Raw genomic sequence first — 72,089 nt, forward strand, 5'->3', positions numbered from 1 at the left:
TAGTGCAATTCGGACTTTGCCTACCCGGAACAAATGCGCCTACGGAACGGATTTTTTCAAAGGTTAACAAAGTCAAGGCAATGCTTATAGTAAAGTGCAATTTCTCATACACCTGCGTAGAATTTTTAAACTTAATGTCTAGTGATACTCAAATTTTAAAAAAAGTTCATTCGACGGAAAAATACTCATACTATGTATTATATTTATTTATTTTTCTTTTAAGTTTATTTTTTTATTGCTTCCCATTTAAATGTTGGTTAACAAACCAAAGATTGCAGTTAGAATAAAATACATTATCTGAACAATAACAAACATTATTTTGTTATTGTTCAGATATTGTATTTTATTGTTTTAAATAAACATAATATATTATATAATGTTCCACTTCTTTGATTCTTGTACTACATCTTATATCCATGTTCAATCGGTCCCTCCTTCGGCAATTTCATATCTGGTCACTTTAGCATAGAGAAAATGCGTCCGTATTTAGAGGGGTACCATTTCACCGTACTAGCCGATCACCAGTCACTAAAATGGCTAAAGTCGCTAAAAAATCCGACCGGAAGACTAGCCCGATGGATGATATTCCTTCAACAATACGACTTTGAGGTCAAATACCGCCGGGGTGTCCTTAATCGCGTAGCGGACGCATTATCCCAATAACCAGCCGAAAACAAACAAAAACGTAACACACCGTACCGCCGCATCACACCGCCTTACCGCACGCAGCCTCGCCGCCGAGTGGGACGACACAATTACTTGCCCGTGGTATACTAAGAAATTAGCCGAAGTCGAAAACAACCCCAGACCTTTCAGGAGTATCAAATCCAAAACGGTAGATTATACCGATATTTCTGAGACATGTCCGACTCAACCGAACCCGACTTGCCAAACCCCTGGAAACTCTGTGTACCAAAGCCCGTACGATCTACAGAACTAGAAGAAAACCATGACGCTCCGACCGCAGGACACCTAAGAATTGCCAAAACCACCGCCCGCCTGGCCCTCCGATATTACTGGCCAGGAATGTTCCGGGACGCCGCAAACCATGTCCGAAACTGCACGTCTTGCCAACAATACAAGTCGATCCAACAACAACCGCCCGGAAAGATGTGTCCGTCCCGGAACTTTCTACCTTGGACAACCGTCAGCACAGATTTAGTAGGACCGCTACCCTGATCCAGCAAGGGTAACTGTTACTTGGTGGTAATGCAAGACCGATTCACCAAATGGGTACAGTGCCGAGCCATCCGACGAGCCATAGCCCGAGCTGTTACCCAAGCCCTCTATGAAGAAGATATCACCCGCTTCGGATGCCCGAAAACTGTCATCTCCGACAACGGGATACAGTATACAGGAACCCACTTTCAAGACCTACTCAAAGATATGGGGATAGAACACCGCCACGCCCCTCCATATTCACCCCACGCCAATCTAGTTGAACGCGCCAATAAGACCCTTAAAACCATGATTGCCCAATTTTGTCAAACAAACCAGAAAAAATGGGATTCCCAGCTAGCCGACCTAATATTTGCCATTAACACCTCCCGGCAAGCGTCAACAAAATTCTCGCCGGCATTCCTGAAGTTTGGCCGCGAACTGAAAGTACCCAAGGCCGTCTACCGAACCGGCACCGACCCACCGGCAGCCGACCCCGACCCATTATCCGCCGATCCCGAAACCATATTTGCCCAGTCTGAACGCCTTACGAAGCTCAGGGAGACCTTCGAACTTGTTAGAGTGAATCTCTCCCGCGTTTTTATCGTCCAAAGTAAATATTATAATCTACGCCGGAGGGAATGGCGTTGTAATGGGGATCGAGTGTACCGAAAAGAACACCTATTATCATCAGCTAGCAAGGGCTTCGCCGCGAATACTCTGGTCCATACACAGTAACAAAAGTTGTATCTCCGGTCGTTTACGATATTAAATCCGTCGTATACGACGAGTCCACATCAAAGATCTCAAACCCGCCTACGAACCGCTATCAACAATCCAATGTTCCAGAATGCCCAAAAAAAGACCGGAGATTGTGGCCCCAAGGACGCTATTGGTCGCCCAACGGGCCAAGGCAGCGGCCGCATTAAAAAGAGTTAAAGAGGCCGCCGCCCGAATCCGAGCGCCGCTTAAATGCTGTGGGCCAACCACAGCCGCCGCCGCCGCCACCGCCACCTCAACCCTAACTGTCTCCACCATAACCTCCGCCCCCGTATCTACCACTTCCCTTTTTAACATTGCCTTCCCCTCCAATTTCCCACCACCACCATCAGCCGCCCAACAGGCCAAAACGGCGGCCGCGTTCAGTAAAGTCCAAGAGGCCGCCGCCCGGAGACGTGGAAAAACGAAACGCCCCAACACCGTCTCTACCTCCGTCCCCGTAGCAACCACTACCACCACCGCTGTCAACAGCGCCGCCACCGTTACCGTGAACCGACCCCAAAGAAGCACCGGCCAAGTAAACGGCAACGGCATCGACTTCGGGATACCAACCCCGACAGGCGAGAGCGCCAGTAACAACGCTGATCGATATCGGAACGGACGGTCTATTCCAGAAAAAAGGACGGAGAAAGAAACTCGAAAACCGGATAAAAGGTCAGAACAATTACCTGGCACCACTACCAGGACCGAAGACTCAGAACAAAACCGCCCCATACTCGACTGGACACGTTCAAACAACTGTGACCTAGACACCTCCTCCCCACATGCGGTGGCGGTACCCCGAAACCCTCCCAAGGCTTCAAACCAACACAAATATCACCACCGAGATATTACCGTCCGCAAAACGACCCCATCCGCCCAAGACGACCCCGTTAAACTACGACCATCACCCGATCGTATAACATTTTTTTTCTCTATTTCTCCAGCAAATGGGTAAGTAGGCTCCCTTGCCAAACTACCAACCTATCAAGCGCAATCACCCGACACCTACCATCTAACCCAGACACTAAACCTCCTCTTATTAATACGCTTCTCTAACCGACATTTAGATGGCAAGACGTCAACCACCGTCGAGTCTGTGTCGGGAAGTATTGTCAGACCAGCCCCACAGTCAGGTGTCATCCCGGGCCGAAGGTTGGGAGGAATGAGAGGATGAATGGATGCAGGAAGAACCACCATCAAGAGTATCTCTGGCCCCACGCCTCCCCAACCCGGAAAACCTGTGCTGGCGATGCGGTCTCACGGGACACCATCGAGCCGGGTGCACCGCACCCGTGATCCGCTTTTGTTCGCGGTGCAGCCAGGTCGGGGCTCTGTCCCGCGACTGCCCTTGCGGGGAACCAGGCACCACCAACATCCGGCTTCAACCAGCCCGGGCCAACTACAACCTTGCGGAACAACGGGACGCCGCGACGCAGACAGACTTTCAACCGCTGCCGTGCCCTGCGTGCAACTACCAACTAGGGGCCTAATAACCAACAATACGACGCCGTTTAAATCCGAAATCCGTTTTGAATCCGAAACCCATTTTGAATCCGAAATCCGGTTTGTCTCCGGAACCGCCAACTAAATATCTGCTCTCCGCATGAATCAGTTCCGCCCCAAAATTCCAATTCCGTCCGTCATTGTCAGCCGCCGTTCGTCAACCCAAGAGGTTAAGAAAAACCCATTTAATGGGTTTTTCTCCAAAGAAGAAGGGGTGTGTAACAAAGTTACTAAAAACCGCCAATGGGAAACAACCGTAGGCAACCAGCTGTTAATTAAACCGGTTTGCGGAGGCTAACTCTAGGCAACCATTTGAGATTTTTCACTTGGCTCTCCCCACTCTTTTTACTGTCAAACATCAGCTGTTTTTTGACACGGGTAGGATCATGGTGTAGGATTCTCGCGGATACCGGCTTAGTTTTTTAATTTTTTTAGTAAATTCAGTGCTAAACATGTTCTTAAATTTGGGCACCGTGTTTACATATTTAAATGCAAGTCCCGGGAGTCGGTGTTTCGTTGAAGGGAAAGCCGTTTTAAATGCGGGTCATCTAATTTCATGTGGGATGATTAAGGAAGAGGAGCTGCAGGAGTCTGTGAAAAAATGGAAAATTAAGGCTTATTGCCTACAAAGCAGTGCCATTAAGTCAGACCGACATCAAATTTTGGGATTATTGGTTGCCAATGGCACAAACAGTGTTAACGTGGACCAGATTAAGTGCAGTTGTAAAGCTGGAGTTTCTGGATGTTGCAAACATGTGGCTGCTACACTTCTTTTCTGCACCAGGTTGTATTGTAACATGTGTACTAAATGGCCTATCACTGCCTGTTGCAATTTTATTAAAGGCTACATAAATTTTTACTTTTAAGTTTTTTACTGTCGTGTTTTTTTTTTAGGAAACCAATAGACGAGATACCTCAACTGTCCTACACCGACACTGAATGTGTTTGGAAAAACAAGAGGCCCCGAGTCGAAAAGCAGTATGAGGCTACACCACTTCACCTTACCAAGTGTTACGCCACTAAAGTTAAACATAAAAATGTAGCAAATTTGTCTGATACATTGACTGCAAAGTTATTAAAAGACGCTCTTCAGGTTGTCCCAAATTCCAAATATAGCTTACAATTGTGAGTAATAATTACAGTCGCACTTATGTTTTTTTCTAATCTATTTGTACAGCAAAGGACGCCGACGGTAACTTAATATAAGACCAAATGAACCTTCTGAACTTTCTGAATCTTTAATTCCCGATTATATCAACAAAATACTGGAAAACGCTAGGCGATCCCCCATCACATTAAAAAATTTAGACGAAAGCAATTTGCGACCTTGTTCTAAAGAACAACTAATATTCTTTGTGAAGGACGATATTTTAAAAGCAATGTGCTGCGAGCAAGGTTCGCAAGACTGGAAATTTTTAAGAAAAAATCGTTTAACTGGATCCACCTGCCATTCAATTTTTACATTTAAAAAACTGGATTGGACAATAAAATTAAATTTTTTTTTTAACCCCCTATGATACGCACCAAAGAAATGCGACATAGGTTCGAAAACGAGACATTAGCTCGAAATGCTTTTAAAAAAAAATCCTGAATGTGATATCAAAGAAATGAGAATGTTAATTAGCAAGGAGTACCCATGGCTGTCATATTCTCCAGACGGGGTAATTTTTTGCCATGAAAAACCTCAAAGACTTTTAGAGATAAAATGTCCATATTTAGGTAAGTTATAACGTTATATGTCATATAAACTTATTTAGCAAACTATTTTAGGTAAAAGCAAGTCAGCATTAGAAGTTATTCCCTCATTATCATATTTAGATAAAAAAGATAACCACCTTAAAGAAAACCACTCATACTTTAGTCAAATTCAATTTGGAATGGCATTATTAAATTTGACGTCTTGTGATGTTGTTATCTATTTTTCAAAAGATGAAAGTTATTTGCATATAAACGTGCCTTTTAACCCTGACTTTGCAGAAAATATGTTAACAATTTCCAGCAAGAATTTTCAAAATATGATACACTTTCTTTGTGATTAGTCTCAAATATATTTTATGCTTCTAATATATTGCATTGTTTAATTCTGTTTTTTTTAGTTCTTTTACCTCGAGTACCTAAAATATGAGCGTAAATTATCACTTAAAATAATAAAAAACTAAATTGTTTTTTAAAGTTTATTTCGTTGTAACAAAAAATAACATAAGTGTAGGTACCCCTTAATCTGTTAAAAATAAATCATTTCGAATGACTGGTTTACTTAAATTAACAAGTGCACAAGTAATTATGAATAGATCATTTACAGTGGAAACTAAGTGCTGGGGAATTGTATTTTGGAAAAACGTAAAAACCTTTATTCTGGCATACACCCTCTCAACGTGTACTCGAGCTGAAGCTGTACTTCTATTTTGAAGAGCTTCTGCTTTACTAAATTGTTTCTTTTTTCTGAGAAATGAGGGTCTGACTAATACCATAGTCTGACGTAATACCATAGTCTTCGTAAATTTTATCTATAAGAAATCCTTTATCCACCATTATATGATCTACATGGGGTTCAAGACGTTCAATTAGATTGGATTGCTCAAAAATTACTTTGTCTGAAGCTCTACCTCCGTAACAGGGGCTAGCATAACAAATAAATCCTGCAGGAGTTACCGGGGTCATGAATTTTAAAGTATAATGCTTTTTATAATGAGAGTATAATTATATCCTACAGCACAGTTTTTTCGGTGATTGTACTTTGATTTCAGTACAGTCTAAAACAACTCTGACATTCTGATATTTTTGGAAACATCTCGGCATGCTCTTCAAAATAGTATCTTTGGGTGGTAAAAAAATAAATGTTTTCATTATAATGGCCAAAATTTCGACAGTTTCACAAAAAGTTCATTTAACTGTCGCAGCACTAATGGCACCAAACAAAATTCCCAACGCTGAATATGTTAAATCCAATTTTAATTTCATAAAGACCAACAATATACGGTCTTTAATAGTTAATCGGTGGCGAATGTCTTTTTTAACGGATGAAAAAGCATCAACTAAAAGCAGCAACAAGTTTATAGTGGAAATTCAAGTCAAAATATTAAGAGCTTTATTTGTATGAATTAGATCAGAAATTTTAAACCAAGAAGTGTCAACCTGTACCCCAACTTCTTTAGCCTTTAAATTGTTTAAGTAACTATCATCGGTTTGGGTTCCTCTGTCGACATACAACTTATTAAATATAGGTAATTCCTCTTTAAAGTTGCCACAAGATGTTTGTAGGAGTAACAAAGCTTCTGCAGCATTGTTTTCTTCAATACAGATCTCTTGCTGAGGGTTGACTTCGGTTTCCAAACAAACAGATTTATGTAGTGTAGTATCACAAGTATTATTCCGAAACAGAGTAACATTATAAAATTGTAATTTTACAATAAAATAGTTTTATTACCCCGTTTTTAACAAATTCCTTCTGGCGTTATATCTTTAACAGCGTTCTTCTCTCATCTTTAAATTTTTTTCTTGATATATTTTCCGTTCAGGTAAGTTTTGCATATGAACAGCTGTTTTTTTTAAATATCTTCGGTAATAGCAAACTGCGTATTTAAAAATGACCAACATCCAATTAAATTATTAAAAGTGTAGGGTTAAGACTTAAGAGATGTTTAAACAATATAAATTAAAATTAAGCTGTAAAATGTGTGCTTTTACATATATTTACCTTCATCAGGTGTGATGTAGTTATCGTCAATAAAGTGCCGTGAACAGACTCGCATCTGGTTTGGCGGATTTGCCACATTTCAGATTTAGCTCCCACAAATTCCTTCGGTCCACAAAGATGACTTCTCCATATGTGTTAATTTGTTTCAATTTTTCTCCGCGATGAGGAAATTTGTGGAAAGACAACTCTGGGTTTTTCTTCTTGACTGCATTGCATCCGTAAACACAGCAATTCGTGTTTGACCTGCTGCTTTTTCGCCGGTTAGGCACATGTTTTAGCACTTCAGACATGTCGAAATGACCACAACACTATCGCAACAACTGCGTTTTGTTTAAATTTAAGGTAATATAACCAAATCAACCAAAATTAGTGACAGGTGCTATGCAAAACAAAGGCGTCCGTGTCCTATACCTACATGGTGGTCACGTCACCGCGTTGCTACAACTCACTGCCAGAGCGCGTATTGCTTGTTGAAAATTCTCATTAGTTCCAATGAAGTGAAGCTAATCAAAAACAGCCGTCTTAACAGCCAATCACATGAAGGCTGAGATTTTGCGCGCCAAAACCGGTTATAAAAGGGCGAAGAGGAACCAGTTATCTTCAGTTTTCCCAGCGAGAGCCGAGAAAGTAAGAGAGCCCCCAGGAAGCTACCGGACCAAGCAGTAAGAGAACCGAGAAGTAAGTACCGAGAGGCGAGCCCGGAAAAGTCGACCACCCACAGAACCCATTCGCGGTGGTCAACCGTACGCGCAGGCACCACGAACCCCGCTCCAGTTGATCTGGTGGTTTGTCGGATACACTTGCCTGGTAACCCCGCGCTTGATAATTATTAACCTGCTTGCTTTGCAACTCGCTGCCTGGCTTTATAACCCGCACTGTAGATAGTTGTAGCATTGCCCCGCTGTTTCTTTTGTAGTCTAATCAATAAACCGTTTCTTTTGATCCGTCTTATCAATTTCACTTTTTCAACCCGGCAACCGGACCCCTGGACATCACCGTCTCCACTGGGATACCCCCTCAAGCGTCACCGGAGGTGCACCCCCTTCACAAAACTGGGTGCTGGCGCTCGAGACAACCGCCCCATAGAGAAAGCGTCACAATGCAAGTGTCGATATTTTTTATCAAATGTCGGTTATAAAACATTTATTTTTTTACATATGTTTTTTTTTGCACAAAACATTTTACAAGCATCGCTTGTTTTAGAATGACACTAGAAATCATAAAGGTATCCATTGTTCAATACTTTTAATTTTTTTAATAAAATTATATTTTATTAATATAAATATTTCTAATTAATTAATATTTATTATTTATAAGAAATCGTAGAAAAACTCTGAAAAAATTCGAAGGCATATAGAAAGAAATAAAGTATTTAATATAGCAAACGCCAATTTTTGTGAATATTATTTGTTTAAATATTTGCAAACCTATTTTCAATTGCCCTCCGCACGGACCTTGAAAGCCATTGTTATCTAAAATTCCATTTGGTCCTGGAATTAACGAGGCAATTTTGGGGCACTTACAAGTAGAAGTCATCAAAATGAAAAGTCAAAATCGATTTTGAACATTGATTGATGAAATATCCTTATCCTATGGATTTTATTATGAGGCCTACCAACAATTAATTAGTGGTTTTGGAGACATGAGTTCCTTGAGGCAAACAAACAAGGCAGCCAACCACGCTTTTGTTTTTTGTTTTCATGGTCCGAGGTATCAGAAAGCAATGGAAACAAGTAGTTGCTTATTATTTTACTGCTCATACGGTTTCTGCTGACAATTTAATGGTTCTTATTAAAGAAATAATAGGTCGACTTCAGAAAATTGGCCTTGATGTTGTTGCAACTGTTTGCGACCAAGGTACCACAAATCAAAAAGCCTTGTCTCAGCTCTGTGCTGAACGACACCCTAGACAAGGATCCTATTATTTCTTTGCAACTTCAATTTGCACCACACAAATGTGCTAAATTCGAACACACCAAGGCCGTTTTCGATCTTGATCAGCAAAAACAATTTAAATCGTTGCCGAAATTAATCGTTGCCAAAATTAATAAAGCAGTATTTCAATTTTAAGGATTCATATATGAAAATGAAAGTCAAAGTTGCTGCCTCCCAACTTAGCAGGTCAGTGGCTAGTGCAATTGAGACGTTCTCTGTTTTACAGACAAATTGTCGGCCTACGCCATTTTTACGGCAGAATTTGTCAAAAAAATTGATGATATGTTCGACTCTTTGAACGGTTCGCGGTTTTTTCCAACTGACAAAAAAGTACCGGTGCGCTTTGACAGATGAGTCAAAATTTGGTCATTTGGCATTTTGGTCAAAATTGTTAACAGAGATAACGGGCCATTGGAAACTAATAGATTTGAGAAATGGAACTGATTGTACCAATCAGTTTTCATTAGTCAAGGGTTGGCAGACGACAATCAGGACTATTATTTTTTTCTGGAATCACCTCAAAAACATCGATGGGTTTGATTTTTTGATTGAGAGGTCAGGACCCCTTGGAGAATCTTTTTTGTAGTATTCGCCAGCACGGTGTTGTAAACACGAATCCCACATGCCACCAGTTCACAGCTGCCTTGATAACCGTAGTTGTTAACAATTTGGTTTCACCAAAAGGCTCTGGTAATTGTGAGGATGACGAGTGCACGCCTTTGTAAAACTTGGGGAAATTATTGAACTTTTCAGGGAATGAAGAAAGAGAGCAGGAATCGCAACCAGAAATTTCATAGACTTTTCTACATTGCAGCAACCAGACCTTTGCTGTGAAGACAGTCAAGGTTTGGTTTATGTTGCTGGCTATGTATTGAAGGAAATTGAGGTTCCTGATTGCGAAAACTGTCAGAATAAACTATATTCTGAGGAGCCGCCAGAGCACCATCTCTTATCTTAGTCTCATTCAAGGAATTTGACGATAATCAGCGGTGACTGAAGTATGCTAGTGTTAGAGATTTAATTAGCGCGTCTAATTGTTTTTCCTTCTTGTTAGGTTGGCATTAACAACCGCCCTTATTAAATAGTTGCCTTGTGTCAAGTAGTATTGCATAGTCGCCCAAAATAAACGTTTTTTTTTTTTTCAAATTGATTTGATTGTGTTTCACTGCGTCCCAACCTCGCTAACAGGTTATGGGCCCAGACAGTGTTTGACACAATTAATCAAGTCGTAACTCGACTAACAGCGGTTAATAAACATGATGAGTACACCTTCCAAAGAGGACTAGCCCAATCTATTATTGACCTAACGCTAGTTCCAACTTATCTAGTTCATAAGTTGAGCAATTGGAGAACCCTTGATGCCGAATCGTTAAGCGACCATAAATATATTGCGTTTACGTGGGACGATAATGCGGGAACGACCTGCCAAACCTCAGGTTATACGGGCTGGAATCTAAAACGTTTAGACAAAGATAAGCTACTGTCCAAACTGAGAGAAGCAACCTGCGAATCAACACCAGCAAGTCTAAATAAGATCCTACAGAGAGCCTGCAACGCCGCTATGCCAAAAAAAAGATGTTTCCGAAATCGAAGACCCGTCTACTGGTGGAACGAAAAAATAGCCAACTTGCGGAAAAATGCTCTGAAGTTCCGTCGCACCATAACTCGACTCCGATCTAAAAGACAAGTCTCAGTGATGTTAATCGATGGAACTACTTCCAAACTCAAACAAGCACAGAAGATGCTACGAGACGAAATACAGAAAGCAAAATCTGAGAAATGGAAGGAGTTGTGTCTATCGCTCGAAGACGACCTTTGGGGAAACGGTTATCAGACAGTAATGAAAAGAACAGGCCAGGCTTGCCCTTTCAAGCTGCCGAGAGAGCAACTGAACAACATGGTAGCCATACTGTTTCCATTACACGCCGATGTTGACTGGATCAAAGAAAACTGCAAACCGATCCCTGATTTTACCCACGATGAGCTGCGGGATGCCGCCAGAAGACTCAAATCCGGCAAAGCACCAGGTCCAGATGGGGTCCCTGGAGAAATCATCAAGATCATGGTAGAAGAACGCCCGGATACGCTGCTTGAAATCTTTAACAGGTGCGCTAAAGACTCCACATTCCCGGACTGCTGGAAGATCGCACGTCTGATTCTCCTGCCAAAACCGGGCAAACTAAACAGAACAGCTAATGCATTCCGACCGATCTGCATCCTAGATGCGTCAGGAAAGCTATATGAGTACCTACTGTACAAGAGATTAGACGACGAAATTGAGCAACGCGGAGGGCTCTCACCGTTTCAGTTTGGTTTCAGAAAGGGCGTCTCAACCGTTCATGCGATTGATGAGGTTATACGGACAGCGGAACAGGAAAAGCTACCTTCCTATAGGCATAGAAAGACGTGCCTTATGATCACTTTTGATGTCCAAAACGCCTTTAACTCAGCGTCTTGGCAGATAATTTTAGAAGAGCTGAAACAGAAGGGAATATCACCGAGCCTAATAAATACTATTAGAGATTACCTCAACAACAGGAAAATCATTACAGACTACGGAGACACGGTCAAAGTGAACAGCGGAGTTCCCCAAGGATCTGTCCTTGCCGCCCTACTTTGGAACGTAATGTATGACAGTGTCCTTCGCATAGCAACGTCGGAAAATGTCAAACTTATAGGATACGCAGATGACCTGGCTGTTATTATCACCTGTAAGCAGATAGACGACTTGGAAGAAACAGCAAATCATGTAGTAGCGCAGATAGCAGACTGGATGGAGACCAAGCGCTTAAAACTAGCCCCCGAGAAAACTGAATGCATACTCCTTAGATGCAAACGCAAACCTCCGGCAGTTAAAATTAACGTGTTAGGAACAGAGATCAGCCCAAAAAGTTCTATAAAATATCTAGGGGTATGGATAGATCAGAACTGCGGTTTTAAACAACACATACAACAAACCGCAATTAAAGTTGAAAAGACAATTACAGCCTTATCATCAGTAATGCCCAACATAGGCGGACCAAGTTCCTCAAAGCGAAGGATGCTGTCATCCGTCGCCCACTCGGCCATGTTATACGGCGCACCTATATGGCATAACGCCATGACTATAGAGTCCTACAAAAAAAAACTATTTTCACTACAGCGAAGACTGGCCATTAGAATAGCCTCAGCATACAGAACCGCTCCGACAGATGCAATCATGGTCATAAGCGGAATCCCCCCGGTTCACCTTCAAGCGACAGAACGAAAAGACATCTTTTACGGGATGAGCAGATCGGACGCCAGAGACAAACTCATCAACAAATGGCAACGAGAGTGGACTGGTCGGAAATGCTGGACCTCTAAACTCATTCCAGACTTGCGGGTATGGCTCCAAAGAGATCATGGAACCCTTAACTATTACCTGACGCAGTTTTTAACGGGCCACGGAAACTTTCGATCATATCTTAGCGGAATACAAAGATGCCCTGACGATGAGTGCATCTACTGCGGGGAACGTGACTCGGCAGAACATATCCTATACTGCCCACGCTGGAAAGACTTCAGAGACGACGTTGGAGTACATCTGTCAAGAGAAAACATTATCGGGGTAATGCTGGAATCCCCGGAAAACTGGGCTAAAATAAGTGGACTGCTAACAGAAATCCTTAAGCAGAAAGACAAAGAAGAACTGTAGTAGAAGGAATCCCACGGCCCACCCGAAGTAATGCCGAGAGGCGGTTCCGGGTGGGGCTAACCGTGAAGAGAGGGAAGGGTTTTAGTCGGTCGAGCTGGGATCCGGTGGTCGCTCAACCCGACACTACCCGGAGGGTTGAACATCTTCCTCCGGGTGTCTGTCCAGCAGATTTCCTAATCCTCTTAAAAAAAAAAAAAAAAAAAAAGTCGTAACTCGAACGAGTAGAAAGTCGTAAAACGTGCGATAATCGCAAAACGTCGAAACGTCATAACGACAAAATGGCGCAGGCAACGACGAGACTCGAAATGTTGTCTCGCGACAACTATGACACGTGGCGAATTCAAGCCGAGGCCCTGCTCGTGAAAAACGATCACTGGGGCTACGTTTCTGCCGAGGAAGAGCAACCGGTGGTCGAAGGCGCAGGCGAAGCGCTGGTAGCAGCGCAAGCCGCAGCCAAAACCTGGCGGACCAACGACCGAGGATGCGTCACCTCGCGGGATGTTTGAATCAAGCTGGAGACTATCTACGCCTCGAAAGGACCAGTTCGGAAAGTGACGCTACTGAAACGCCTCAAACAACAAAAGATGCAAGATGGCGACGACGTTTCTAAGCATCTCACCGAGTTCTTCGACGCCGTGGACAAACTCAAGTCCATGAAGATCGACATCAACGGAGAGCTGTTGACGATCATGCTGTTATACAGCCTTCCCATCAGCTTTGAAAAAAAAAAGGGGAAGAGGGACGAGTAACGTCGAAACAAGTGCGGATTCTGTCACAAAACCGGGCACAAAGATACTGATTGCTGTACTTTTCTCATCGACAAAATGCGCGATTAAAAAAGTGCAAACAACCTCGGATGCTTGGACTCGGGTGCACGTCACATTTGTGCAAGGACGAGTATGTTTTTGTGAATGTGCGCGATAATCTCGGACAGTTAAAGCACTAGCGGCTGGCTGGGTCCCGCCGATCTACAAATATTCCCTCTGTCGAAATGTTGCGAGCGAGGTCGGAACAGTACGAACGGACCATAACGGATTTCTCACTTCAGCTGGGCTGGTTAAGTCTAACGAGTTTTCTGAGTACAAAAATAATTACATTAACAATCGGCATTACTGGGCATAGTGGAATAGTGGTTTTTATGGAACTATGTTGCGCGTGGCTGGGGCTTCGCTCCAGTTAACTAAAAGGAATCAAACCTCACGACCAATTAAACTCGAAAACGTGGAACTCGAAACGTGGAATAGCGTTTTTTTATGGAGCTAAGGTGGCGTACAGTTCATAACCGGTAGACAGACAGAGCTCAATATTCGGGCTGTTCCGACTCCGCTCGCAACATTTCGACAGCGGGAATATTTGTAGACCGGCGGGACCTAGCCGCTTTTGTTAAAGCTTGCGGACAACTCGACGATGCGAGTGTGCGGGAAAGGTGATGTTACGGATCGCAACAGCAGACAACCCGAACAATGTTGTGATGTTGAAAAAAATTTGCTTTTTTGAATGAAGGTGACAAAAATGGTATTTTAAACAAAATGAGACTTTCAATGGCGGATTTAACATCAAGAAATGTCACTTTGCGTTTATCGAAGTTGCAAAAATTATTGCAACAAAAGAGGAGCAAAGTAAATCTTTGCAAGATGAAAACCTGAATTCTGTAACGAAAGAATTTATCAATTGACAACACAGAAACGTGACCAAACCACTATCGGCGCGCAGGTCTACACTTGCACAATGACGACCTAGAACAAGCAGTTTTCAATTTTGTTATTAAAAAGGACAAACGGTGGAACTTTCATAAGGACATTTAATCTCTAGAAGAAGTTGAGGATTATCTTCTTCATCCACAACAATACCATCCGGGCTAAATCCTAACCAGGATTGATTAGATGGAACCAAGAGTCCGGTCTCTATTACTTTAGCATTATATTTAGTAATATACGCCTGCCGAGCCTCATTTTCATATTTTCGGCCATGTTCAACAAATTTATTAGAAAATGATTTTGGCCAAAAGTAAGACGATGATTTCTTTTTCCAATCATCACCTCTATACGTAAAAATTTGATAACACCGTGAACCAATAACTCGAAATTGCCTTTCTTTCATCCATAATGAACGGCTATTACACGTCTTAGGAACAATTTCTTTAAGATCCCCACACAATTGTTGATAAACACGTTGACAACATTCTCTTTCTGGCAAAATAACTTCTAAACAATTTATTAATTCAGAATTTTCAATATTGTTGAAAACGTTGTCATACACGGTGTCATTACTTTGTGCTGCAATTTTGGGACGTTTTCGGCAATGACTGCTAAAAATTAGTAAAAATTTTGCACAAACTGCAATGAACTATGCATTTACATTTGTTTAGCTAGATTGGACTCTGGTAATTTCTGTACCCGCAAATTCAAATCAAAATTTGCCTCTGCACTATCGAGTGACCTTTTTGCAGTTTTATTAGCCGATTCACTAATCCATTTGTATTCATTCAATGGCACTAGGGTAAACTTGTCTTTGTACTTTTTTTTTGACCAGTAACATTTCACGTCTGTAGACGAGAACATTTCCAATTCATTGATATTGCACCTGAAACAGAACAACAGCAAAAGCAAAAAACCTAAATAAAAATGTGTAATTTCATTATTCAAAATTGCCATGGCTTGATATGCCGTTTTTAAATTGTTTGTATACAACCTGCTGCAAAGTATTAAAATTGCGGCAACATATTTACATCGTTGAGAAAGTCCGGCGGGGCAAGTGCATTTCACAGAAATAATTATAACCTCAGAAACATTTTTTAGTTCAAAGTGTCCAGTTATCTCGTGCGGAGGTCCACTTGAAGCACTAGTTTTGAGGCACAATGAAAACATAGTAATACTTTGCTCGGTCTTTTTTAAAATTCCTAAAGTAATCACATGGACGGAATTCACAATTTCCTCTCCTTCTACAATGCAGCGCGAGCTGGGGTTGGCATCTAAAAATGTAAACAGTTTCGCAAAAGACAAAGATAATTTTGCCATTTTCAACAATTCGAAAACTTCACGTAAACAAAGTAAACTGAAAGGTAAACAGTGCCGGTATTTGGGCGGTATACCATTCTCAGCTGTCAAATATCAAACGACTGCAGCGCCCTTGTTGGTAGGGTTAATCGCCAATACTATTCCTTCCTAGGATCCTCACAACATAACCACGTTACAGTTTCTAAAGACGGGGACCTTACGAATCCAGCCAACTGGCGGCCCATAACCATCAGTTCCGCACTGCAGCGCCTCCTGCATAGAGTGCTAGCTGCCCGTCTTTCAAACTTGATTTCGTTGAATTACTGAGATTGATGGTACGCAAATGCGTTAATACTGCATGAACATTTTCAGTATCGCAGGCAGACTGGCCGCACTTATCAAGTCGAGTCTCTGGATGCCAGAAAGGCGTTTGACACGGTATCCCACCCACTACTCTGTTAGTAGAGCCCTTGGTCGTTTTGGAAAGGAAACACAAACAACTTGTGAAAACCACGAAAAAAAATTACTATGAGACACATTTAAATGCAGTACTAACGCACTTATAACCGTGAGGAAGCTTGTGAACTCTTAAACCAGATACAAAAACAGTTTACAAAATTAGAAATGAGGATGACAACCCCGAGATAGTATCTGAAACGTTCGCCCGTTATTTTTCCACCTCAATCCTTCGCAGAATGAAGGGTAATTTTCCATCAAGTTCCAGTGATGTCACCTTGATAACATCAAAAACTGTGACATTCAGCATGTTTTTTGAAAGTGAAACCAGTAATGAAATGCAGAAAGTGATTTGCTCAATGAAAGAGAAGAATTCGACTAATATTAACACGGTACCCATAAAAGTGTGAAAAGTGCTGTTGAAAATGTGGCAGGTCCTCTTGCTCATCTCATAAGCCTATCAATTCAATCAGGACGGTTTCCAAAATCACTGAAAATCGCCAACATCATTCCTGTGTATAGAAAGGGAGAAGAAACAAACATTGAAAACTATCAACCTAAAAATTTGTCGAGCTTTTTGTCAAAAATTTTTAAAAAAATTGTATACAATCACATAATTAACTGTTACTTTAAAAAAATTGCTATTAAAAAATCAACATGGCTTTCGGTCAGGTCGATCCACTGAAACAGCGGTTATTAACATTTTAGATGTGGTATATAAGGAGTTGGATAATGGTGGCTATGTAAAAGCTATGTTTATTGACCTAACATCGGCGTTTGATAGTGTAGGGCATGAGTTTGTAAAAGAAAAACTCTTTACTTTTTGAGCGCAAAATAGTTGTAAGTGGACACACATCATCTGAATATGTCCTGAAGATTGAAATGACTCAGGGTTCAGTCCTTGGACCATTTATTTTTAGTCTATTTATTAATGATCTACCCATGTTTGGCAATCCCGGCACTGTAGTAATTTATGCAGATGATACCTCTGTTGCGGTATCAGCGAAATGTAAAATTTTATTTCATCAATATGTTTTAAAAATTAAGCCCGCAATGTCCAAATGGTGTTACCAAAACCATTTATTTTGAATGAGAATACGACTGAATATCTATTTTTTAAAAGTGAGAATGTTAGTGTAAAGAAACTCTTACAGATCAAGTTTGTAAAAAGCTAAATTCTGCTTATTATGCCTTTAGTAGACTTAAACCGATTTATCGCGTCAAGCTTTGATGAAAGTGTATTATTCATTAGTTTATTGTCACGTCAACTATCAAATGATTATATGGGGTAGAGCGGTAGATCTCAGCAGGGTTTTTGTTGTTCAAAAAAGCATTCTCAGATTACTATATAATTTAGATTCAGTAGATTCTTGCAAAAGTACGTTTAAGGAGCATGCGATTTTAACTGTAGCATCACTTTATATTGCCAGATGTTTGTACGTATTTTAATCGTCAAAATCGTCAAAAATTTGTTAATAATAATAAGAGTCATAAATATTCCACAAGACATGGAGGCGATATTAGAGTTATACTTCACAAATCTAGTCTGTTCGAAAAGTCGCCATCCTACTCGTGAGTATTTTAATATATAATAATCTTCCAGACCGCATGAAAGAGATTACTGTGTTTAATAAATTTAGGTGTTCTGTAAAACAATTTTTAATTAGTGACGCGTTTTACACAGTCAACGAATTTCTGGACTTTTAGTGTGTGTTTTCTTGTTGTTATGTGCTTATTTTATTTCTGTAATTTATGAATTTTGTGACCTGTTCCATATGTTAACTACATAATGTTGGAATTAATAAATTATTACTATTGTTATTACTATTAATTATTATCCTCTCTGTTATCCGGGAATACACCTTGGCCACGTTTGTCGCCCAGACAACCATAAAATCAGGGAATGTTACGACAGGACGGCGAACGATGCGCTATCATGGCGTTCGCTGACGATCTTATCCTGATTGCCGACCGAAATCAGGATGTACCCGCGATGCTTGATGATGTTTCGACATTTTTTGAGCCACGTGGCACGCCTGTCAACTCTGCAAAATGCAGAGCGTAGAATGCGGGCGCAATGAGCGGAAGAAGTGTTGTGAGGACGGGCAGCTCATATAAGATCCACAATACGCCGATCCTAAATGTCGATGCTCTGGATGCTAGATCTCTCCGTCTGACTTAACAACCTGAGACGAGTCCCTCTCAAACCTGACCAGAAGTGCTTGTTCATCCGGCAATATGTCATTCCTCGACTATTCTACGGACTGAAAAATCCACAAGTCACCTCTAAGATACTTCGAGAAGCTGACCGTCTGATCAGAAGACACATAAAGGCATTCTACCATCTCAATGCTCACACCCCGGACTCTCTTATTCACGCAAGTGTTCGTGAAGGAGGTCTGGGTATAATGGAACTGTGTAGAGCAATTCCAAGAATTTTCTAGGGACGACTGGTTAAGCTTCTTAATAAGAATCACGACTCAGTCTTAGGTTCCGGTCCTGCAGTCTGACCGCGTGAGAACACTAGTGGGCAAATAAACAACCATGGCGGGTGAAGCACTTGAAGCAACGTACTGGAGAAATCGGATTACCTCGGGTCCCCTTTTTAAGGGTCTTGAAGAAGCCGCCGAGGACTCCGCGAGGGGGTCGGAAAGGGATCATGACCGTGGAGTCCAACTTCGCACGGGTAACCTCTCAACCAAAGCCATTCCATCGGTGTCGGTTGGTCAGAGTCGCTGTAGACACGGATGTGCCTGCGATGAATCGATATCGCATGTGCTTCAGATATGCCCCCTGATGTACGGCACGATGAAGTGGTGGTGAGGTGGTTGGACGGTGGAACTCGAGCCACACCTTCGATCTCGGTGTGATAGGCTATTTAAGCCGGACCTGGCAGTCCGTCAGCCAGGGGGCGCCATTGTGGTAGCGGATGTCCAGACTTCATGGGATTCCGAAAGCTTGACAGTACCATATGAGCGCAAGCGAGCAAAGTACGAAGTGCCGCAATTACATCAAGCGGCACAATATGCATGGCCCAGTAAGGCTCTTACGTTTGCCCCTATTATATTGGGCGCCCGGAGCTCGGCGGCGTTACAGATTCCTTCGGTCGTACGATGAACTTGCGTGAATTCAGTTGTTAAGTGAGGGTCGTCGATCCAGTATGGGCAAATAGACTTAACCCCCTTCACTGCTGAGTTCAAAAACTAGGCGAACATCTGCCGATACCCACTCTAGGTCTTATGGCCACATGTCTCTGCATGAGTTTAACCCATAGCCAAATGCCTCGTCATCTAATTAGTGACGCACTAGAATGGATTTTGAATGGATTAACGAGATTCCCGTTTCCTCGCCAAGCCCGACACGCCCCGATCCTCAGCGTCAATAGTTAGGAACGAAGTTCGAGAAGAGCTTGATCGAAAAGTAGAAGAGATAGAAAAATGACTTCAAAATCTAGATTGTAAGGAAGTTCAGTCAGTGATAACGACTACACGCGATCATCATAGACTATTAAATTTCAATTGACAAAACTCTTGAGCAGCGCACGAACACCAATTTAAGGCAGCAACAGCCGGATGGACTGCCCATGATAAAACAATCTTATCAAAATTAGAGAGAACACAAAACAAAGAATGAGCTCTATTTGATTGATTACTACGCCTGTTTCCAAGACAGTACGTGGTATTTACTAGTTGCTACGTCCAAAGGAGTCATAAGTAAATTAGGCGTCGACGCCTTGGACGTAGCAATCGGTAACCATAACCTGCTGTCTTAATAATTATTTTGACATTCTTTAATAAATCTTAAAAAAAAATTAGAGATCGTGCAAAAATGCCATAACCACCACGAAAGTTAAGGATTGCCGATCTCAGACAATAATTGGAGTCGTCGATACGCTCCTACTGCAAACAATTGTCTTCGATCGGTAAACTCTCCTTACCGTTCTTGATATTTAACATACTATAAGTCATTGATGTAAAGAGTGAGTTAAAGCAAGTCGACTATAAAGTTAATGAAGTCAGGAACGAAATTCGAGAAATGTGTGATCGAAAAGTAGAAGAGATAGAAAAACGATTTCAAAATCTAGATTGAAAGGTAGTTCACTCAGTAATAACGACTATACGCAATTATTGAAGACCATCAAAATTCAATGGAGAAAGTTCCTAGGCAGCGAACAAACACCAAGTTGAGGCAACAGCAGCCGGATGGACTGCCGAAGATAAAGAAAAAGCGCTGTTACTGGGCTTTGAGGGGAAAACCCTAGACAGTCTCCAGAGACCTAAAAGCTTGAATGGAACCATAATCTATGGGCTTCAATTAAAAGTGCAGTCTCCATGCAACACCGGAACAGAATATGGTAAGTGAGGATAGGCAATAATAATGGCGTGTTATACTAAAAAAAGAAAATTTTTATATGGATAGCCAACAACAAAATAGGCGACCCATATTTTTTTATTTTAACCAAAGCTTCACCGTTTTTGAGAAAAATAATTGAAAAGGTGAAAATTCCTGGCCTGACGTCAGCAATGTTCCTTTTTGAATCAGCCAGTCACAGAACTAGAGATAGAAAACTTGCCAACAAAGATAGCTTGAAAGAGGTATGTCTTTTCTTTATTTCTGCCTCTGTTGCTTTACAAACGACTTCAGATGTGCTGCAGAAGCAGTCATTTTACCAAAACACAAACTCCTGCAAAATATTAGCACACAACACAGTCTCAATCGACAACGCACGGTTTTGACGTTTGTAAGTTTACCAGCCAAACGTAGGTTGTAGCGTTAATTGTATGCAGCGAACGACTGACGAATCGTTAGTCGAGACATTGCTTACGTCACGCCGCAAATTTTCGATTATTACTAAAAAAGTACCGATTTAAAAAACCTCAGACCGACATTACTAGACATCACTTTGTGTCTACTTTTAGAATATGCAATTTCCAAAAACTTTTACTTTCGAGTATAACACTCCATTCGACCGAAGATCTGGATTCAAATGAAATTTTGAAAAAATTTGAAAAAGAAATTTTGATGGAAAAATTGGATGAAATTAGGAATAATAAGAAAAGTGTTAAAAACAGCAAATGAAGTGTTACAACTGTGGCCTACTGGGACATCTACAAATAGAGTGTCGACGACAAGCTTGTACAGCGGAAGAACCAAGAAACTTCCGAGATAGCAACCAGGGAAACGCTATGTCGCCAGTGTAAGGGGACAAATCCTAGCAAATGAGGTTTAAGCTCACAAAAAAAAATCTCATTCATAAGACGAGAAGCAAACAGCCTTATCGCTGAAGGGTTTCTAAACAACCGAAGATGCGATTTCACATTAGACACGGGACAAATGACAAAATGGACTGACAATCGATAAAAAAGAAACAAAACAAATTTTAAAGACGGTAAAGGAAGATCGAATCACTATGTACGGCGAAGCGATAGTTCTTCAATTGGGACATTTCGAATTCCAAACGAAGGCGATCGTAGCAGATATAGTTGATGATTTTATCTTAGTATTGGACGGTATGCGGGAATATGCTGTAATTTCTATCGATTTTCAAAACAAAACACTTTTAATGACACTTCTAATTTTTATTAATTCTGACTGTTCTGGTCGCACCGCCGCCACATTCCATATTCATAACAATATGTTCACGCGTTTTTGATGTAATACCCGGTGAGTTTTAATGATTGAGGCAAAAAAATCTGCAACACTGAGTTATTGGCTTGTTGTATGAAGCTGTTTCAATCTGATGGTTATGTTAACGATCGTAGGTCGGAAGTGAAAGTATAAATTGAGTATAGAATTTTGACAAATAAATTTGATATAGTCAAGGTTGCCAAATTTAGTTTTCAAATGTGTCACCAACTTGACCACAAAAATCACAATCATTAATACTCACTCGGTAATACTTATGATCTGTCTCATCCTTTAGCACCAAGAGTCATTTTTCAAAATTAATTTTTCTTCTTACATTAATAGGTTTTATTAGTTCTAAATTTGTTGTTGGGATTCAATTTAACACAGAATTCTTTCCTTATACAGAAGCTGTGAATTTGTGCTCTATTTCACTCCTACTTACATTGCAAATTCGAAACTGGTGCCTGCAGGCTAATAATACGGTCAAAAAAGACGCTTCAATTTACAATCATACAATAATGAATATTGGTGCAGGTTTTAGATCTTAGGTAAACACCATTACGATACAATATCAAAAATGCCCAACGATTCTAAGTCTGCTAAAAAAATTGCGGAATAATAAAAGTCAAAAGTATCCTTTTTCTGGATTTTTCTCATAATAGGTAAAAACTGTGCTGATACTTTTTTTATACGTTTTACCATTCCTGAGATACTCCGGTTTAAAAAGTTGACGTGGTCATGTGCATAATATGCACACCTCCAGACCACCAGTAAGAAAGAAATGTAGTTTCCCACACAGCCAAATTCTTACGTCAAAATAAAAGGTGTCTCTGTAAATAAAAATTGATCTGTTTCGGGGTTTTATAATTTTTGTTTATTTTCTGATAATCGCTCTGTATAATAAACCTAAAACACATCAGATCGTGAAGAACTCTCAAAATCGTGTAATTTGGATGTAGGTAGTTACGCGAACCAATATTTTTGCTTAATTTTGCACCAGTAAAATAAAAAAATAGCAAATGACCATTTTATTACATCGAGTGAGATAATAGTATATTGAAAAACAAGTTTCATAAGACCAGTCTTAAAGCCTTAAAGCACGAATTCAGTTTCAAAAACGAGTGGCGCTAGTGCTTTAAGTTCTTATGAAACGAGTTTTTTGGTAATATTTTTTGTAATTTGCCATTTTCAAACAAAAATGTTATTTTAGTCAATGTAGGGATTTTTGTGACAGCTGGTGATATCTCAATCATGAAAGTGAAAAATTGATTTAAAATTTTTGTTTTATCAAAGTTTTGTCAAAAAGCAAGAGCTTGGGTGACAATGGAGGTAATTTTGCATGAACGCCCCCTGAAATTTGTTTAATTCGCAAAAATACGATCCCGAATTTGCTTCTTGCCAAACTAAAAATTTTCGTAAAATGTTCTGTCAAATAATGACTCTTATGACATCGCACTTAATGACGTTGAGTGCTTTAACATGCCTATTAAAGGATTAAAATGGCGGCAAATTACAAAAAAGTACTAAATCAAATAATCTACCATAGTAATGGTGTACTGCCGATACTCGTATCTATAGAATAAGCAACATTATTAATACCTATTAACTGTTTCAAAACTATAAAAACGCTAACGTCGCATTTTACCGAATTATTTTTTTAAATAAGATTGATACAATTGTAAAATAGTCATTAATGATTAGGTCTCTCACTGAAAGTATAATTAGATTAGCTAAACTCCGATCACTTTTGTAATATTAAACAAAATCGCATCAACTTGAAAATTTTGGCATTGTAAGTTGCGTCATTTACCGCGAATTTAGGCTTTTAGAAATAGGTTACTTTATATGTCAGTGTCAAATTGTTAAATTCTCTAAGTAGAAATCCTGCAAAATACGTTAAGTCAGTTAAGTTTTCTGCTTGTAGGTAACATTGCTTAGTCATTTTAGCGATATCTGAGTACATTATTTGCACTTACAGTCAAAACGTGACCAAAACTATCAAATATAACACATTTTAATAATAAATCTAAATAAATTAATGGACAACTAATCAAATAAATCAAATAAACTTGTGTATTGAAAATATGAACGGATAAAAAAGGAGACCGGTAAAACCTACCTTACAAGTTATTTTAGACAAATAATTAGTTATTGTTCGTCCGGAATTGGCAGAAACCTTTGCGAGAAGTAAGTAGTGAAGACTTTTCGGCGTGTTTTATGTTGTTGTGTGAGCCGCAGATTGATTTAAACTCTCTCGGCATAATATTGAAAATAACCTTTGTCAGTGGTTGCTGAGTGTCTTGGCGGGCCCCCATGCTAATTCGATAGGGTTACACAATCAGCAATAGGGCGCTAGTTCGTTGCTGCCCTAGAATAACACTTTTATAGAAGCGGAACATAATGGTTGGCAATGAATTCCTAGCTGGAGCCATCTAGCCGCATCATCACGTACTAAAAATGGCGCGCATTAAATAATCCCGATTACTTTGTATTTTTTAAATTTTTGCTCACGTCAAAATGATGTCAAAACCTTATCAAATACAATTATTATGAAAATTTTCTAATTGTATTTGAAAAGGTGGATGCACAAACAGCACAAATGGAAGAATTTTACCCAACATGACACGATCTAAACACATTTAATATTAAAGATATTTATTAAATCCATTAAGTTTACAAAACTAATAGTCGTCACCGCATCGATGATAAAGACATACTTGCAATCAGCCAAACTGGCACCTTATGTTTGCAACTTCTGTCTATGGGAATCTCCTCACAGTGTGACTCACTTGCGGTTCGCTCTCGAAAAACTCACTTTTGGGAAAAACGCACCTATTTATGAAAACCTTCTGGAGCTCATTACTACGTTATATTCTTGGAGATCATGTTGTTCCTAACCGATAGTAGGCAATAGTCTAACCCAAACACGACACCTTGAACCACTATCTTAATAAAACTTTGAAAAATTAACGTGATATTATAAAAAATAAACTCAAATTTTGCTGACGTTTGTGAAATTTTTACTTGTCAGCCGCGCATCGGTACCACGTTTTTCTTCAATAATATGAAATTTTAAATCCGCCAATAGGATTTATTTTTCCCGTAAAACACTAAGGCCATCTATCCGCATCATCAGTAAAACCTATTTCAGTGAGGGTTCGATTTGGCTATATCAGTTCGGGATGCCTGGTTGCTGCTCGCTTAATTCTTTTAAATTCGTTAATTTTGACAATGCCAAAGACAAACTTCAAATTTTCATGACAGTAGTGAGAGCATTGCCAACTATCAAATTTAGTAACAAAACTTGGTCCGAATATAACAGAATAGAAATCTCTAATATCCCAATTTTACAAAAGTGACTTTATTATTTTTTTGAAGTGCATGATTAATATATAACAGCCAATTTTAAGAAAAAATGCGACGTTAGCGTTTTTATAGTTTTGAAACAGCTAATATAACAATAATAAGAGAAAATGATATAAGTTATTTCTTTTTTGATGAGCTATCGAAATACATTAAAATTTCTGCATTTGACTTGTCTTTCGATTTCGATAAGATGAACATTCCCAAGATTTAATGTTTATTAAAGTAAGTAAAAAATTTACATTATGAAAGAATGACGAACAACCTGCGGTCAACAGGTAATAGGGAAATCATTTTGAAAAATCAGGAGTCATCTTGAGGAAATTAGGGAAAATCAAGGGAAACCAAATCAGGGGAAGTCTTGAGTAAATCGAAGCAAAAAGGGAAATCCGGTGTACAAAATTTACCCCTACATTATTACTAAAAGATTTCAAACTTTCAAGTCAGCAACTTAGCAACTTGACAGTCGTTGTTTCGAACAATTGCTTAATTTTGGTATTAAAGAAATTTCCACATCAGGAAATGAAATGGGTAATCCCGATTGGTAATATTGCTAAACTAAATATTGCCTTAGGTGGTCAATTTGAATTTGAAAAAAAAAATTATGTTTAATATTTTTGATTATTTTATGGGTGTTTAAATAGTTTTAGAAATAAATGGGTTTGATTTAGACAAGTTCATCTTTCTCTCTGAGTCTCCCAAAAGTCCCTAAAGGAACCGGATCTCCTATTTGAAGCAACTCAGAAAGTACATTACATTCCAGCAGGGGCCTAGATCCGGGATAATATTTCCTTTAATCCAAATTAAGCACTTGTTGGTCTGTTCTAAAAAAGTTGCTTCAGAGTATTAAAAAAAGAACGCTTAAGATAATATACTTGTCCGTTGTTCAGTCTTTAAATCCTACAGACTATCCCCAAAGAAAATGATTTTGTAAATGATTTATTCAAGTCTTAAACAACAATAGATAAAACGTTTTTTTGGTTCTGTCATTTTTAATTTGTCGTGAATGCAGAAAGATATGTACAGCACATATTGCATCCTTTAGTCGATCAATTCACAGAACTAGAACGCACAATTGGATACTATCAACAAGACACTGCACGAGCTCATACAGCTCGTGCTACAATCGGTTTTTTAAGAGAAAAAAAGAGAAAGAAAAAGCGCGATTATAAAGGGTATTTGGCCCAGCAGATCACCAGATCTGACTCCATTAGCCTTGTGTTTATTCAGTTATTTAAAAAATAAGAGCTGGAAGCAGCAATTGTACAGGAGGCGTGAAATATTACTCGTAACATGTTAGTTTACGTGTTTAGGAGCCTAAAAAGAGTTAATTTATGTTTGGGACATTTTGAGCATTTTCTTTGATTCTGCAAAAAAACAGCCCAGGTATGCCGAAGCGAAAAACATCTAATAAATTAAATTAAAAAAAAATTATTTCAAATTTGAAGTTTAAATTTAAATTAAAAAAAAATGTTGTTCTGTTATAGGTACTAATAATGTTGTTCCTTATTCCATAGATACGAGTAGAGGTAGTACAGCTTTATTTGACAAATGGTTACTATGGTACATGACTTCATTTAGTTGTGGTCTGTTTATCTATAAACAATTGTCAGTGTATAAAAGAAGTTCATATCGCCTTAAAAAGGAAAATTGAGAAATTATATTTACATAACGTACCCGGATTTGGGGTGAGCAATAGACCTACTTATAAAAATGTCTTCAATTAAAGCCATACAACAAAAATTCGTAGAATAAAGTAGCCATTTGGTGATTTTTTCTTCTATTTGGTGATTTCGTTAATCTATTAGTGATTTTTTTTATTCTATCGGTGAACAAATTTAACAAAAATTTCTCGATGTACCTATAAGAGAAAACGTTGAGTTATACATGTAAAGAAAAGTTGTTCATTATCTGCGTGATTTCTTTTCTGCTCGTGCTTCGCACTCGTTTCAGAAACCCATCACTCACAGATATTGAAAAAACCCGCACAATTTTACGTCCAAACTTGAAATCAGGCCCTAAGAAGACAAAAAAATCGATTTTTTGACTGTGATTATTTGAGATTAATTTAAAACTATCATAATTTCAAATCGAATATTTTGACTTTTTAGGCCTCTTTTCTTTAAACGCGTCACACGTGTGAATTTAGGGGTCAAATGTGCCTGAATTCACAGTGAATTCACGGTGAGGAAAAATGTCTCACGCGTGATTTCATGGTGAATTCACCAGGCGGATGCATCTGAATTCACTGTGAATTCACGTGTGAAGCATGTTTCCTCATCCTGAATTCACCAATGTTATCTGGGTACTTTTCCAACGTACTCGGCTTGATCGAATCGTTTTCAATTATGTCTTGCAACTCATTTCGCCGGCTCTGACGAAAAATACCAAAAAGAGGCGTTATTCTTACTTGACCCCCATGCACAAACTGTATGTGACCGCAGTTTTGGTCAAGGCACAATTTATTCGTTTTCCAGCAGCAGCAGAATATGCAGGTGTGAAACAAGCATTTTATGTTTAGGGAATACCACGCCATAGCGCTGGTTTTCCAAATGTTCTGAGTGCGATTGATTGTACCTATGTGAGGATCCAAAAACCTAGTAGGTACCGAGGCTCCTAATCGTCACTTGTATTATTCGATCAATGTACAGCTGGTGGTAAGTTCCAATTTGAAGATATTTAATGTTTTTGCAGCATTTCCTGGCTCAAATCATGATTCCATTATTTGAAGGAACTCAGCTGCACAAAATGGAATGACTATTGGAAATTTTACAGAAAGTTGGCTTGTGGGTGATACAGGCTAACCCAAGAACTGTGGCTTATGACACTCGTCACAGTCCCAACCACTTTGCCTAAACAACTTTATAACGCGGTTTATATCTCTACACGAAATCCTGAGGAGAGAAAAGTGGTGTTCTTAAAAGTCGAAGGCATGTTTTAGATTCTCCTCTCGCTTACAGTCCAGCCAAAGTTTGTTCCATAACGACTGCGTGTTGTGTGCCACACAATATCTGTACAAAGTACAACCTAGAAGTTAAGGACCGCAAAGCCCCGATTATAACAATGTTAGAGAAAACCTGATAACACAACATTTACTTGATCTTGACTTTATTTTTACCTATTACAAAATTATTTTCTCTAGATTTTTACTCACTCATTTTGATGATGTTTTATTTTTGAAACATGTTAAATTTCACTTCGAGTATGTGCTCAATTTTTAAAACTCCTATGTAAGTAGTTTTTTTTTGTTATTTTGTATTTCATTATATAATATATATAATTCATTCTATATAAAAAAACATAGAAACAAATATCAAAACTGGTCTTATTGCTTTAATAAGCGATCAGGGGACCAACAGCTTCAAAGCCATTTATATGCTTCTTGGAGAAACTCGTAGGGAAACAATTACAAAGGGTGAGGAGCTAAAAAATAAATAAATTATCATTCCTTTATTTAATCTTCCCCACCTTTTAAAAAGCTTGTGGAATAATCTTTAAAAAAATAGGTTTTCTGCAAGATCGATGGTAGTGAAATGGTCTCATGTGCAAGGTACATTTTCCCTAATAAAATTAATAAGCAAAAGTTTCGTTGGTGGCACAAACTAGTAGATATTCAGTAGCTACTTTTATATTAAGTGGGTGGTAGGTGCACCTAACTCTATACACAAGGGACGATCGTTACTATACACAAAGGACGATCGTTACCATCAAGAAGTCTTTCACACTGGCAAACTTCTGCATTTTGTTGATAGAATCTTTGACAGCGTGAATGGGCATTTTTGACGGGTAAACGGCAAGATTTTGCGAGGAATGGTAAACAGAATATCTCCTCATTTAACGACTTGGATGGAAGAAAAGCAAAAGTTTTGCAACATGAAATTTGAAAAATCAAGAGATGGAGATTGAAGTAGACCTCCAGTTCTTGATAGTTGGTATCGTACACTTGATGGTTATATTCTCATCAAAAAAAAAATGTCCAGAATCTTGGTTATAATGCTTATCCTACTATAGAGAATTTGAGAATGAGACAATATAGTCTACGATAAATAAACTAAAAATAAAAATAAAATCATTTATTTGTTCTCTTCTATAAGTCGTTAATAATTAGAACCTTTTCTTTTTACCACTCCAAGGACTCTAATTGTCATCGCGACACTGATGGGTTGGTTTTCACAATTATAGACCTAATGTTGAAGAGGATAGTTTACTTCACAATAGTGCTCTAGGTTACGTAGGCGGATTTCCCATTTTCCAATGTAGTTTTAAAGGAAAAAATGAAGAAATTCGAAGTCTTTGCTTTTAAATATAAATATTTAAGTTTAGATATACAGCCTGTTCGGTAAATGGACCGCCATCCCTTCACTGCGGACTCACAGGCGTCAGAAAAATATTATTGAAGAAGAAGAACTGAAGTGAAGAACTAGAGAAACCTAAAAAGGGCCAATGTGGGAACACATTTTATTATCACTCTTTTTGATGTATCAAGTAGTCTATTTCCGAAAAAAGAAAAACTGTCACATCTGACAACAACTTTCAACTCATATTCGGTGGCGAACAATTAAACAATAATTTCGATTTCAAAAGAAATTTATTATTAAATAAATTTCAAGTACGAACAAGATTGCGTATACACAGCGACAAGGAATGTGGCGAACTGGAATTTTTGCTTCGTACAAACTAACTGCAGCTCTAGCTTTTAGAAGATGTGAATTCTTTCTGTTTTCACAACTATAGAGTCTAATATAAACCTAACAAATGAACACCACTGATGTCAGTTAATCAAACTTGTCACATTGACAGTAGATAATATCATTTTTTTTTTCAGAGCACTGGGATTACTGATTTCAACCATAATATTTGCCTCAGGTCTGATTGGGTAAATTTGAAAAACTATTATTCGAACAAGAAGCAACATGGGACAAATTTAACACTAGCTTTTGAATCCTGGTGGTTACCTTTATCAATCACTCCTTTTTTTTAATTTACTGTTTATCCAACAAAAAGCCTTCATTGTAGAATGCTATCTGAACATGTGAAAAAATGGGGAATTTAAATAATCAAATGCCTAGCAGAATTTCGGAGGAAATTTCACTAAAAATATTTTAAACGGTTATTTGTTAACATACAGAGTTATTCGTAAATATGAAGCAATAAATGAACCCCAAAAAGGACAAATAAAATGTTGCTAATTGACATATAACTCGTGTCCTATCGATACTGATAAGAATTTTACAAGCCTGTGAAGTAGGGACATGGAAACACCATACTGCACCATAACTTTGCAACCATTTGACCAACTGTTACGAAACTTGGTAGACTAACTGAAGAGAACAGGCCTTTCAATCTGGTATAATTACGACAACTGTATACATCCACCCAGTTTCCGAGTTACATTTTTGTTTTGCCAATTTATTGCCCTCTTTGACACTAGCTTTTCACTGCTTAAACGAAATGAGCAATTACGAATAAAAAAGGTATAATCTTCTACCTGACTGAAAAGCACCGTTTAAAAGTTATTTTAATTTAAACAGCGGCTTGCGCCTGAACAAGATAAAAAAATATGAATTTGAGTAAAGGATATCAGTAACAACGAAAGTGCATCTGCACTCAAACCCGTCAGGTCCTTTCAGGCACTTGTTAACTTTAACATTGAACAACTTAGGGATCTAAATTGAAAATATTTAATAAAAAAGTTTACATCCGCCTTTTTACATAACCTACAATAAATTTAAACAAATTTGGTAGCATTTACGATTGATTAATTTATCGAAAATTTACAAAATTAGTCGTTACTTGATTAATTGTTCCATTCAGTAGGTTTATCACAACAAATTCGGAATAAAGACATTAAGATTCTTAAAAGTGTACCACTACTATTTTGGTGCATCTACTCGCTCGTCTTCCAGACGCTACAGTGTTCACTAAATGAACAACACTCAGTTCACTACTAAATTGCATTGTTTTGTAATTAAAGGAGCCTTATTTTTGACTGGATTGTTTGCATTTTGTGTTCTTGTCTTCTTGAACCCAGCACACGTCTACGCCGGTCGTAGGTACAACATCACCATAAAAACTCAAGCTTGATCTTGAAAATGTTTCTCCTAAAGGCGAAAAAGTATCAATTATGCAAAGAAATACAGACGCAGGGCAACGAAGACAAACCTCCCAATACAGGAAAAGGGGAGAAGATAAAGGAAGACAAGATGGCGAACTTAACGATAGCAGAAGTCACACTAAATTTGAGTCTCATCAGTCCATCAGTCACAATCCGCAAAAATTCATAACTTCGTAAAAATGGTACTCAATTGTAATTACTTCTAACCTGTCACGACTCTCGCACAAGCACTGGCCGACGAAATACGCTCGTCGAATAAGATCAAAGTTGTCTGCTTAAAATGCGCTTCAAACTGTGAGAACGAAAACCAAGGAACTCACAGCCAACAAACACTTTAAATAATTCGGATTTAATCACTCATTTATGGCGCCCCCATTCTGCCGTCATAACCGATGCAACCAAGGATTTTTTTCGACACAAAACGTACAGAATTTGTACTTGAAATCTGGGGCCGAGCCTTTGCAACGGCAAAGTCAGTTTGACAAGTTAATTGTAGATTTTATTATATGAATGATCCCCTTTACATTATTCGACGATCCTAGTTTTCACAGAATATTTGAGTTTCTGTATATTGATAAAAGTGCTGTAGCTTACACTCAAGTCGATGTTCCCTGTGCAGGAGACTGGATGAACAATTCCAGAGACATGTAGAAGACATTACAACCAAGTTGAGGCTCGTACCTCGGATAAGAAAGACAGTCAATATTTTGTCTGGGGTAAACAAAGTTTTTTTGAGGTCACGGCTCATTGGATTGATACTACACACGAGTAAATGGCTACATAATGGCCTTGGCATGCAAATGGTATAAAGTATGTCACAAGTGTGATAGAAGTGCCTCATTGTTGCAAGACATTTACAGAAAGTACAAATTATCCCCTAGGAAAATCGTAGCTACGATCACAGACAGTGGGACCAATTTCGTTAAGGTCTTATAGGTTTTTTTGCAAACTTACTTTAGACCTAGCAGATCAGGGAGAGGTGAATGTGGCACATGATGAAGAAGGTGATGAGGATGACGACGCAATCAAGTCATGGCTCTCACTTGATGACATTAGCGTGTCCAATTACCTTCCCATTTGAGATGTGCCGCTCATACGCCATTATTTTGTACCAGTTCGGACATACCCAAAATTGTAAATGACGATCCAGAGCCATTAGACATTCATACCATGGTTAATGGTACAATAAGCTTGTATACAAAAACATAACCGGGTACTCCAAGAACACTTAAAAATAGACCATTTTCTGGTCAATTTCATTTATATTAAAGAATATTTTACGTGTGCGAAGCTAGTACAAAACAATTGACATACTACAAGGATAGAGTAAAGCTTACTATGGAACTAACGTTCGATGACAATGAACAGCTGCAGGTACAAGAATCTTAAGGTGATAAATAATTTTTTATAAAATACTTACCAGATCAACATTCATGTACCTCAAGCGAGCTGTGTTATAATATTGTCATAAGTCCACTACCTGATGAGGACCAAGATTTCCACAATGCTATAAGTTCTTTAGACAAACTTCATATCTATATTTCTCAAGAGAAACATTTTTAAAAAGTAAAGTAGTTGGTTAATCTCAAAAAATGGATCCATTTTAATGGCATAAATGAAGAAACTCAAAGTGTCTCCTTATAAATATTAATCAGTTGATTTGCGCTAGTGCTTTAGGAATTAATCCATCTTCAAGAAACAAAATCTAATGGTCTAATGGTACAATTCTATGTTATTGCTCTATTACTGTAAAAATTACAGCTGTTATTTAAATTAGTTTTCCGTAAACACTTTTTAACATCTTAGTGGAACTTTTTGCGATACTAAATTCGAAATGAAAATTTTATGAAAACTTCTTGACATTTTCGAATAAAATATTTGAATCAGAGAGTAAGCTATACGTCAAAATCGACTTTCATTATGTCTAAAATTACATTTTCGAACACATGGGAACTCTGTTACCCCTATTTTAACAGAGAGAGTTAGAACGTTCTATAAACGTAACAGTATAACAGAGATAGTTAGAGAATACCACCATTAATCAATATATTTACTTATGGAAGCTTACATATTTAATCAATCTTTATTATACTGTTTACATATTTTAAAACATTTTATATTCTCCTTGAAGTGGTGAATTGGAATTTCAAAGTTATATACCAGTCGTCCGTGATGGTGATGAACATATTATTATAAACACATCAGAGAATGATCAGTAAGTGCCACATACAATCTATGCAATTTCAGCAACATTTTTTTGCGAATTCAGAATTTCCAATCTTCTTGCATTGTCCAACATGGAAGTTGTGTGGATGCGGCATCATTTGTTTCTCCGTGTTGGTTATGGGTAAGATTACATTTGGTTATAATGAAATCAGTACTTGCTTACAAAACTTTAGCAGAACACTGGCATTTTACGAAAAGCCGTTGTTCACTTGTTAATTTTTTCACCATACAAAATTTAAAATTTGTTGAAATTAATAACTATAATTCTTTTTTCACTGAGAATAATATTTATTTGTGATATACCATTATAGAGTACAGAAAGCAAAAATGATAACACCTTCCTCAAAAATATTACCTGCATAATATTTGAAACTAAACTACATGATTTTTAATCCATCCCGATCACTTAAGGAGTTAATTTGAGTAAGACACCGCTTAATTACAGTTTGAAGGTCGGGGATTATGATAAGTACCCGGCCCAACTCGGATGCGCCCTATTAATATTATAATGTATAGTTTTACACTGCAGTTACAAAAAAAACAAAATAATGTTTGTTTTTTGAAGCTGTGTCATTCTGGGACACCTTTTCATTGTTATTTCATTCTAACTACTCTGGAGTCTATCACCGGGAATATGGAGAGTACAAGATGCCTCAAGCATGAAGATAACAAGAAAACTAGAACCCTATAGCAATCGATTTTTGTTTGAGGCAAATACGGTATTATGCCATGTTGAATGTTTATTTCAACGTTATTAAGTAGAGAGGCCCTACTTCTTGGTTCTGTCGTGAATATATTGTAAAAGGCAGTTGCTTCCATTTCACTTAGAATAATTCCATCCAAATATTAGTTGTAATGTGAGTATTTAAACAATAAGTAAGAGTTCCTTTTACTAATTAAAATTTAAATTCGTCTTTTTAATAAATGCATCTGTAAGTTCTAGTGATTAAGTGTTTTTTTTGTAAAATAAACACAGAATATAAAGTTTGTCAATTGGAAGTGATTCCTTTATCTTCTACAGAAAAAGTTTTTTCTTGACTGATAATTTATTCCTATCAGATTAGTGTTTTGGTTGGTTGTATTTTTAAAATTCTTAAAAATGGAAACTAAAACTCGACCCCGGAAACTACTGACCGCTGATTTGAAAAAAGCGGTCATAAAGTGTTTCCGGGAATAGGAGGAGACTTACAGCCATTTGGTAAAAAAGCCAAATGTTTACGAAAAAGTAGCCTATATATTTGCGGTAATATTTAACAATACTTCAGCTTAGTATTACTTAAAACTTTATTTAGATTTGTGAAAATCAAGTTAGGACAATCGTCCAACAATCGGAACGTGGGGAAGAAATAAAAAGTGCCAAAACTGGAAAACCGAAGAAGAATTTTCCTTATCACACAGATATGTGTTTTAAGGAAGACCTGTCGAAAAGAGTATATGAATTGCATGAGAAAAACCAGTACTTTACGATGGAGGATTTGTATAATTATGCGAGAGAAAATTTGAATTTCGAGTCATCCAACAAAACTGTGTAGATTGGTAAAATCTATGGTGTAGATTCAAAAAATGTAATGGCCGAAAGAATTTGACGGAAAGCCCACATTTGGTTTCGAAAAAAATTACTTTTTTGCGAAGGTACCTGCAACACCTACAATAAAAAATTAATTTTATATTTTGAGATGAGACGTGGATATACCAGAATGGAAATCAGTTGAGAATGTGGGTAAAAGATGATGACCGTCGAGCTAATCCTATCAAAATAAAGAATGAGGGAAAGCGCTTTACCATTTTGCATGCAAGATGTGAATCTGGGGGGTTCACAGAGGGTTGTAGCTTTTTTTTTTGGACAGCAGAATTGAACATCGTGACTACCACAAAAATATGAACCACGCATTGTTTAAAAGGTGGGTGGAAAATTAACTTATCCCTGTATTAAGTAAAATGCAGGGAAAACACGTAGTGGTCATGGACAACGCCCACCTTTAATGCAAACAAAAGCGTAATGCAAGAGTGGTTGGTAATTCATAATATTGAATTTGGGGAGGGATTAACAAAAAAACAATTGCGGGATTTAATTAAACCTTTTTCGGCAGACAAAATTAATAGGAAATTTGTTATTGATGAGCTGCTACTGAAGCAAAATGGGTGTGAGGTTCTTAGAATACCCCCTTACCATTGTCAATACAATCCTATTGAACTGGCATGGGGGTATAGTAAAACTTACTATAATAAGCACATAAGGTCCCGGCCATCGTCAAAAGACACGGTTAGGGCTTTATGGCAAGAAGCGCTTTCCAGTTTTACTTGGACATGTGAAAAAATAGTGTGAAAAACTGATTAAGGACCACTGGGCAAGATATATGGGTGCATTTACCAGTATGGATAATATTCCTCCCGTGATAATTTCATTAGCAGAGTCTGAATCTGATACTGACTTTAGCTTATTGTCATTATCGGATAATGAAGATTATGGTAATGAAGTTAATGAAGTGTGAATGAATCGGCTGAAGAGAGAAGATACGTTGATGGTGAATGAGGAACAAGGAGCAAGCAACAAGTAGTGGCGTATGTAATATAGTATAGCCCAGTACGAATGTGGTGGCGTGGCAATGAATGAAGAAAGTAGAATGTCAGATGTTGAAAGTAAAGAGGAAATTGTACTTATGATTGCTGAGACTGAATGAATGCATTTGTCAATGGATTAATATGTTGTGTGTATGTAAAAGTGTAGTGCATTGATAGTAGGGATAGTTGCAGGAAATCTTACATAGCTTACTCAAACGAAATATTTTGTTCATGACGCAGATCAGCATTATATTTGGGACGAGTCGAATTGGTTCCCAAATTCTGTAATCCTCTCTAATTATAGTCGAATTGGTTCCCGAGGATGGTCGAATTGGTTCCCGTCGGTCAGGTAGGTAAGATAAACAGATTAAAGTATTATGATAACAGAAATGGCGTTTGTAAGTGTATGAACAAATTTACAAGTTCAAAAACAAATCGTATTTTAACAATTTAAAGGCTGTGGATAAATATTTCTTCAAGTACTTCCAAAACGATGGAGAAGGCGCATAGTACTTAATGGGTACTATGTCGAAAAATGTTAAAATTATATTTGTAATTTGTCTCCATTTTGATGCTTTAATAGTATTAATAGACATATTAACGAACGCAACGTCATCATGTGAGTTGTCTTAATAGTCATTACTTGACGAAACATTTTACGAAATTTACAGGAGAGCATTGGACTTAAAAAATTACATTCTCCTTTTTTTTTAAATAACCAGTTAGCCATGAATAAATGAAATTTGTTGTTGGATTTTGTGCCAAGAAAATAATTATTTGAACATTTCTACCAGCTTTAAAACTAAAATATTAACATATATTTGGCTTAATCCTTTTTACCTACCTGCTCATGCGGGAGCCAATTCGACCATCACCCGGGAACCAATTCGACCATCCCCTTTTACAGAATTATACTTATAGAGATTATTGGGAACCAATTCGACCACGACCTTATATTTTTTGAATCTATATCCATCCTTGTTGTACGAACTGTTTATAAAAGAGTGTAGGATCTCAGGTGGTTCTGAAATTTGAATTTGCCGCATTTAACTATTTTATTTCTATGAAATTTCTGAAAAATATCAATTTTTATTTACCCAAGTAACCAGTAAGACATCGTTCGTTTTTTCTTGAAAGAAGCGACAAACTTTTAATACCTAATACGGTCCGACATTCATTCATAGACAGATTATATATTTTTACAAGTCTGCAAAACAAAGGGGGACAACCTCCTCGTATTCCGTAATTACTTGAGTTTCGAAAGGTCGGTTATTTTGTTAATAGTAAATTTCATAAAGGATAGTGACCGCCGTAAAGGTTTTGCAATTTCACAGAGAACTATACAAATCCTTTATCATACTTCTACTTTTTTCATGTAATTCATAAAATCTGAGTGCAGGGTAACGTCCTCCACAGTTTTAGGCTAGGGCTATAAATTAATTTCTTTCCTACATCTGGTAAGTGGTTTCAATTTGTATCACGAATTACTGTAACTGTCTGGATCCTAAGGACCAAATAAGGGCTAAAGGAATTCCTCCACAAGTGTTTTTGAAACGGTAATATGTAATATGATTTCCTAAAATTCATTATTAATTTTGTCAGTCCAAATCTAGGGTCCAAATGTATTATAGCAAACGCCAGGAATGAAAATGTTTTGATCTTGGAGCAGGTTAATGGTAATTCTGTACTGTACCCGTGAAACTAGCAGCAGGGGGGTCAGATAATTGGGACATGACAATGCTTCCCCAAACCCTCGTTGAGGCTTTTAATGGCCCATTTGTAATGAAGCATCCGGATTCCGGACGATTCTATGGTGACGTAAGAGTCATGCGCTCAAGTCAGTTCCACCACCACCGGCGCTCGGTTTGTTTACACCGTGTCGCCAATAAAAGGGCGAAACCGAGCGTTCTCCAGAAGTTGCTCACTGTGCATCAAACCGGTGAGTAACTCTGGGGGTCGAGCCGTGCATCAAACCGGCAAAACCTTCTCCGACGAGTGGTGCTTGCTGCGCATCAAACCAGCACACCATCTCCACCGACCCGACCGACCTAGAGCTCCGACGAGTGGTGCTTGCTGCGCATCAAACCAGCACACCATCTCCACCGCCCAGACCGACCTGGGGCTTGGTAGGGAAATTACGACCGAGGACAACCGTGTAAATAGTGTATATAGTTAGGGATAGTTATTATTATTACTTTTATTTATCTTGGGGATTTGTTATTTTTATTTGTACAGTTTGATAGAATCAATAATTGGTTTGAGTTAGAAACCCGTTTTCTCTCTCTCTTGAGGCTTTCCAAAAGGCCCAACCGCAACCCGATCTCCGACAAAGCCGCCCGGAAAAAGGACATTACAAATTTTGGCGCCCGAGCAGGGACTGAGAAGGGTCTGAAGGAAAAGGTAAGAGAGAGAGTACAAGATGTCTGGCACCGACGACGAATTGGATTCCGACACAGAAGCTGGAGACATAAGAGTTGGATGGATCTACCGTTTGAGGAAACAGGAACTAATCAGTGACTTGAAGAGATTTGGACTCTCCACCGAAGGTACCGTTGAGGAACTACGACGTCGTCTCCGACAGTTTGTCAAAGAGAATGCGGCCGCAGTGGGAACAACTCCGGAAATAACCAACACGGAGTCTACGATGACGGCTTTCACGACGACCTATGTTCCGAACGTATTCTCCTTCAACGTACCGCCCCAAGCCGGAACTGTTCCCAGAGGGTACACCGGAATCAACACCTCCACAACCCAGGTTGAAGGATGGTATACGAGACGACCTGCCACCGAAATGCCACAGCCGACGTTCACGTACCCCGCTCCTAGACTATCGTCGTTAGAAACACAACCAGTGATTAATCCGGTAGCTCACCTGGATTTTGTGAATCAAATCCGGAAGTGGAACGTTACTTTCGATGGTAAGAATGATGCAGTTTCTTTCCTAGAACGTGTTGAGGAACTGGCCGAAGAATACATGATACCAAAGAACCATCTAGTACGGGCATTACCGGAATTACTCCGGAATCAAGCAATCCTGTGGTACCGGAATCAGAAAAGCGACATTCACTCTTGGAACGATTTCGTCAGGGTTTTCAGAGCATTTTATTTTCCTCGAGAGTACCGTGAGGGCCTTGAAGAAGAAATCTTCCGGAGGGTGCAGAGACCGCAGGAGAATGGCCGTGACTTCGTAATCCAGTTGCAAACTCTGATCCGGCGACACGGAGGATGGACAAGGGACCAAGAACTGAATTGTATATACAAACACTTGCTCCCAGAGTACCGACAATACATACGCAAAAACGACGTCCGCTCCGTAATGGAATTATTGGACCAAATCCAGGAATACGAAGGGTTGACTCAGGAAATAAGACGGTCGAAATCAGACGTGAAGAGCTGCATGAGTACCACATCAAATTGGACAAAGGCAAAGCCCGGATTTTCGATGAACACTCCGCAACAAACGTCATTACAAAGACCAAAACCGGCACCAAGACCCACATGGAGCTCGAACAGCAACAAACAGTCTGATTTAGAAAGGTTATGTTGGAGATGCGGTCAAAAGGGCCACACACGCCTACAATGCCGACAACCAGCAATACTGTTCTGCTCAAGATGTGGACGCCAAGGGGCAAAATCGATCGAGTGTCCCTGCCCCTTTAAACCGGGAAATTCAAAGGGGACTGCACCCGAAAAGGCTCCGACCAGTCCCCGGAACATTACCGGCACACCGTACCCGATTGGACAAGTTTTCCCCGATTTTGCGAATAATAGCCGAGTCTTGTGGAAAATTGTGGTAGAAAACCAAGAAATTCCGGCCCTGATTGACACCGGGTCCGTGCTCTCCTACATCAACGAAGAGACGGCCAAACATTGTATAAGTCAAGGACTGCAGCCACAATTTTTATCCTCCAGGATGCAAGCCAAGATGGCAAATGGGGTAACCGTCGATACAAACTTGTTCTTTAACATCAAATTCCAGGCAAATGACTTAGAATTTTCCTGTGATTTTCTGCTCTGTCCGAACTTAACTAGTCCAATGATCTTGGGGTTGGACTTTATCATGGAGCAACAGCTAGTATTAAATCTTGAAACCGGAGAAATTTCTCGACAGGGACAAGTCTTAGTCTGCGTAAAGACACCGCTAACTCTTGTGACCAGCGAAAGGACCGATTCCGACGTCAGCACCGCCCCTTCCGAACCTGTTGAAACCGCAACAGCGACAGTGGATACCGCCATTGTTGGGGACGGTTTTGTTGAACGTGAAATTAAAAATTTCGCTGAGGTCCAAGGGAGAACAGATATGACTGTCCACGAAATCCGTCTCACAAACCCGACTCCGATAAAACAAAGGTACCGACCCCAAAATCCGGCAATGCAGCAGATTATCGATGAGGAAGTTGACCGGATGTTCACAGAAGACATCATCGAACCATCCGAGAGCCCGTGGAGTTCTCCAATTGTCCTAGCCGACAAAAAGGATGGGAGAAAGAAGAGATTCTGTATCGATTTCCGTAAGATCAATTCCGTATCGCAAAAGGATGCATACCCGATTCCACACATTAATGGGATCTTAGACAAATTACGTGGGGCGAAATATTTTTCTAAAATTGATTTGAAACAAGGATATTGGCAAGTTCCTCTCGCCGAAGAAAGTAAGCCCATAACAGCTTTCACCGTGCCGAACCGGGGATTATTTCAATTCAAAGTTATGCCATTTGGTCTCCATTCCGCACCAGCAACGTTCCAAAGACTATTAGACCGGGTCCTGGGTCCGGAAATGGACAGTGGTGCATTCGCCTATTTGGATGACATCATTGTGCTGGGACGGACCAAAGAAGAGCACCAAGAGAACTTGGCAACAGTCTTCCGTAAGCTAAGAAAGGCAAAGCTGACACCAAATTGGGAAAAATGCTCTTTTAGTCAAACAAGGCTTGAATATCTGGGACATATTGTCTCATCACAGGGAGTTAGCACCGATCCCTCGAAAGTGAAAGCCAACCTGGAATTACCACCACCAACTAATGTCAAGGAACTTCGTCGATTTCTAGGAATAGCCTCCTGGTACCGGAAGTTCGTGCCCGTATTTTCTCAAGTCGCCGCCGCAGTAAACCGACTTCTGAAGAAGAAGCAGAAATGGGAATGGGGAAACGAACAGAAGGAAGCATTCGAGAAAATCAAACAACTACTCACCGAAGCACCCGTTCTGGCCTGCCCCGACTTCACAAAGACTTTTGTTTTACAGACCGACGCTAGTGACCTAGGACTTGGTGCGGCCCTCATACAGAACCTCGATGGAGGCGACCGGGTGATCGCCTATGCTAGTTGTAGTCTTTCGGATCAACAAACGAAATACTCAACGACAGAGAAAGAATGTTTGGCAATTGTGTGGGCGATCCAGAAAATGAGGCCGTACATCGAGGGATACCACTTCGTCGTAGAGTCCGACCACCAGCCCCTGAAGTGGCTGATGAAACAACCAGAACCCAAAGGCCGCCTAGCGAGATGGATCATGACGTTACAACAATATGATTTTGAGGTGCGATACCGGAAGGGAGTGTTGAATCAAGTCGCCGACGCCCTATCTCGTAACCCGATGCCGCAGAAATCCGGGATAGAGGCGATTGAGACTGCTCACCCCATCGACAGATGGTACCGGCAAAAATATGAAGAGGTATCAGCTACCCCAGATCTCTTTCCGGACTTTAAGATTGAAAACGACCGATTATACAAACACATTATGAACAGCCAGGGACTCACCGGAGCGCAAGAATGGAAATTGTGTATCCCGAAAGGTCAAAGAAAGCAAGTCTTGTTTGAAAATCACGACGTCCCAACCGCTGGTCATTTAGGAATCGCAAAGACGACTGCAAGACTTGCACAAAAATATTATTGGCCCGGAATGTTTCGAGAAGCCGCAAAATATGTCCAGAGCTGTGAAAACTGTCAACGTTACAAGTCCAGCCAACAAGCGAGACCCGGACTAATGCAACCCTACAAAATATACGAACCGTGGCACACCGTAAGTGTGGACTTGGTCGGCCCACTTCCCCGTTCATCAAAAGGCAACAGCTACGTACTCGTCTGCCAAGACAGGTTTACAAAATGGATAGAAGTTCAGCCCTTGCGTCGGGCCACCGCACCTGTCGTGACAAGAACTTTATACGAAAATATAATTACTCGATTTGGGTGCCCGAAAAGAATCATAACCGACAACGGAACTCAACTGGAGAGCCGACTTCTAAATAAACTGATGAAAGACTTCCACATAAAGCACCGATTAACACCGCCTTACACACCGCAGGCAAATCCAGTGGAACGAGCGAACAAAGTGTTAAAGACAATGATAGCCCAATACTGTGAAGAAAACCAAAGGAAATGGGACGAAAATCTTTGCAGTTTCCGCATGGCTATCAACTCGTCAAAACATGAGTCCACTGGATTCACCCCAGCCTATTTGAACTTAGGGCACGAACTCCGGATGCCTTCGGCGCTACTACAAGAAGACAAAAATGAGGAAATCGGATTTGACCCGGAAACAGAGGACGCCGCGATCCAGGAATACCCGAAAAGGATTCAGGAGCTACAAGAACAGTTCGAACTAGTACGACTAAACCTTTCTAGGGCATTCACCACGCAAAAGAAGTACTATGACCGCCGCCGTCGAGAGTGGTCATGTCACCCAGGTGACCGCGTTATGAAACGAGATCACGTGTTGTCTTCGGCCGCTCGAGGGTTCGCTGCCAAGCTCGCTCCCAAATATTCCGGCCCGTACATAATCACCAAAGTCCTCTCTCCTGTAGTATTTAACCTAAAACATGCTTCCTCCGGACAGATCCTGAAGAACGTCCATATCAAAGATTTAAAACCCGCGCACTAAATTTCTTATTTTGCAGTAAAAGATGGAATCAACACCGCCGAGAAACCGCCACTCCGAGTCCATCGAGACAAAATTGGTGCGCCTGTTTGGACAATCCCCGGAAAGCCCCTATCTGGAGCTATATGCATCCCCATTGCCAGGTCTCGTGTCGCCGCTCCCGCCAACACCGTCCCCAGTCCGCAGAAGGGAGATTCAGGAGGCCCTTATTAAGAAGCTGGGAACAAGCCCCATATTGGCAAGCCCGACAGCCTGGCTGGAATCCCCGAAAACTCCGGTGCAGTTTTCCCCGGAACCGGAAAAACCCGTTACCCCTGGCAAAAGCATCGCCCAGGAGGTTCTGGACGTTTTCCGGTCGAAGCCAAGGATACTGCCGAAAATTCCACCGGCGCCGGAACCGATCAACCTGGCAGTCCCACTTTGGACTTTCCGGCCAGCGGGTAATACAGAGGGGCGATGCCGATTCAGATTCCCGACAACCACCGGCGGCTTCCGATGGGTCCTCCTGCCACCGAGACCGAAGACGGCGGACAAGGCGACGGGCGTATCCGGCATTACGTCATGCCGTTTCTGAAGAAAGGGGGGGGTGTAATGAAGCATCCGGATTCCGGACGATTCTATGGTGACGTAAGAGTCATGCGCTCAAGTCAGTTCCACCACCACCGGCGCTCGGTTTGTTTACACCGTGTCGCCAATAAAAGGGCGAAACCGAGCGTTCTCCAGAAGTTGCTCACTGTGCATCAAACCGGTGAGTAACTCTGGGGGTCGAGCCGTGCATCAAACCGGCAAAACCTTCTCCGACGAGTGGTGCTTGCTGCGCATCAAACCAGCACACCATCTCCACCGACCCGACCGACCTAGAGCTCCGACGAGTGGTGCTTGCTGCGCATCAAACCAGCACACCATCTCCACCGCCCAGACCGACCTGGGGCTTGGTAGGGAAATTACGACCGAGGACAACCGTGTAAATAGTGTATATAGTTAGGGATAGTTATTATTATTACTTTTATTTATCTTGGGGATTTGTTATTTTTATTTGTACAGTTTGATAGAATCAATAATTGGTTTGAGTTAGAAACCCGTTTTCTCTCTCTCTTGAGGCTTTCCAAAAGGCCCAACCGCAACCCGATCTCCGACAAAGCCGCCCGGAAAAAGGACATTACACATTTAATGCAAATTTCGCTTCTAAACGTGACGGTCATAACAAGGTCACAAGGTCAAACCTAACCTAAACAACTAATCAAGCAACGAAACGTATTTAAACGTTTTCTTATTTGTTTTTAAGTGATTTAGTATTTAAATTTTGTCCTACTTTACTACAAGAAAGAAATATTTCAATTTTTATTATTGTTTACATTTGTCATCTGTCAAACACATCAAACAAACATTCAACACCCTAGTTACCTAAATTTGAGCTCTTATCTAGGTTTATCTAGTCTCGGTACGCGCTAAGACGTATCTCAAATAGATCTGTCCCCAATTATACGAATAAATTAGAACACTTTATTGGAAATCTACCGGAACAACAAAAAGAATTAGTCTCAACCTGCATAGAAACTTCCCAAAAAAATAAGCATGGGGTACCATACACTCTAAATTGGGTATATACTTGTCTTGTAATGAGAATTAAGAGCCCCCAGTTGTATGAGCATATGAGAAGAGAAAAACTTACGCCATTACCTTGGCATAATACATATTAAATTACATAAAAAAATTGACGGCAATTTTGATTTTAAATAAATATTTATTTACCGACTTTTGTGTAAATCAGACGCTTTATTGCCGAGTGAAGTTTTAAACGTCCAGTGATAACGATAGGTTTATCATCCACGAGGTGAAATAAATGAACCGATTTACACGAAAATGAGGTCAATACATTTTATTCTTCGAATTAGGCATTCTTCAACAAAGCATAAAATTGCTTTAAATTTGTTAAAAATAATCTGACGTTTCGAATTGAGAAATGTCAAACAGTCAAGACTTTCCTTACACAGGAAAAAAACCGTACATTTTGACAGTGTTGAAGAATAAACAAAATAATTTGATGCTTGGGTAGACATGGCCTGATCTTCGAAGCCGGACGAAGTGCAAAGAATAAAAAAATCGAATAGAAACGGGCATGACTGAAGGAGGTTGTCCAAAAAAAAAAACCTTAACATCTGTTGGCTAAGAGCTGCTCGATATAATAAAAAACGTTTCATTGGAAGGTTACGAAGTTCAAGAATCGGTGACAAATTTCAGCTTCGTTGAACAAGCCTGATAGCCCTGATGTAATTAAAATGCAAGAATGTAGTGTTGCGAATGCCATAGAGAATGAAGTCATGGTTTTTCAAGTAGATGAACCCGTGATTTTCACAGAACTCTAGTTTCACAAAACTCTAGTTATACAACATATAACAATATGTTGTCAAACTTGGAGCCCGAGTCAGAACCTCATCATGACAAATTTAAGAAAAATACACTAGATACCAAAAGTCCAACTAAGAAACAATTACATAAAAAATTGGACAATTTAATAAATTCAACTGTGTCAGCCTCATCTTTTGGAAGCCACTTAAAAGCAAAACTATACCTAAAAAAAGAGAATATTATAATAGTAAAGGCGTTAAAATCCATAGCGCAAACAGTAAAATTTCCCTAATATTCAATGCATTATTTTCTATTTATACGTGAAAATGCCATTTGGTTTAGTAAACACTCCTGTAGTATTTCAAAGAACTACGAACAAAGTATTGGGTCTGTTGTGATTTCGAAACCGACACAGAAGCTGTCAAAAACGTTCAGATCCCAGTGAAGAAAGTTTGCGAAACGTTTCTTCTTTCAAGAAAGAATTGATTTACCTAGGCCATGAAGAAAGGCAAGAAGGCATTAGGCCTGGAAGTAAGAAAGCAATGTTTGTGGAGAAGTTTCCAACTCCAGGAAACGTAACATTTGACAATTTGTTAGTGTCGGCAAGCTTTTTCAGAAGAAACATGTAGAACTTTGTTTCGATTAAGCGTCCCTTAACAAAGTTAACTGGAAAGAACGTAACTTTCGAATGGTCGAATAAGCAAGAAGAGGTCTTCAACGAAGCATCGATTAGTGGAAAGGGTTGTGCTAGCTTTGTATCATCGCCGTCTGTATAGAATAAATAGAATGACACTTTATCTCGCCTGGGCATTTGTAAAGTTCAAGTTATTCTCGTCAGCGCTACAGTTCGAGCGGAATATTTGACACATCCTGCACTTGACGGTAAATTGTTTTTCAAAACTACAAAATATCCATTGCATATGGTGTTTTGTTGTATCTTTCCGTCGAGATTTTGTTAGTTGCGTTTTTCTTTGTCGTTGTTGACAGCTCATTAATAACCTGACACTATTAGCAGTTAACGCCAGAAGTTGACGTACTACACATAACAACGTGCGAAATTATGGATTCACTGTTCCAATGCATTTTTTACGAAATGCACAGGCGGGACATTGATAAATTTTATTAAGGAGGCGGTACTTTGTTTGATCCACTAATGATTACAGAAAGACATGCTATTGTTTGAAAATGAGGATTAGGTAGTATAATGATGCAAGGCAGAGCGACCTGCACCCTGTACAGGAGGTCTATTCTCCAGATTCGAATACATTAATTCGCACACGGTTTAAGTGAAATCGAATGCGAATATTTTCGCACGATTTGCGTTCGGATTTATTCGAGTGGGTGCATAGCAATCGAATAGCACTTGCGCAGGCGGGTGTTAATTATCAAAAGTCAATTACTGTCATACTGTCAAATCATCGGCGAAATAATACATATTTAAATAGTGAGATGGAGTCGAATTCAGCGAAAAAAAGTCGCCACTGCAGTCAGGAACAAAAAAATTTGTTAGTGAACTTAATTAAAAGTAGTCCTCATCTGTTAAGCGGCAAATTTTCGGCACAATGAACAGCAAAAGATGCCAGTAAAAAGTGGCAAGAAATTGCTGAAGTTTTAAATGCAATTCCGGAGGCAACTAAAGAATGGAAACAGTAAAAATTGTTGATAAATTGTCATAATTTTTGTTTTTGGCCTGTTTCTTATTATTTTGAAGTTTACCTTGTTTCTACGTATAAATAAAACCCTTGACAAAAATCTGTATTTATGTAAAATAATTTCGTACAATATTTTGACGAAATCTTCGTCCATTTAAAACATCTCTATTGACACGAAGTGGTTCGTCAGGGTTTTGGTTATACACGAGATCATTGTAAATACCAAAATCTAGCCCTGCTGCATTGTCTTCATCAACAAAATCTTCGACATTAAAGTGCCGACAAATGTTGTGTAAAACCACACAAGCATTGACAATCTTTGATGCCTTCAGTGATGCATAGTGCAATGCACGATGTTTAAATAGGCAACGAAAATGCATTTTCAAAACGCCATTGCATCGTTCTATTAGGCTTCGCACACTTTTGTGGCGGCTGTTGAAGCGCTCTTCAGGGCTTCCAGGGTTTACATTTAAAAATGGGGTCAGTAACCAGGGTCTTAATGGATACCTACTGTCGCCTTTGAAAAGCCACGAATAAGCATAGATTAGTGAAGATAAATTTAAGCGATATAAATTAGATTACCCAGAAGGAAAAAACTTTTATGTCCATTTTGATGTAAATTTGTCAAAAGTGGTTGCACATTACTGGTCCTCCAAATGTGTGCGTCATGAGTGCTTCCCGGAAACTTTGCGTTAACATTTAAGATTCGAAGCTCCGAGTCACATATCTATGTAGAAAGTAATTTGTATTTAAAAAATTAGTAATATTAACCGTTTAAAGGGAGTTACCAGCTGAAAATTTAACGAATGATAATTTTTTCTATTTACAAAAATATGTTCAGGCATATTAGCGTTTAAAATATTAGGGGGCCACAGAGCCACGTACGTACAGTCCAAACATCCAATAACTCCCGCAAAACCTTGATTTTTAAAAAACCTAAAATTTTTAAAAATAGTAACATTTGTAATAAAACTTATAAATTACTGAGTTCTAAGACTTCTTAATTCAACCAAATTTCTTGGAAAATGTACCCATTGATTAAATACGGCTTGGTGGTTTAAAGCATTTGTCACTTCATCAATTGCTCTTGATGTAGAAGACTGTGAAACTGCCATAAAAATATTTTTTCCTACTGGACGTTGGTAACTACCGGTACCATAAAAGTTTAAGGCAAGCAAAACCTAAACATTTAAACATTTCATTTTACTCACTCTTAATATCCCAATACCAATATTTGCAAAATAACTAAATAACCAGAATTACGTTACCTTTGTGGTTTTATCTAAACTTCCAGCTCTTGTAGGAGGAAGTAAATATGGAGAAACTAAATTTATTATAAATCGCGCCACGTCTTTAGTAACTCTAAAATTAAAAAAAAAATTACGAATCACAGCATTCATCAAAGGCATTGTAATTGTTGTAAACGTGTCTTCTATTTGCGGCTGCAATTTCCTGTCTTTCCTCATTCTCAATAACAGCCAGCAACGCTACTTCATCAAAGTTTGCCATCTCAAGAAAAAAACAAAGACTTGTAAAAATGCCAATTTGACATTACGTTACAATGTTGTCATATTTACAAACCATATTCGTATGCGTATATTTTCGAATGCGAAACTTAAATTCGAAGTAGTTCGAGAATAGGCGAAAAGAAAAGTGTGCGAAAGTAACATACGAAATTTTTCGCATGCGAATATTTTCGAACGATTTCGAATATTGACCCCCTGAATGGCATCATATACAGTCAAAGGACAACCCTGCCGATCTTCTCAGTAGAGGCACCACAGCATCGAATCTTGCCAACGCAAACAATTGGTGGCATGGTCCAAGTTGGTTGTCTTCTCATCAATCATTTTGGCCTAAATCTTTAAAAACATTTTCTGGAGAACTACCGGAAATGAAGAAAAGTACTATGTCTCTTGTTACCAACATATCTGACAATGTGATTGTTGAACTCATAAACAAGTATTCCAGTTTAATTAAACTTCAGCGAATCGTTGCATTTTGTCTTCAGTTTAAATTTAATTGCGTAAACCCACAAAATAGACAAACAGGCCCTCTTTCTGTAGAAGTTCTTAATTATACTCTTGAGTTAATTATAAAATGCGTTCAAAATGAAGCATTTCATGACGGGATTCAATGCATAAAACGAAACAAGTCTGTATCTTCTAACAGCAAAATAAAATCATTGAACCCATTTCTCGATAAAAACGAATTATTAAGAGTAGGAGGAAGAATCAAGCATAGCCACATTTCTTTTGACTCAAAATTTCCTTATATTCTTCCTAAAGATCATCAGTTTACAAAGATCGTGATTTTGTATTATCATTTGAAATATCTTCATTCCGGACCTCAAGGAACGCTTCATGCCATCCGCCAAAGATTTTGGATAATTAGTGGCAAAAGAGCAGTGAGCAAAATTACTCGTTCTTGTTTAGTGTCTCAACGTTTTGACGCGCAACCACTAGAACCTTTAATGGGAGACCTTCCCAAACCTTGAGTCGTTCCATCTAGACCTTTTTCAATTTGTGGTACAGATTTTGCCGGACCTTTTTCGTTGCGTTCAAGTACTACACGCGGAGCAAAAATAACAAAGGCCTACTTATGCATTTTTGTATGCTTTAGCGTGAAGGCAGTGCATCTAGAAATAGTGAGCTTATTAAGTACCGACGCATTTATAGCTTGTTTAAAACGATTCCTTGCTCGCCGAGGTTATTGTAAGGAGATTCGGTCGGATAATGGAACAAATTACGTAGGAGCTTCTAACTATCTTCGCGAAGCATATAAACTTTTCTCAAGAAATGCTCATAACGACAGAGTGTCTGATTTCTTAAGTCAAAATTCCATATCATGGAAATTCAGTCCAGCCAGGGCACCCCATTTTGGAGGTTTATGGGAATCGGCTGTTAAATCAACAATCAACTTAATACTCTTTTTTGTCAAATTGAGTCCGTGTTGAACTCTCGACCATTAATTCCATTGTCATCTGAACCAAATGATATTCTCTTCCTAACTGCTGGCCACTTCCTAGTTGGTGAATCCCTTTTGGCTTTGCCAGAAGCTAACTTGACACAAATGAAGCAGAACAGGCTCAAAAGGTTTCAACTAGTACAACAACTCAATCAATACTTTTGGTCCATTTGGTCCAAGGAATACTTGCACCTCTTGCAAACACGAGCCAAGTGGCAGATGTCATCCGACAACGAATGTCCAATAGAAACCATTGTCCTGTTGAAGGAATCAACGCCGCCGCTTTTGTGGAAGATGGGAAGTGTCATCGAAATTCACCCTGGTTCGGACGGGGTAGTGCGAGTAGTGACTGTCAAAACCTCGTCTGGTGTTCTTAAGCGACCAGTGACAAAACTTGTGCCTTTAATAAGAGAATCATCACCCCAGTGAACCAACTTTGTGTTTAAGTGATGTTTTATTAGTTTTTTTTTTAGAATTGTTAATTTTTTACATTCATTTTGTTTTGAAAATCCTTTCAAGGGTGGCGGCATGAACGGACTTTGATTATATTTCCCGCCCGATTAGATGTAATGTACCGCACCTGCGCGAGAGACGAATAGACGCCATACAAGAACAAAGAAAAGTGCGTTTCATTTTGCAAGCTGTGCAATTTTGTTATTCAATCAGTAATCGCTAATCAGCTTGAAAGACGTACGTTTTTTCTTAATTTCTGTCTCTGTTGTTTTACATACGACTTCAGATGTGATGCAGGAGCAGTCATTTTACCAAAACACAAACTCCTGCAAAATGTTAGCTCACAACACAATCACAATCGACAACTCATGATTTTGACGTTTGTATTTGACGTTTACTAGCCCAAACGTAGGTCGTAGCGTTAATTGTATGCAGCGAAAGACTGACGAATCATTAGTAAAGACATTGCTTACGTCACAGCGCAAACTTTCTATTATTACACAAAAAGTGCCGATTTAAAAAATCTCAGACCGATATTACTAGACATCATGTTGTGTCTACTTTCAGAACCTGCAATTTTCAAAAACTTTTACTTTCGAGTATAACACTCCATTGTATTTCCGATGCATTCATTTTACTACTACCAGATATTAGTATCTGGTAACGCACTGCGTTGGAAATAATTTCTATAGCTAACTAACCATTTACTCGTACCTAGTAGAACAAATTATTAACGATTAAGTAAAAAGATGTTTCACATGGTACATGAACAACAGTCTAATATAGCAGAATCAGAAACAGAAAAAACTTTAAATCCTGAAGAGGCATATAAAGGTAAATTTTCAAGAGGTAAATTGTAGTTACGATTTTTCTATTTTAGTAGTTGTAGCGCCTTTCAATGAAAATGAAAATGACAGTCAGCGAAATACTGTTGTAGATAAAAATATAAGATCTATCAAAGCAAATAAGAAAAATTTAAAAAACATTGTATTAGCTCAACAAGAAACCTTTAATGGTGATAGTGTTCCTAGTTTGTTCATTAAATGTTATTCTTACGGACAAAGAAAACAGTATACTTTCTCAAGTGAATCTGAGCCTAAAGTTGATACATGTTCTAACTCTTCGTATGAGGATTAAGAGTACATTCCTAGCCATGATTACTCCAGTTCGGATAATGAAACCCTTGCCGAAGAATCAGTATCCGACGATGAAGCTGAAAATGATGACTCAGAAGAAAAAATTAGAGATAGAAATAGACCAGATGTGTGGAGAACTGGAAATACACCTAGAAACTACAACATTATATAACAGTGGAATGACTGTACAATCAACATCGATAATCGTTTATCTCCTCTAGATGCATTTTCATTGTTTATCATAGATGACATTCTACAAATGATTCTTTTGATGACAAACAGGTATGCTTAACAATAATGAAGTACCCAACGTAAGAGCACCAAAATCGACATAAAATAATTAAACTCCAAGTACAAAAGACAAAATAAAAAGATTTTTTAGTATAACTATCTGCATGGGTTTTGCTAAGGTTTGAATACTCTGTGGGAGTGTTAAGTAATACTTAGTGTTAGCGGTTAGTGTTTTTAGTTAGGTGAATAGAAACAACTTTTACAATAGTGAGCTTGTAAACTGTGTCAAGTGTACTCAAGTTTCGAAGAACAAACAAGGCGCAAATAAAGTAATTATCACGCTTCACAAGTAAGTTAATCAACATAGTGTTGTTAATTATGGTATTTGATTAAATGCATTGAGACTATTACTTTAACACATAAATGTAAAATCTCTACTCTTACAGGTCACGCAAAAAGAACAAAATAAATAAAGAAGACTTTACTTCTTTCTTTCTTTGTTCAAGACACTTTGAAGAACATTGTTTTATTTGCAGTTCATTGAAGAAGGCGATGTTGCGTACAAATACGGTCCCCACAATCTCATTTACTTACTCACAAAGCGTAAGTTTGTTTATTATATGCATGGATTTATTGTTAATAATGTTTCGGTTCATTATGATACAACGTTCACGATTGTTTTAAAATCGGACTATCTATGAAAATCTGACATTTTATTTGGCAGTATTGTGAGTTGTCATAAGAAATTTATTTTGGGTTATTCGGAAGTAAAATTACCGTTGGGAGCGCCACTGAGCTAGGTTGAAAACAGTAACCATAAATGGCGGGAAAATGTTTATTCGGAAATTTTGAGCGTTGTACGAATTTTGAGGCTTCACAATTATTGTAATGCCTATGCGGAATGACTTTGTATCTTTGGTGGAAGAAACGAATGTTGACAAATTAGAGATGACGAGGAAAACACGAATAACGAAGGACTGTTTGGTTCACTTTCTTTATTGGAAAATTATTACAAAGACATTGAAAAGCCTACCTTTTGGCATAATTTACGTTTAAATGTATCAGCAGTTGTTAATCTTTATTGTAGTTTTGTAGATTTACCGCAGCATTTCATGATTTTTTCAGTAGAAAATTCTAACCTAAAATTCATAACACTTCACTAATTTATTGGTTTCTTGAGCCAAACTTTGTGTTCGCTGTGATCCATTGCTTATAATCTTTAATTAGACAACTGTTTGGTAACACTTTGTAATCAAAATTTAAATATTTTTCACTTTTTATCCACTTTCAAGTTCCAACAATAAACACTTTATACCACGAAAAACTACAGAACCAAAGTCAACGCTAGTACGTACTTTTAAAGTAATTCTTTCTATTGTAAGTAATTAACACTATAGACGCAAAATTGTTGAACAATTCATTAAATGTCAGTTGATGTCAGTTAAATGTGGCATTACGAAAATTTCTTTACTGTTTTCGACATAATTCAAAAGTCATCACCAGAGGGCGTCTAGTTAATTTTATTTCCGAATAATATAATTGATGACAACCAAGGACTGTTGTCAGTTTGCTTCGTTTTTTAAATAAATAATTGAATACGTTTTTATTGTTATTCTACTCATTATCATCTTTCTTGCATCCTTCAAAGCATCTTTTGATACACACTTTCTTATCAACAGAAATTATTTTCGACATTTAAAATTAATAAGCAGTAGAACTGACAACACAGCGAATTTTTGACAAGACAACGTCATAAAGACAGTACCGGACAGAACCTGAGGCCAACCTAACAAAAATATATCTACGCTTGCTGAGAATTTAAAACAATCGTGAACGGATAAGAGATTCATCGCGAGGAACCTGCCATACCATCTTGTAGCAATTATAACATAACAAATAAGGAGCCTATTGATAAAGACGACAATTCAGCGCATGAATTACTAAATTGGTAAAAAAAATACAAAATCTTACACTTAAAACATCTGAGGAAAAAAGAGGAAATCAAAAATAACAAGTACATTGACAAAAAAAATTACTGAACATGTAAGTCGTAAAAATCGTCGAAAAGACATACAAATTATAAAGTTAAAGTACTCCTTATCTTGTAAGATTATATGATGATCATGACAACGACGTGTTCTGTCCGTCTCATTGCTGTGGTATTGTCCAATTTTTTACTTTTGTGTTTTAAACACGAAAAATAATAAAAATAGAGTTAGTTGTGTTCCTTCAAACATCCAGTTTAAGAAATGAAATAGAAGTGCTTCGAAAACAAATGCTCCCCATACCTAAATATAGATACCCCGGACAAGTACTTTTAATAAGAAGTTTAATGACAGTTTACAGTTTAAATCCTTCGTTTTACGGTTAAGTTTTCTGTAATAAACTTTATTACTCGAGGTGGTCACTAAAGAATATACTCGTATGAGTGCCAATGGACTTGGCGAATTGGTGGTGAATATTTGAAAATTGCATTGTTTTGCTTTTGTAGATATGGTGTATTCATTTTTCAAAACACTTAAAAACTAATATTAAGAAAAAGTTATTGCTAGAACAATGAAGAACTGATTTCGTTATTGCTGACTATACTAAATATCAGCCGTGCATAAACACTATAAACAAAATCAGTTTGACTTTGATATGCACCAATTAGATTAGTTATTATACAAACTAACCTTTAATTTAAGAAAATCACCAAACTTTTTCGAGGCTTCTTCGTCCTGAGCTATCAGTGTTAAAGAGACATCTGCCATGTGTGGAAAATTTCCTCTTTTCTTAACGTATAATAAAGTTATACAATAAGAAACAATGCTTCTTAAAAGCTACAAAAGTAACGAATGACCTTATACAGGGTGTCTCAAAACTTGCAAATCCCGAATTCAAAGCGTAATAGAAAATCACTTCAATAGCCCAAATGTAGAAACAAAATGAAGATTTGGAGCTTCCCCACAACGATATTAATATTAGATAAAGCCATATTTCAGCTATAGCAACTTCATAATAGTTATTTATGTTACAAAGCCGTGAACTAAGAATTTTTTTTATGAGAATGAATATTATTTGGCGAGACGCAGGCTAAGCCAAATAATCATTCTAATTTAGGGCTTCCCCACAACGATATTAATATTAGGGGAAGCCATATTTCAGCTATAGCAACTTCATAAAAGTTATTTATGATACAAAGCCGTGAACTAAGACTTTTTTATTATAATGAATATTATTTGGTGAGGCGCAGACCGAGCCAGATAATCTTTCGAATAAAAAAAGATAGTTCATGGCCATGTGGCATGCAAAATTTTGTGTGAAACTGTAAAAAATTTAAAAATTAAAATTAAAAAAGTAGCGAACAAAAAAATCGAAAAAAATTTACAAAACTACGAATCGACTATTCAAGGACTGGTGTGGCGAGAAAGAGGTTAGAAACATTTTTGAAAGTGTGCAAATTCTCTAATACGTGTAATCATATTAATAAATAACGTTCGAATTATCTAATAAAAGCTAATTTCATTCAAGATCATGACCCGTAAAAAAACCGCCGAACAATATAATTCAATAGTTGCGACATTCGTTGGTGAAAAAAGAATTAATTTCGCCTTATCGGATCCATACAAAATGCGATGTGCAGCTGCTGTGGTGAATTGAAACACCAAAATGGAACATTCTAAGTTTTTGCAAAACGAATTTTCTCTCAGGTATAAAAAATTCTTCGACCCATGGAAGTAAGGCGTCTGTAAAAAGCGACTTGAAAAAATTAGTCAAACAAAAAATTACAAAAAAGCCTCAAAGACAACAACTCTGGTGGAAATTAAGTGTCCATACACTGCCTTCAAGCTGGGGCTTACACCCGAAGATGCTATAATGCAAAAGAAAATTACGTTTTGGCATGTAAAACACCAACAAATCCGCAGAAAGATTTACAATGCGACCGGGGGGTCTGAGTGCCTGTTAAAAATGATTAGATTTGTCACGTCTCACTTTCTTGTTAATCTTGTTCATCGAAAACAATAATGACTTTTGTTTCCGTTGAAAAAGGAATTTGATCGAGATCAACAACCAACCCAGAGAAACTTAAACCATGTAACTAGAAAAGGGATTAGCCGCTTAATAACAATTTAAGGGTTTCACATTATTTATAATCGGTATTACAATAGATAACTTGTTTATCTAATAATTTCTTTATCTAAGGCTGGTATTTAGAAAGTACTTTATTTGTGAACACACACCTGGCTAATTTTCTATTACCCAGAAATTATTAACGTAAATTTAATTGGTTTTGGTTACTCTTTTTCAAAAGTTAAAAGTCACTTCTAGAAGCACCTAACAAAACCCTAATTAACGTGCTTTGTTTACTAACTTTAATTTAAAACAGTAAACTCCTATTGCGGGACTATTTCCTAAACTATAACGCTTTGGAGCTATTTTGTTTTGTACAAATTTCAATGTATAAATTGATAATAATGATAATAATTATAGCATTAAAAAAATTCACACGACTTTGTTTCGTCAAAAAATGACACCTACAGTGGCGAGCAAAAAATTTTGGACACTTTTGTCATTTCCTTGTCAAAAAGGATAGAGTATTGCCCACGATTATGTCAATGAAATGTCAAAAGTGCTCACCAATGTACACTGTTATTCTTAATAAAAACCTAATTTACACTTTGTTAATTTTTAAAATATAGCAAATAATATGCTGAAAAGAAATATCTTAGTTTTCAAAGGCCTCAGCTGTGCATGCTAGATATATTATGATTATGACAGTATAGCAACATTAATGACGTAATTGGTTTTTGAATGATAACGTAATTTATTATTTTTGTAAATAACAACTGAAATTTCTGCTTACTGTTTTTGACAGTACACTTTTTAGTAATAAAAAATAAAATCATGCGGCTATCCACAGGTATAAATTGCAAAATAAGTTCTCCGTTTTATAAAAATCTAATTTGAATGCAATTTCAGGAATAAGAGCGGCAATAACATACAGGAAAAAAGAAGCGGATAAGGTTTCGGCGGCTGGAAGGTTACGGCAGGATATTTTGTGCCCAGCATGTGTTTGGAGAACACAAAGATTGTGCAAACTATTTCTGCCAACGAAAATCGGATACAAACACATGGGAAGCAATTTCCACTGAACTAAAGGGACAAATTCAAAATATTTTACGCACTCTGGCAAGTCATTCCAGAAGCTTCTTATGTGATGCTGATAATAATGTGGTGGAAGGATTTAACTCCATAGTATCAAAATTCATTGGTGGAAAAAGAATAAAATTACAGCTTGTCACAATCATACGAAACAACATGTATGGCAGCTGTAGTTTCTTTCAACAGCAAACACGCCCACACGTATCTTGGAAGAATTTCGAAAAGGTCTCGCAATCGTTTACTAGAAACCATGGAAATTCAAAGGCGTAGGACAGCAATGAGAACGTGGGAAATGGCTAGAAAAAAAAAGAAAGAAAAGTGCAAGCGACAAATGATAAAGGAAATGCTGATTATGGAGAAAAAATTACGAAAAACCGGATATGACTCCTGAAATTTTCGAAGAGAACAAAAAGGCGTTTCTTCAAGGATTAGAAAAAACAAATGCCGAAAGGGGTCCGCTGCAAGAGTCCACAAGGCTTCAAGCTGGCTCCGGACAATGGCTCGAAGAACGCAGAAAGTTGCTTACTGCTTCCAGTTTTGGGAGAGTTTGTAAAATGAATGCTACCAATAGTTCTGCCAATACAATTAAGAGTTTGTTATATCAAATAAAAACTTTAAATGTGCCGTCCATCAACCACGGAAAGGTTAATATGAGGAAAAAACGAGGCTCCAACTAATGCAGCAAGAAAATATTACAATTGTGAACTGTGGTCTATTTGTCAACAAAAAGTGGAATTTTTGGGTGCTTCACCAGACGGTCTGATTTTGGATTCGGACTCCACTGTAGATATTAAGTGTCCATACTCCGCGTTCCAGAAAAAAATGTAATTTGAGGAAGCAGTTATTTAAAAAAAATAACTTTTTGGAAACAAGAAGCAGCGACAAGAGTTCTCAAAATCAATAAAAATCACGATTAGTATTACCAAATTCAAAAGCAGCTCCAAATAGCTGACAAAGAGTCCTGCCTCTCAGGTGTTTGGTTAGGAGATAATTATCCTCTAAAAACACAATGGCTAATGAAGGACAATGAGTTTTGGGAGGAAAAAATGTGTTAATTCTAAAAACCAAAATTCTAAAAATCAAAGTTTAACTATGAATTGGATAATCGGTTGCTTGTTTTCAAAATTCAAGGCGAAAACAGATAAAATAAGCGTCCTGTATAATTGATTGTCGACGTTTCGACACCTTTTTTTGGGTTTCAATAGGACAATAAATAGGAAACGATTCGTGTAGCGCTAAAGGAGAACCAGTCTGTTAAACAGTTACCAAAATTTCTTTTTCTATGGTATCTGTTTAACATTACATGGTACTTATGATTACATTAGAGATGAGTATAGAGGTCATAGATAAATTGTTATGTAATGTAAAAAAGTACCCGTAAAAGCACCTACGCCCTAACGCCTTACACAAATGTATCCTTGCTTCCCGCACCTGTTGTTACCAGATGGGACACTTGGAATTGAAGAAATACCACTCCATTGTAAAAATAAATCCTATGCTAGTTCAGGATTAGTTCTAAAAATTGTCCGCGAACTAAGCTATTGATAAGAGTAGGAGTAAAGTACAAAAGTGTAAAGTAATGTAATAATAAAAAATGTAGTGCATAAGCAGAGCGCATTGGCAAAAAATGTTAATCAGTAAGCGTCACGAATTATCAGTTGTTACTTAAGATTTCATACTGTACGAATGTATTACAAAAGCAGTTCGATCAGGACCGTAAGAAAATAAAGATGTAGCAACAAAAGTAATGTTTCATTTAAAATGAACCATTTTCGATCCTACAATACTAGTTAAACACGGACATTAAAAAGTATAAAATGAAACCACAGAAGTAGCTAAAGTAAAAAATTACCATAAATTCATCCCAGATTACAATAAATAATATAGAAACTTTTTGCGACGCCATTGGTTGATGGTTTATTTTACACATTGTGACGCATTCAACACATAACCTCAAAGTAAAACAATAAATCCTTACCTTACATTTCCAGACGCTATCAGGTATCACAAAGTCTTTACACCATTCGCGTACCCTTTTATATAAACGGTAATTCAACGAAACGAACGTTATCATCAACAAACAAACTACACCAAATCGCCAAATGTCATTACTCGTTTCTCGTTGCCACAGAAAACAGAAGTAGAAAAAGTCGATGAATACTGTAGATAGCCGGTGAAAGGGAAATATCGATGTTTTGAACAACACCGTATTTCGTTTTTAGAATATAATTATCAGTTATAATAATTTACAACCGCCACGTGCACGTTAACACATCATAGAACAAGAAAGAGGGAGAACCGAATCTCTCTGTCTACCTACCCCTCGCTTTTGCGAAAGCGCTGCCTAACGTTAAGCGAACGAACTAACTCGGCAATAGCGGGAAATTCAAACAGAACATTTTTTTTCTTTTGGTACACGCTATCTAAAATGGTTACTTTGGAAACTACTTTGAGTCCAAAAAATATAATTTTAAAGGACAAGTACTTAAATTCATTATAGCAACACTTTGCGGATTCTAATTTATTTATTATTTGACAAAATAATTAATATTGTTTTAACAAATCAGTCGTTGCTCTTGACTATCGAACGACTGCACTTATGATGAGGGTGGACTGGAAATGTAAAGAATTTTACAAGTTTGTTGTTTTAGAGAGCTAGTACCAAAAATGTTTGTATGCAACACTTCCGCAAAATAGTTTTAAAGAACTCATCTCATTAAGAAGTTGGCTTTTTCGTCGCATCGTCCTAAATCCGATTCGTCCGCTAAAACTGTATTTTCCGCACTTTATGCACTGTTACGAGACATTTTAATAAAAAAACATCTGTAACACATTAGTACAAAAGCATACAGGGTTATTCAATATAAATGACGACCCTGGCACATATTAAGGTGCAACCCAAAATGCATCTTTCACTTGTGCCTGGATTCATGTTTAAATTAATACATAACGATGAATCCAAGTTTGCTAACAAAAGTTTCAGTTGGTGACAACGTGACAGTCTTTGACACATTTTACAGCTCTTTAAAAAAATGCCTCGGTATTCATTCAGTACTAACGAAAAGACTGATATGCTCTTAATTTATGAGGAATGTCGTAAAAATGCTGTCGCCGCAGTTATGGCCCCGCAAGAGGAATTTGTTGAGATTTCACAAACAAATCATTCTGTTACAGAAGATAATTTTGGGGAAAATTCAATAAATCACCCATCTTGTATTTGCAATTTGCCCTCAACATCCAATGCCAGATGTATTGCTCATGAACCTCTTTTTACAAACAGTGAAGTAATAGTAGGCAACGATACTGTTCAACAAGACCATAATTTAAAATCATTGAACCACCCCTCTTTGAGAATGGATCACAGATCTCTCTTCAAGTAAGACCATAATTGTTGTCAGGGGAATAATGCAATCACTGGGAGGTGCAAAAAATTTGCTTTTTTGAATGAAGGTGACAAAAATGGAATTTTAAACAAAATGAGACTTTCAAGGGCGGATTTAACATCAAAAGAAAAGCAAATGTATCACATTCATAGAAATGTCACTTCGCGCTTATCGAAGTTGCAAAAATTATTGCACCAAGAGAGGAGCAAAGTAAATACTCTGCAAGATTTATACAACTTTGGCAAATTTTAATTCATTGACGAAAACCTGAATTCTGTAACGAAGGAATTCATCAATTCACAACTCAGAAACGCGACCAAACCACCATCGGGGCGCAGGTGGAGTTAACAGGATAAAACATTTGCTTTATCTGTTTACAAACGCAGTCCACGGTTGTATAAATATTTGCAAACCTATTTTCAATTGCCCTCCTCGCGGAACTTGAAAGCCATTTTATCTAAAATTTCATTTGGTCCTGGAATTTCAAGGAGAAGTCATCAAAGTGAAAAGTCAAAATCGATTTTACACTTTGATTATTGATGAAATATCCTTATCCCATGCATTTCATTATGAGGCCCACCAACAATTAAGTAGTGGTTTTGAAGACTTAGGTTCTTTCGAGCGGACAAACAAGGCAGCCAACCACGCTCTTGTTTTCATGGTCCGAGGCATCAGAAAGCAATGGAAACAAGTAGTAGCTTACTATTTTAGTACTCATACAGTTTCTGCTGAGAATTTAAAGGTTCTGATTAAAGAAATAATAGGTCGACTTCAGGAAATTGGCCTTGAAGTTGTTGCAACTGTTTGCAACCAAGGTCCCACAAATCAAAAAGCAAGGTCTCAGCTCTATGCCGAACGACACCCCAGGCAAGGATACTATTATTTCTTTGTCAACAACCGACCAATTGGCACGATTTTTGATGTGCCGCATATATTAAAGAACACTCGAAACTCGCTATTGCGATTCAAGCTTCAATTTGAACCACACAAATCTGCCAAATGTGAACACATCGAGGCCGTTGTCAATCTTGACCAGCAAAAACAATTTAAATCGTTGCCGAAATTAAAAAATTAGTTTTTCAGTTTTAAGGATTCTTATGTGAATTTTCATTTGAAAGTCAAAGTTGCTGCCGCCCAACTGAGCAGCTCAGTGGCTAGTGCAATTGACGCCATTTTCACGGAAGAATTTGTCAAAAAAAATGATGATTCGTTTCGAAGCCAACCAAGTTAAACATTTTGTGCTATGCAGAAGAAAGCCCGATGTCTTCATTAAGAATTATGAGTAACAATTCGGGAATCTTGTATTTTTCTGTTAGAAAAGTGTTGAAAGAATTTAAATATAAACCGTATAAATTTACAAATCATAAGCTATTGAGTAACGAAGAATTAAAAGAACCGATTTTTGTGAAAGAAAGTTCTATTTATTAAATGAAAATAAAGAAATATTGGAAAAATAGTATTTACAGACGAAGCATCATTTGAGCTTGATGGTGAAGTAAATTCTCAAAATTATCGGTGTTTCTCCTATTCGTCCATACCCTTTTCCTTTATTATTCTGTTCTTTATAGGCATTGGTCAAGGACTAATCCACGCCTCCAAAATTTAGCAAGGACACAACAACCGTAGGGTTAACGTATGGGCAGGAGTTATTAATAGTACACTAATAGACCCATTTTTCATAGAAAGATATTTAATTTCAGTTTCTTTTTTAGAACTATTTCGCACACAAGTAGTACCCCAAATTCAAAATTTAAACATTGTTTGCTTGGTTCCAAATTGCTCAGTCCCCCAATCACTTTTTTCTTTGGGAGTACCTAAAATGTAAAATTTATCAAAATGTGAAAAAAACAATGTGGAAGAACTCAAGATCGGATTAGACATGTTTGTAAACAGCTTGACCCCACTTTCATACGAAATGCTGTTCACGGTTTTCGAAACAGTTCAAATTGAACATAGGGAATAATAGATTTATTCAGAGTTACAAACATGTCCCTGTATATCGATGAGGTTGGGATTCAACGTATAGAATGGCCAACGTGCAGTCTAGGCCTAAATCCCATTGGACACCTTTGAAATATGATGGTAGGCAAGATTTCAAAAAGAGTTTTTGCTGGAGTAACTCTGAGAGAGCTAAATGTGGCAGTAATCCAAATTTGAGAGGAAATCGACCAATGAGCAATTGAACACCTTATTAAGAGAATGCCAAGCAGAATGTAGTTGTGATTCGAGGAATCTAATCTTTAGTTACGAAGTACAAAATATTTGGGCTCCCTAATGCTAACATTTGCTAGTAAGTTTTAGCAATTAGCAGTACACTTTATGTGAATAACCTTGTGCTATAACTTGTTAAGTGTTGGCTTAAAAATTGTAGCATTAACTTAAGTAGATCATGTGAATAAATAAACAAAAGCTAAAACAATTTCTTAAGAAGCAGGGAGCAGTAAGATACTGAGGAAGGATAAGCACGTTGCAAAACATATAAATATTAACAATGAGTATATGCAGATAAATTTATAAACCCTTGTAAAATAGTACAGTGCAAATTGTCACGGAAAATGTCGTCTAGTAGTGTCTTGTCTTTGCTTACAATTGTTAAGTTAAAGCATTTTTTCGATTTTTGTGTTCCTACCACGGTTCCTACCTTGAATGCTTCGTCCATTTTATAGTTCAGATATGTATTCACTTTAATAAATTATCAAATTATACTGTCACTGCCTTTTCACTTCTGTTTGTAATTTTTCTGACAAAGTTTGATTGTCAGTCTAAAATGTCATTTAAAACTTAAAATTGTTACGGATTGTGATTGGTCACATATTTTCTTGATTTTGTTTTCCTTTGCATTTTCCCCAGCAGATAGAGCTAGCTAAGGAGAATTTTTTTAGGATAGGAGAATCAGTCAAGGGAGATTTTTGTTACGGCCTTAATGGAGCGCAACGACATTTGATGTAAGTTGGCCATGCACAGCAAATTGGTGCTGTGACGCAAAAGTTTGCGCAGGTCACGTGACTTTCGAAGCGTTAAATTTTTTATTTGTGATTTGCGTTTCTTAGTTCAAATTCCAAATTGATATGGAAAATCAAGCGTAAGTATTGTTATCATAAAAAATTTAATTAACTACTATTTAGCTGATGCTAAAAAAATTCAAATTATTTGTATAATTACTTTCAGAACAATTAAAAAAGGCCGGCAGGCAAAAAATTTCAGAAAAAATGCTTGCCCTTGTGGGAGAGAAAAGAGTTGAGGGGATACGCAGAGGTATCGACACCTTCACTTTCTGTAAAGTTGGTAAGTATACGAACAAGAAAAACGCTGTAGTTTGTGACAATTATTAATGCATTTTACATTTACAGATAAATATAGTTTTTCACAAGTTGCAATCTTGTTTACATGTAATAATCCGTATTCACTCGAATTACAGAGGCCCATGATCCAATTCCGCCCTGTCCTGTTACGCCGTCGCCACGTACTCTTTCTCCGCCGCAACATCCTATAACCCCGTCTCCACGACATCTTACCCCGCCGCCGCGACTTCCTACCCAACCGCCACGACATCTTACCCAGCCGCTACCACTGCCTGCAGAGAACCCAGCCCTCCAAGTGCAGAGAAAAAAATATTTCTAGAAAATCTGCACAAGATGAAATATAAAAAAACTGCTGCGTTGCAAGTAGAAACAAATATACTTCTGGGGCAGGTGGTGACGGAAATGCGAGATTCTAGGAAGGAAATTAGTATGTTAGTAAATTTAAAGAAAAGAAAGCTAGGGATTAGAGAGGAAGAGTTGGCCATTAAGAAAAAAAAAAGAATTTTACAATAAACTTTTTTAACCAAAAGTTTTGTAGTTCAATTTACTTCTGAATTTTTTGTTTATTTTAACTGTAACTGCTTGAACCACGTTTGAAGATATAAGAAATTAAAAAAGAAAAACATTTTTTAGTTAGAACAGACTAATTTTAACGTGGTCATCAAGTCTAGTCAACTATCAAGTTGGCAATTTTGTAATTCCAATTAAATATGGAAATATCTGGTGGGACCACGAAGAAGATGGCAAGTTCCCACCGGGATAGGAAAGGGACAAGGTTTGAATTAATTGGGAGAAACTGTTAGTTGTTTTAACGGGAAAAGTAATTAATGAATTACAATATAACAAAAAATAACTGTACTTACAGTGGAGATGGAAAAATTGATCAAAATCGAGTGAGTCAAAATTGAGAGAAAGTAAGTTTTGTAGTAGGTAAAAATAAAGTCAAGATCAAGTAAAATGTCGCTTGGGCCCTTGGATCAAGATGTAGAAAACAATAAATATTTTAACGCTACAATGTGAGTTGAGTAAATTTGTTGAAGCATATCCTATTTCTAATAAAAAGGCTGAAACAGTTGCCAAATCCTTCGTGAAGAATTTTGTTCGACGTTATGGTATTCCACGGGAAATTGTAACAGACCAAGGCACAGAGTTCATGGCCAGCACGTTTAAAGAAGCATGTAAATTGTTAAAAATTGATAGGCTAAATTCAAGCGTGTATCATGAGAAGTTGGGATCTCTTGAAAATTCACACAAAAATTTAGATGCTTTTCTTAGAATGCATACGTCGGAACATCCAGATTTTTGGAGTGCAAGGGTACCATTTTGGTGCTTTGCATTTAATACCACAGTTCATACAGAAACTAATTATACTCCCAACGAGTTAGTTTTTGGTAAAGCAAGTTGCTTACCATCGAATTCAGTTAATGGGATTAAAATTTCGCTTGCAGCAAGCATGTAAGAATGCTAAGACCAATTTAATAAATTCAAAAATTAAAAGAAGAGAAAAAAATAAAAACTGCAGGTATAAAAATTTTAGTGTAGGTAGTGATGTATGTATTAGTTAGGAACGATGGAACAAATTGTAAGCGAGACCCAATCTTCAAAGGTCCTTTCAAGGTGAATTAGTAGAAATTCATAAAAATTGGGTTAAGTTGTATAATAGGTAAAAAATAACAATTGGTGATAATTTTTTTTTTTAATTTAGCAGGTTTCAAGTCAACTTCTGTCCCTTTTCTTGTAGAATGACAAACTCGTGATATTATACAATGTCCTCGTCCGACACAGAACACGAACGATCCGCAAAGAAAGCAAGGGCAAGCCGTAGTGCCCCCCGATTTCAAACAAAACAGGAACGATACAGACTAAAGTACAATCCAAAGTAGGAAAAAATATACTTGGATCAAGAAAAGTAAAAGAAGTCAATCGCACTTTCATTGCACGGTATGTGACAAAGATTATAAAGGAGGGAAGACTGAAATTGAAAGACATGGCGGAAGTGAAATACATATTGGAAAAAATCAAAGTTACAGAACCAAACTACCATCGATGACAGTTATGCCAAGTCGAGCATATTTGATAATCAGATAAAAGAAGCGGAGTTAAGAATAGCCAGCTTCATCACTGAGCACAATTTGCCGTTCAATATTAGAGATCATTTAACAGAACTTATTAAAAGTTGTACTCCCGACTCCAAAATATCTAAATCATTATCATGTGGAAGAACGAAATATACTGGAATTGTAAGAAATGTTACAGGGAATTTCAGAAGTGAACAGCTGTGGGACAAACTAAAGACATCAAAATTTTCACTAAAATAAATATAAATATGCGTATGGTAGTATTGCCATCTCCCAAGTGCCAGAGTTTTCAGGTCGCATCTACAGCCTCTGACCTGATCTAACGACTACTCTAACTAGCAATGACCGGGACCGACGGCTTAACGTCTCCTCCAAAAGACGAAGTTAGTTGCGATGTTTTGGCATTACATTATCCGGTCACCCATCCAAGGAATGACCGGGGTCAGAGCTGCTTAACTTCATAGATTAATTATAATCTATGAAATCAGCTAACCTATGCAACTAATTTTCACTGCTTGTGGATGAGTCAACAGATAGGGGAGCAACTAAACATCTAGCATTGATAGTCCGATTAAAAAAATCAAATCATTGCACAAGGGACTATTTTTTAACTTTGTTATCAATATAACTGATGGCACAACTGATGTTATGTTTAATTTTATAAAAAAAATGTTCTTCAGACCATGGTGTTCCCTATAAAGATAATTTGGTTAGGTTTTGCGCAGATGGGGCAAACGTTATGATGGGGCCCCATCATTCATTAGGTTCAATGTTAAAAGATAAAGTTCCTTCATTATTTATTTTCAAGTGCATATGCCATTCTTTTGCACTTTGTGCTTCGAATGTTTGTAAAAAATTGCCAGATAATATCGAATCATTTTGCAGAGAAGTTTATAAACATTTTCAATTTAGTTCAAAAAAATATTCTCAATTAGGAGAATTCCAAGCCTTTGTTAAAGTAAAGCCTCACAAAATTCTATACCCTGCCCAAACTAGATGGCTATCATTAATTTCAGTAATACAAAGATTGCTAGAACAATAGGATGCCTTGAATTTGTACTTTATTTCAGAATATAATGAAAATAAAACCGAATCTGTTCACGTTATACATAAAAAAAATGCAAAATATTTTTACAAAAATGTATTTACAATTTTTAGATTTTATTTTGCTATTCATAACTGACTTAAATAGAGAAATGCAACCAGAGTCTCCAAAAATTTACTTGCTTTATGATAAGATACAAGTTGTTTTCAGAACAATATTAGAGATGTTTATTAAAAAGTCATGTCTAGATAAATATCCCCATAACTTGCTTCCACAAGAGGACATATATTTAGGAGGTTCAGTTGTGGCTTCCTTACAAAGAAATCCAGCAATCCAGAGATAGAATTAAGAAAATTTAGAGATACTTGCGTACAGTTTTTTCAAGAATTATTAGATCAAATCAAATTACGATTCCCTCTAGATCACTTACAGTTAAAACAGTACTGTTAGTATTATCCCCCTGGCTGTTCATTTTCCAAGCGTTATTAGTAGCAATGAATACAATGCTTTAGATCGAGAATGGCGACTTTTGCGGAATACAGAAATAAATGAAGATGTGGGGTCTAATGAATTTTGGAATATTGTACGAAATCAAAAATACGGATCGGGAGACCCCATGTTTCCTTTAGTTTTAAAACTTGTTGACCACATCAGCATATTACCACACAGCAGTGCCACTGTGGAAATGTTGTTCTCTGTTGTCAATTTAAACAAAACCAAAAGTAGAAATAGGTTCAGTACGGCAACTCTCCAAGGTGTCTTACATACTAAGCGTTTAATGTCAAGTAGAAACTGTTACGATTATACAATAAGTAAAGATTTGTTAAAGCTGATGAAATACAAAATTGTAGTTTTAAATACTTGAAAATATTTGAATACTGATGTTAAGTACCTGATTCATGTTCAATATTTTTTTTTTGTTATTATTATTATTATTATTATTTAAATACTTTAAAAAAACTTTTACTTTAAATACTTTTCTTTATGTTGTTGGCAACACTGTCGAGAGGTGTCGCAGCCAACAGTTGCAAATTTGCTCGCAAAATTTGACTTGAAATTAGGAAGCGACGGTTGCATCTTTCATTGCGGCGTTACTATATCAATCATAATTTGCGTGGGTCGTAACTCAACTTGAAATCAGCCCGGTAGTCTGTAATACAAATCTCTTTCATTTAACCTTCGATCATGGGTTGCGCGTAACTCTGTGGAGGAGTGGGAGAACCGCCATGTTGATACGTCATCAAGATTACAAACGGTGTTGATGCCATGTAAATGCATTGTTTACATCGTGTTTTTATGGTTTTAATAAAAAATAACGATTGTACAACCCAGTGGTAATAATTTTATAGTTATGGTCAACTCCATTTGCGTGTGCGTCATCTGTCATTTCTGTCACTACGTTTACATAGCAGGATCATAGTGGTGACAAACCATCAAATATTTTTTGATGTTATGACGTGTTTAAATTTTGGGTTGTTACAAAAATACAGATTCACAAAACAAGAACTAACAAACGCAGACTCAAAAACCTAACGAAACGCAAATCACAAAACACAATAAACGAATGGAAAATACTTGCGATTAACACCGGTAACACTTTCGACAACCATGTGACAACGACTGTCAATGTCAGGTTGACAAATTCGTGACACTTGATGGTGTTGTCGAAGTGCACATGTAAATTAATGTTCAAGGATACCACCCATAGATACCCCTTAGTTGTTAAATTTGCATTGTTTTTGATAATTTTTTTACAGCTTTGTGTTGGTAATGAAATTGATGACGCACACGCAAATCGAGCTGACCGCCACTGTAATACAATATTTTCACATGCATAACAACCAGCTCTAAAGTTGTCAGGCTGGTACGCCGTACCTAGTTCTTTAAGTGTACCGATGGCAGTTTTAATGGATGGTCAATATTTGACACTTAGCACAAGCGCAGTAAAGAAAATTATAATTTCAAGTCTCAGAACTGGCAGCAAAAAGAAAAACACATTTTAAGCCTATAAATCAACAGGAAGAACCAAAAAAACGAATTTTTTACTATGAAAGAATTGTTTAATTTTGCAAAGCACGAACTAGAATTTAATGCCGGCGAAACAACATGTTTTTGCTACAAGATTATAAGGGACAAAATACCTGTTAATTTGTATTCTAAGCTAGTTAGGCGTTGTGATACTCACTCAAGAGAACTACGATATGTTGAGCACCGACTACATATTCCTGTTCATCGCACTGCCACTTGTATTGCACCTTATTTAATTAATAATACAAGTTATTATATTTCAGACATTCATTCTATCTGCTACGTAAAAAAGGCAACAAAAATGTTGTTCTTATATGATAGATTGCTTTATATCGATTTAAGCAGATTCTAAAAATTATTGTTCTTATATGTATATTTGTAATTTACTAATTATTACGAACATTTCTTGTAATGTTCGTACTGCAGGTTAAGCTCCGAATCAGACTTGTCTGTCGCTTAGCCATTTGTACCTAGGTATTGTAAGTGCAATAAAGTATTATTATTATTATTATTATTAACATTTAAAAATAGTAAAATAGATAGTAGGGATTATCACAAAACCATGAATGGGGAGCTGTTTCAGCAGTGGACCGAAGAGCAACTTATACCAGCCATTCAATTGCTCGATGGTAACGTCGTCGTTGTCATGGATAACGCACTATACCATTTGGTCCTTGGTGAACCAGCACCCAATCTTTCCTGGAAGAAAGCAAAATTAGAGTCTTGGCTTCATCACCACAAAATTCCCTTTGGTAGCAATTTAAAAAAGAAAGAATTATAAGCGATTATTAAACCACATGTGCCATCTTTAAAAAAAATTAAAATTGATGAATTATTGTCTAATTATGGAGTAACAGTGTTAAGACTCCCTCCTTATCATTGTCAGTATAACCCCATCGAAATGGTATGGGGATTTTGTAAACAATACTTCAATAAACATATTGCTGCTGCACAACCTTCTGCAAAATCGAAAGTTTCAAATCTCTGGCATGAAGCACTGCTGAAATTTACGCCAGAAATGTGGTCGCATAGTGTGAGCCATTGTGAAAAAAATATTCGGGATGATTGGGTGCATTTAATGGGTAGTGCGAGTGTTTCTAATATTCCTCCAGTAATAATATCACTTGCAGAATCTGATGATGAATCTGTTATGAGTTATGTATCAGAATCTACAAGTAATATCATAAATGAAGAAATGGATGAAAGTTTTTTCCCTCGGTTTATCAATCACAAAAAATACCTATTCTAATTATTCACATGATCGCATGAAATCTTTTCAAACCATTACACAAACTGTTACTTTTCATAATTATTTTACTTTAATTAGGACATTTTCGTTTCACTAAATCTAACCCTAGGATCTTATAATAACATAAAACTTTTTTGTAGAGATTGTCTAAATTTATGAACTATTTCACGTTGCATTGAAGCAATTTTTTTAAAAGATTTGAAATAGAATTTATAAAAGTTTTGTTCCTTATTTATAATGAGTTTGGTCTTTGTTAACTATTAATATCTTGTAGATAAGTTTATTTCTTCAGAATTATACATGTACCTTTGTTTTGTCAAACATTTGTTGATACAATTCTTAGTATTAAAAAGAAGTAATCAAATAACGGGTTGACAACATTAAAGTAATAAAAATATCAATATTTCTTCTAAACGTTGAATAAACATAGCTTAGAGAAAGATAACTTTAATTGTGTAAAATAATATTGCTTTTGCTGGCGCTCACTTCGCTTCCAAAACACAGCTCAAAACAACTTATTGTAGAAGAGATTTTAAACTTTTACAATACAAGTCAAAAAAACAAACTGCAAACAATTCATTACGATCCACATCACTGACATGTAAATAGTCAGTTAAAATTTCGGTATTGCCGCTTTGGAATGCTTCTTATATCTGAATGATGAGTTTTAACCTACAATGCCAGTAGTTTCGTTTAGATATCTAAATTTATATAGATTTTTTACCTGAGGAACTACTCTTGACGATCTCTGTCCGTTTTCAGATGAGTAAAAAATACACTCTTGGTACAATAACATTTTCTATTCCCATTTCGTAAGAAAACATTAGAAATTATTATAAATCACATTGAAAGATACTTCTGTCTCATAACTAATTTCATGATTTTCATGTAATAACACACTTTACCAGCTCTGCTTATCATTAACCAGATCAGTAATCAGCTTCTTAGACGCCTCATTTTTCTAAAACTCCACTAAGACAAGCTACGGATGCATGATGTACTTGCTTACAGATTAAAATGATGTCATAGTACACTAGTAGGTTTAAAACCACTAATTTAGGATGTCAGAAACTCAGAAAATAACTCAAACGCCTTATAAAAGTGCTATCGAATCGTCTCATTTAAAATCATGGATCAATTTAGATTGAGCTTAGTTATTAATGTTTACCCGATTTTGACTATTGTAGTATAACTACTTTATCCGATTTTGACACCTTTACCTTATGGTTATAAATTTGAAAAAAAAAACTTGTTTTTTTATTATCCTAAGTTTGTTTTATGTTTAAGATTTATGATGAATACCTATGTATTATGTTTGACAATGTATTATTTACGCTTAATATATGTTATGCCTTTATGTTACATGTTACATTTGTGTGTTTGCTTTATGAAAGTTTTCGCTCTTGATGAATTATGTCTCATGACACGTCTTATGTAGTTTTGATGAACTTATGTCTTTATGACTGACTTATGTGGTTCAACAGATTCACTTTATGTCTTATGATAAATTTATGTATTTTTGTATTGTCTTAAGTAGAGTAAGTTATTTGTGAGGCAGTTTGGTGTTTAGGGATCGTCGGATCGAGGACGATTTAAATGTCCGGCTGGCCGAACTGTTGAGGATAATTTCAAATTTAAAATTTCGCGCTCGTCGGAGGTGGGAAGTCCTGTTAGTCCTGTTACCCCAACTGAGGCAAGATGGCGATTATGGCGCTGGTGCGGTGTTACTTCTAGTTCGTTTTTTTCAATAAAAACCACAAAAACTTATGAATTTTATTCGGCCATCACCAACATTATGCTAGTTTTTTAAACTCTCGTCTTCCAAGACGAAATTCTTTATTTAAATTAAATTGACTAAAAATTAAAAACTACTAGGTACTACGACCAAAAACAAAATTACCCCTAACTCAAAAACCCTTCATAAGCTATATTTTTAGCTGCTAATAAATATCGAATTTTTTTAATTTGAACAAAATAGCAATACGTATTTAGACCAAACTGGCTACAGGTGAGAAACGACATATTTTCGACTAAGGGTTAATATGCAAACGTTTTCTCACGCAATAACCCCATACAGTGTGGCACCATATTTTAGGAATAACCTTGTATATTACAATTTT

At 37.6% G+C, this 72,089-nt stretch overlaps 1 protein-coding gene, 1 long non-coding RNA gene and 1 other non-coding gene across 4 annotated transcripts; 1 reads left to right on the plus strand and 2 right to left on the minus strand.

Annotated features, from left to right (window-relative positions):
- Nucleotides 1-3,209: 3,209 nt before the first annotated feature.
- LOC107399131 (uncharacterized) lies at nt 3,210-5,478 on the plus strand. 2 transcript variants are annotated; one of them, XR_010334880.1, is made up of 4 exons: nt 3,210-4,207; nt 4,318-4,548; nt 4,601-5,142; nt 5,194-5,478. It is a non-coding gene; the product is annotated as an uncharacterized LOC107399131 (transcript). The 2 variants fall into 2 exon arrangements; XR_010334879.1 differs by having other exon boundaries at nt 3,211-4,548.
- Nucleotides 5,479-26,664: 21,186 nt separating this feature from the next.
- LOC135266782 (uncharacterized) lies at nt 26,665-59,377 on the minus strand. The gene is made up of 3 exons (XR_010334932.1): nt 58,863-59,377; nt 26,880-27,035; nt 26,665-26,810 (listed from the first exon to the last, which is right to left on the minus strand). It is a non-coding gene; the product is annotated as an uncharacterized LOC135266782 (long non-coding RNA).
- LOC135266744 (putative nuclease HARBI1) lies at nt 45,655-48,564 on the minus strand. The gene is made up of 3 exons (XM_064357980.1): nt 47,937-48,564; nt 47,780-47,888; nt 45,655-47,679 (listed from the first exon to the last, which is right to left on the minus strand). The coding sequence occupies exons 1-3, from the start codon at nt 48,065-48,067 to the stop codon at nt 47,512-47,514; spliced, it is 408 nt and encodes a 135-aa protein (XP_064214050.1). The 5' UTR covers nt 48,068-48,564; the 3' UTR covers nt 45,655-47,511.
- Nucleotides 59,378-72,089: the final 12,712 nt, after the last annotated feature.

Source organism: Tribolium castaneum, chromosome 7, assembly GCF_031307605.1.
Source record: "Tribolium castaneum strain GA2 chromosome 7, icTriCast1.1, whole genome shotgun sequence".
Classification (NCBI taxonomy): Eukaryota; Metazoa; Arthropoda; class Insecta; order Coleoptera; family Tenebrionidae; genus Tribolium; species Tribolium castaneum.

Coding starts and splice junctions, on each gene's coding strand:
- LOC135266744 (XM_064357980.1), bottom strand. CDS start 48,067: ATGGCAGTTTCACAGTCTTCTACATCAAGAGCAATTGATGAAGTGACA. Junction 47,889..47,936: donor TTAAGAAGTCTTAGAACTCA/GTAATTTATAAG, acceptor TAAAAATTTTAG/GTTTTTTAAAAATCAAGGTT. Junction 47,680..47,779: donor ATATGCCTGAACATATTTTT/GTAAATAGAAAA, acceptor CTTTCTACATAG/ATATGTGACTCGGAGCTTCG.